Consider the following 72,089-nt stretch of genomic DNA (forward strand, 5'->3'; position numbering starts at 1 on the left):
ACAGCATTGTAGTGAGCAGTACAATGTATTTTGTTATTCAAATGCATTTTGATAATGATGTCCTCTGACTGAACAGAAAATATACCTTCTGTTAGTTTAAAGAAATAATGAAATAAAGTTAGCCAGTTATAAGTGGTATGAAATCCTTATCCTATATTTGTCACAGCCCACAAGTTTGTTTTTAGTTTTTTTATAGAGGGACAGACAGTATGCTGACAGGAAAGAGATGGGGGAGAGAGATGGGGGAGTGACATGCAGTAAAGGCCGTCGGGATCGGTAGTCGAACCCGTGGCACACTGCCAGACTCGGACTACCGGCCAAGGTGCCAGCTGGACCGCTGAGCTACGGCCTAGGCCCAAGTTGCAACACTTGATTTTAGACAGAAATAAGTGGCATGAAGGGATACAGTGTTTGTAAAAACACTGGCAGCCACCCACCGCCAGAGTGGCGGCCACCCATCTAAAAACAAAATGAGAGTTCATCATGAGTTTCCTCATCAGAATTTGAATGCCTCAGGGTTTAAATAAAATACTTCATGTTTTGTTCTATGGCAAATACACCTGCCAATATCTCTTAACTGTGAATTTTCAAGCTGTTCTGTGTAATTTCTGCATGCAACAGAAGGGGGGGAACTAGTCGTGGCAGGACAAAGTGAGTCCCCCCACTCCCCAGGTGCAGTTCAGCAGCTGTCCACTGCTCCTGCTGAGCTAAAAGGACATATTCTGGTACAGTGTGCAAATGTCCTTCGCTAATTAAAGTTTACCCTTCCCTTCCCCTACTAACGGGATCTCCAACAGGGGGTCCGGTGCTCCACAGAGTTACTACATGGGGGGCTGCCAAATCCTTCTGGCGATAGGATTTTTTTTTCTCACATTAAGCACTTGAACCCTAGCATCCATATTCTGAGGAGAACTTAGCAAAATTCAGATCTAAAATAGCAGATCTACAAGCTCACAACACCTCACACTGCAAGGCTTGTGAGCTTGTACTGTAGATAGGCTATTCGACAAAGAGGTTTGGCAGGGAGGGGGGGGAAAGAATATTGTCTTCAAAATAATGTAACCAAAAGACAACATTAATCTCAATGCAACTCCCAACTAAACAGGGGTAAAAAAGAGAATCCAAAATAAATTCTACCCACCCAAACCCTGGCGTGTGTGTCTTTCGACTTGGCCTGTTTTAGCGCCACCATGACACTGATTTGAACTGTCAAGTGGCATTTCTTCCTCAGCCTAGTGGGGCTTCATACACACATAAAGAACGTTCACACAAGTGTTTGGTCAAACCATGTGACTTCCATTGGAAAAGCATTGGGGCGGCCATGAAACACAGGCAGAGCACAGAACATTTGTTTTTTATTTTCCTTCCTGGTGGGCTGCAACCAATCATCTCCCATAGGCGCCACCTACATTCTCAATCATCCACCACTCAACTAATTCACTCACTCAGATGATCACACACCTGACACCTGCCACACCTCACAGTACACAGGATTACATCACACAAAGAGGGTTACCTATGCACATTATGACATGCATGAAGACCCCTGCAGGGTCGTAACACGGTTGAACACGAATAAATCAAATCAGTAATGAAGGTGAGATGAAGGCTCTGTACAGTGCATTCAGTCACTCAGTCTCACTATCACAGGGCAAGGGATGTTATCACCATATTATGCCACTAGAGGGCACTGTTACATTACAACAGCCGACCATTTCACTATTAAAAGAACACAGGAATAGGCCTACTATTCGTGTGTGTGTGTGTGTGTGTGTGTGTGTGTGTGTGTGTGTGTGTGTGTGTGTGTGTGTGTGTGTGTGTGTGATTGATTGATTGATTGATTGATTGATTGGAATTTTTATTTCACAGTTTCTAGAATGGGTAGGGTACAGTTCAAACGAAAGTTACAGGTCAATACAAAAACTGCTGCTGAGAGGATAACCAAAAGCAAAACCTCAATTTTCAATTAATCCGAATATTCAGAACATTATTTTAAAGACGTACAAATATACTTCTATGACAAAAAAAGAAGAAATCATCATATATACTGTAGTTAAAGTGTGTGTGTGTGTGTGTGTGTGTGTGTGTGTGTGTGTGTGTGTGTGTGCGTGCGCGCGTGCGCGCGTGCGTGCGTGCACTACACCTACATTACATTGACAGTGACTCCATTTATAAATGGACTATTATAGTGATTGCTTACATGCAGCGCCACAGACTAACAAGAACAGCTGACTCTGCATGCTGTAGCTTGAAATGTCCCATTCTGTACATTAAATGGTGTCAACTAAATACCTGTATTTGGAGACAAATTCAGACAATTCTTGCTTGTGGGTATTAAACACTTCTGTGAAGCCTCAGCCTGGTATCTCTGCTGCATGTGCGCACAAAAGAAGGCTGGGGGACAGGGAGATTAAGGAGAAAACTCTAACAAATTTTCTTTGCATTGCACTGTTGGCACGGTTTGACACAGACACTTTTTTGCTTTTGAGGACACTAACTTTCTTTCCTTCAGCATATAGGAATGAGGGCCTGAATGTGTATACTGTTGTTCTTTATTGTTGGTGCTTCGTATTGTTATTTCTTACCTTTGTATTGCTGTATCCGACAGTACTTTCCTCACCTTTTATCTGTAACTGTACTGTATATCTATCTAGTCTAATGGTAAAAAAACATGCCCCCTTGAAAAAGGTTAGAATTAAGAATAGGTCAAATCCCTGGTTCTCCAGGGATCTGGCCGACTTAATATCCATGCCAGAAACAGGCAATGGTCACTTGCTAGAAGGTCAAAGCCCTCGTATGACTGGTTATCTTTCCGTATCCTTCGAAATAAGTGCACAGTTCTCATTAAGAAATGAAAGGCAGAGTATTACTTATCCCTCACTTCTGATGGAAATCTCCAGCAGAGAGGAGCAGCTTATAAGAATCCATTATAAGTGACAAAAAGTTAATGTCAAATGCTTTTAATGATCATTTCAAAAGAGCTGGGCACATATTTGACACACAGAATGCCCCCTCCTCTCACCAAGGTGCACAGGAGACGGCATATGCGGCTCCCGATGTATACTTAGATTTTCCCCTATAGTGGTCTCTGATGTTTTCCTTACCCTGTCGTCATTGGACCCAAAAAGTCCTCAGGTCCTGACAGTTTTCAAATAATAGTAATAATAGTAGTAATAAGAGTAAAAGTACAATATTTGTACTACAAATTAAAAAATATCTCAAACTTTAAATACAGTACTTGAGTTGTTACAAGGCATCATACATACATAAATATAAGATAAAGCAAAAATAGCATTTATGTAAAATAACATGGGGAAATAAATGCTGACATGAAAACTTGAATTCAATGGAAACTGAAAATCTACTTTTATATAATCTCAAATAAATGGAAAGTATGTGGGGAAATAATTGCAATAAAAAACACAATTGAGTTGTGGCATAGCTTGTTTATTAATGGTATATTTTGCATAGGGAAACATACTCACTTCCAGTAATGAATTTATCAGCATCTGCTGATAGCAATGGCTGAATAGGGTTATAATGAAATATTATCAAAGCTCTTAATATTCCCCACACCAGCTCAATAACATCAGTTCAGAAACATGCTGCTCTTGAGGTCAAATAGCCTAATTTATATTTCATCTTACGACCGTGTCACTAGTAAAAATGTACCTCGTGCTTTTTTCTTGTGGAAAAACAGTAAATTTTGGTCTTAATGGCAACAGAAAATGAACAAAAACTTCTCTAAGCCCTCTGAAGAGGGAATATTTTATTCACTGGTCACTTATGTCACATTTTATGATCCTATATGCGTAAATGAAGCCTTTGAAGCGGGCAAATTCATACGCATAATTAATGCTTAATTAGCACAAAATGGAATGATTCATCATTCATTAAGTGTCAATGACATAGATGAATTTGCATAGCGATAATTTACTCCCTTTTCAAACGTCATTAGATGGCCCAGATCACTTCTAATACCATTGATAGTGATAGCTATGCTGCAGGCCATGTAGAGTGAATGCCGGCTTGAAGCCCAGGGTTAGCCCAGGGTTAGCCCACTCCAGTGCCAGTGTAAAAGGGAAGTATTAGCCCAAGGCCAAAAGCTCTACTAGGCGGGTTTACAAAGATTGACTTTTAAATGGCTGTCTTAAACTAAATGCTTTATTATATACACTGCCGTATGACAAAGTATAAATCAGGCTTAAGGAAATTGTGAAAAGGCAAATTTCTCGTCGCTCTGGGCTTTTGTCGTCTAATAGCAGAGCTGTTCCTCCTTATGTTGGATCTGGTGTGGGGGACACATGTCTGGCGGCAAGCAAAAGCGGTCCTTTACAATAATATTATCTGAAAAGTTATAATGAGAAAAGAAGTCCTTAAAATATGACACTGCATTAAAAATGTTCTCTGAGAAACAAACCATGTTTCTTCCCTTCTTTAGAAACTGTCGTCTACAGCACATGGAGAAAACTGTGCAGAAAAAAAAACTAAGTACCAACAGATACAGAAATGAACCAATAACGCACTGCTGTCAGAGGAAAACCTTGTATCTCTAAAAAAGTCAGGGTTTACATAATTAAGAAATATGGAAAATTGGTTTTCCAACTTTTGTATATCATTGGAACTACATAAAAATTGTTTGTTTGTGTGCCTGTGCCAGCCAGGGCCGGTAAGCTTAGCACATAATGAAAAATTCAAGTATGAAAATAAAAAAATGGAAACTGCCAATATTAGAGTTACTTGGTTTTCAGTCAACAAACAGCAGCAACAGAGTGGGAGTAGAACATAGGGGAATCACATAAACGGTTATAGAAAAGAGACCTCTATGAAAACGAACATAACACTTTCATGTTTCAATAGCTAATTCCAACCAGCCTCTATAACTCTTATTGCATCCAGCCATACATTTGGAGAGGTCTGAGTCATTCCTCTGCCAACAATGCAAACAGAAATAATCAAGAGCCATTATAACGGCTTACTTGAAAAACCCAGAGATTTTATTTTTATTTATTTTTGTCGTGGTTGCTAATAATGCTAACGGTGATCATCCATAACCATTATAACTGCTAACAAAATACTTTAAGAATATGTCAGAAAAGTTATAATTGGTACCGATTCTAGCCAATCAACATGTATTACCCAGAACAGCACTTAAGTTTGTATCAGAGTAAAGAAGAAAAAAAAAATAGAGAGAATTCTGAAGACATAAAACTGTAACCCAATTAAAATCTCCATCTAACATGGGCTCAATTGAGATGATCTGTAATGATGTACATGCTTTGTCAAACTGCCCATTTTTACAGTGAATATTTCTAAATGAAAACGGAAAATGTGGTTGTTGTCTTTTCATCTCATCTTCCACACTTCTAGCTGGCCCTTTTCCCCCCACTTTCTGTTCTCTCTATTTTTTTATACTCTTTGGTTTGTATGGCTTGTCACGTCAGGATCTGCATGGCCCACTTCTATTGGCCAGGGCTGGCGATGACCTCATCACAGACCACCAATCCCCTCCAGACTACTATGTGTCACATGAGCATGCAGTACAGTCATTTTGAATACAAACAGTACTGCACAGCTTAGCATACAAAACAATTCAAATTAAATCAGCAGTAAACATGATAGGCACTGCTTGTTTAAATCATTTTTGGTTTTTCTCAGTTTTCAAGCTGTTGACCTGCTGGTTTATTTAAAATAAATAGAGGAGAGAGAGAAAATATGCCAACTGGGATGGGGCAATTTCTTTGACCTGATGAGAGAACCATGGAAGGCTAAACATGGAGGTAGAACATCATTATTCAAAGAAAAAAATCATCAACCCTAATAGCTCAGTCTCTGGCGATGACAACATTCTCACCTTGTTTTACTGTTTTGACATGGAAGTGAGAAATGTCCTAGTTCCCCGTTGGCCAAAACTCACCAAAGCTCAGTTTACCAACCTCACTCTCAGGTTCATGGAGGTATAAAACCCAAAACATGCTCCCTGTTACCAGGTGGTCAGTTACAATGGTAATGTTGTGTTACATCGTTTAAAATGGCGTTTCATTGTTTAAAATGGCTTGTTTTTCTTGTAGAGTGTATTTGATAGATCTTGTCAAGTCACCAAGGCCAATCAACCATGGCGCTAGTTTTTCACTGTTCGAGTAAAATCCCCCATTTTGTAGACAGAACACAGTACATACGATGTCTCGACCTGGCATGTTCATCAGTAATAATCAGCATACCCAGACAGGGCGGTGAACAGCTACTCTAAATGAAATAAAAATGTTTCAAATAAACAAACTAATATGCAAGATGCTGGTTTATCTAATCTGTACTATTTTGATGATGACGGGAAAAAAGACAGAACATCATCAGTGCTCAGACCACAAATAAAAGCCTCTCAGTGACAACAGCAGATTTAAACCTCACACTTTGCATAATAACACTGATTACCTCTCTGCTGAAAAACAGCCTCAGAGATGCTTTTCCGTGCTACGGACCTATGATGATTGGCATTGTCATTGCGTTTAGAGAAGGTAGCCGAATCTCCTTGGGCATTTAGTCTGTGGTTAGATTAGACAGTCAGACGGCGATAGTACAGAGTGATAGATATGAAGAAGTATCACACTTCACAACCTGCTTCAACACAAATTCAGTTCTGTGACGTTCCATAATGTTGGCACTTGGCAGCCTGTCATTCAATATACATTTCAAGAGCCCGATAGACAACTTTTGGCTTTGGTAAATAGAAACATTATTGGCCATCTCAATTTGAGGCATAGCTATAGCATACTGTATACACCCAATAGTTTGGTGATTGGTCGTTTTAGTAGCGTCCCCATAATGCTGCTCCATGGTATTGCTAATTAACTTGTGATTCTATGCTAGCTGATCTAAATGTCTTATTATGGATATGTTTTTTTTCTGGGCAGACATATTGGACTACTAATTCGTAGTTCCAGATAAGGGGCAGCAACCATGCTCAGAATACAATTCCAAACAATTCCCTTTATCAATAGCTCTAACCTCATCCATTTATTGTTGTATATGAAGAATTGACCAAAAAAAGCACCATGTGGGGACTGAGTGACCTTCCATTTTGTGGTGTCGTACTACAAATCACTCACAGATTAGTGTCGGCTATTTCTTGATTTATATTAAAGACAGACGGCTCACAGATAAAATAAAGTCGCAATGCTGAGACTCTGGCGTGTCTGTCTGTTCTGTCAGTTATCTTGTTTCTTTCTGCTGTTCTCTGTTCTGTCTGTCTGTAGTGTTTGAGGGCTGGCAAGCTGTGTTGCCATTATTATGCTGACAGTGAATTCACCTCACTAACCACAGCATACCGTAACACCCAGTTAACCCCACCATCCCCATCATCACAGCCTCACTCTGACATACTTCACATAATTTAAAGCTTTTCTTCATCTCTACTGTTCTCAGCCGTTAGCAACGAGCAACAAGTCACAGATTAAAAGAGTTTGGACATGGTGTTGTTGTTTAGTAATAGCCGTGTTACACCACAACCCTGAAGCTACTGGTTCCACAGAAGGACCAGTAACACGTTACTACCTCAAGTATAAAATGACCAAACTCTTTATTTTCTTGACTTCAGTTAACAAGGGTATAACCAACACAAATTAAACTAACTTCAAGCTGAGAGGCTCCTGTTCTTTCGTAGAGACAACGCTCTGCTCTGTTGACCCATGTAACCCTATAGTTTTCAACACACCATATATCTCTTCTATTCATCACTTCTCATCTCATCATCCTTTAGTTTACATCTTTGCATCAGTCCACCCAGGTTTCTTCCATTACATGGAACATAGTATATTCTGTGGCTTGGCCACTGGCTTTAAAGAGCCCAACTTTACACACACAAACATGGACAATCTTAAAACATCCTATACACATTGTATCCTTTTTATCGATATGCCTTACATCATATTATACACACTATTGTGTTGAAAACTGTAATAGTTCTACAAGCAAAGTAACAATAACAAATACAAAATAAAGTAAAATGAAAGCCAAGTTGAGTAGGCATAGACTATGCCTAATATAGTGTTTAGTGCATGCATCAGAATGAAGCTCAAACCTCACTTATGGCCTCTTTTTAACATCCCGTCACACGATCAGTCACATGGTCAAACTCAGCCAATAAAGAAATGGACGGTGTTCTGCCGGGCCTATCAAAAAGCTGCAGAACCTTGGAGCCCACCAATAGCTGACAGGCATAACTCCAAAACTAACCCTATACTCGATGCCTTATCCATTTCATGGAAGTCACACTCTGTGGCTTGGCCACAAACCTCAAATTAACTACATGTTAATACAGTACATGAAAAATACGGGCATATAGCTCAACACCTGACAAAATATTCACAATAAATAGTAAGACTTTCTGAACGGACAAGGCGCCTTTCTCCAACACTATTATGTCTATGTACGACATATTTAATACTTATTCATACATTAAAATCGCCATGACAGCATCAGCACAGCAGAGGGGAGAAAGAGCTAACTACAGACTCTGAAAATGGCTTTTATTCATATACTGTATCATATTGTGAATATTTGATCAGGAGTTTCCACCATTTCCACAAGATCTCTCTTTTTCTTTCAGATCTGGGATTCTTAACCCTATCACTAACCATTGTGCCATTATCAGATCCACGGTAGCTAGCTAGCCATAACTACACTCTTTTACAGAATGTCACTTTCAGCACATCCAAGGGGGTAGTTTAAAAATCACACATTATGAAATGTTCCAACATAATGTTGTACGACACGTTTGCCAGAAGCACATTTTGACACATGTTGCTGTTGCGTATTCTGTTGAAAAGTAACATACACCGTAAAATCTTGAGTGTCAATTTAACCACATGAACCCCTAGTTTGAACCGTAGACCAAGGACCAGATGGGGGGGGGGGGGATTACTACATCTCCACACTGGCCTTGGAACGCCACAGGATCCCCCAGGAGGAAGTTACTAATGCTGCTCTGGAGAGGGAAGTCTGGAGCTCTCTGCTGGAACTGTTGCCCGCGCGACCGGACTCTGAATAAGCGGTTGAAGATGGATGGATGGATGGACCCTAGCACCCCTACTCTGGGGGCAAACATTCGGCGAAGATCGAACATCGTTTATTTTCCGCAAAGATACTTGGTGTAGAGGGAAAAAGGAGGGGGCCTATAATAGTGGATAACTCAGAGCACATGGAACTAAATGGACCCTTACGGGTGTGTTTTCTTCCATTAGCACACTCTCAGAGTTAAATTAACACTGATGATTTTACCGTGTACATGCAGAGAAGCTGGTGAAGGCGTTCCACGGGTTAGTTGTTACTGACAGAACCATTTGAAGGATCTCTTTTTAATGGACCATTTTCTCCTAAACCTAAAAAAAAAACTGTCTACCAGCTAAACTGGGCAACAACAAGCAGTCACACATGCAGCATTTTTTTCATGTTTTTTGTATTTTTGAAATGTTACCAGTTTGTACCAAGAAAAGAAAAAGAATGATTTACTTTTCCTTAATAATGTATTACCGTTATTTTAACTAAAGGCAAGGCACATAATGTGTTTTATGAAATATCGTGCAAAAGAGAAGTTTAACAACAGGGCTATTATTAAAATCCAAAGGGGAGTAGATCACTCTTCCATTATAGCGCCCTCTGGTGTCATACAGAGGGAAAGAGCAGAGAGGGGAAGAATGAATATCAGAAAGAGGAAAAGGGACTAAGAACAGGATCAGGAGGGAGAGGTATCATCAGGTTGAGCCATGCATTCTTTAGGTCAGCACAGCGACCACAGCAGCACCATGCAGTTTACATCAGCTTTCAGCTAACTTTAATGCCAAATTTATATCCCGTCATCCGACCGTGTCCTGTCTGTGCCCAAAATAACATCCTATCTACGAGCTCAGAACTCGTCGCCCAGGGATTCATCGCCGTGCTGGCTTGTGGTGGATATTGTTGTCAAAATATTGTTTTGCCACATGACATAATGATATTAAATTACAAAGACACATAAAGAGCCCTCAATGACCATTGCAGGTCTGTCACTCTGAGAGTGTATACAGGTCTGTAACTCTGAGAGTGTGTACAAACGGACCCTTATGTTATGGGTCCATTTGGTTCCATTCATTGACAACAGCTCTCAGAGTTATGGGGCGTCCTTGAAAATAAAACGGCTGTGGATCTCCTATAGTGTTCCATACATAATGTGTCATAGTAAACTGGAGGCTGACATTCAGTAATTGGGTCTTATGATCAAAATAAGGACATTATAATGGTGTGTAAAAAACGATATAATTTGAAACAGACGAGGCAGACAAGTCTTGCCACGGACACATTTGTCTGCGTACGGACTTATCGATGACCCCCGGTCGTCGCAACTCGGCGCATTGTGAGCTTGTTGATTGGATAGTTTTTTGCACGGGACACGTCATACAAATAAGTATAAATCAGGCTCAACACACGTTAACCCAAACCCTCTTTGAACCCAGTATTACGATCCAGGCCATTGGCCAGGTTCACACGGCGGCCATTTTGTTCTTACATCATACTTAATGTACCTGTAAGTACGTTGGAAAAATAGCCACCATGTGAATATGGTCAATATCAGCGCCTTCTTTTAGATAATCCTAACCTGTAGCAGTCATAGGCCACTGCTAACTTTAACCCTAAAAATAAAAAACCTGGCGGGTCAAACAAATTTCCCTCTCACACAGAACACCTAATTACTGTACAATACATTGTTTTTCAAGAGCACAAGGCTGTAGAGGTTTCGCGCAATGTGGCCATTTGATATCAAACACCTGTAGAGTGTGCAATACGACTTTGTATAAGCAGACCTCCTCTCAGAAGACCCGATCTGAAATAGACGAAATGTCACAAGAAAGCTACCATCTTACTTTTTGTATACCTCTGCTGGAATTGTATATTATTGAATGATCATCAATTCAAATTAGATCATTTCGGCTACACACAACAGACTGCTTTATGCGTGCTGATGATGTGTTTCACGATTAGATTTTAGTTTTGACCTTTCATATGGTTCAGACCTCTCTCAGACGTCTGACCATTAGCAATATGCAGGAGGTAACGCTTCCTTGTTCCTTTTGTCTTGTTTAAACTGTGCCTTTCTAATTGATGTTTGGTATATATTGATATTGACTTTGTATAAGACCTGTGTTGAAGTTTCCATTCCACGTTAAACATGAGAAACGTTCAAACAAAGCTGTTTAAAAGTCGCACACCTCAAATACGGGCTTGAAGAATGTAGAGTAACCTAATGCACTGTAGCGCTGTTGTGTGATCTATTCTTGGCATGTTGCACATAGAAAACCCAACGTGCTGAAACCGACCCGAAACCAAATCAAAGCATTTGGGTGCCACTCGGGCCTACGTCTATAAATGTATCTAGCTAGTTCATCCTTACACATCCCCCACATCAACTCTTAATTTCGCTGCCATGGTTACCATGGGTTACAGCTTTAGAGATATACGCCTCCATGCTTTCAGCCCTGGAGGAAGGGTCAAGAAGGATCATGAGGATGGGATGAGTTCTGCACTTGAACTCTTGTTATAGGAAAGCTAGAACCGGAGAGGGAACCTGGGTTTTGTGCTCAGTTCAAAGTTCAGCTCATGTACCCTGCTGTCAAAACCATTTGACAACCTCTACAATAACACAGTAAAACCCACCTTGCTTGGCAACGTGCCACACTACTATCACGCCAAAAAGCTGCTCCAAAAAAAAGTGCAATGCCTGTTTATATCCAATAGTATTACACCTAGATACAAGTACAAACCCCTTTTCCCCCAAATAACCAATACTGAGTCCGCTGAGACACTCAGGGACAGAAAATCTACACACACGACAAAGTCTCCTCGGGTAAGAGCAGGGATGAGTTGTGGAGATACAGGAACCATATTCACATTCTTGCACACACACAGCCACACAATGTCAAGAGTTTCATGTCCCGACACACGCGCACACGCACACGCGCACACACGCGCACACACACACACACACACACACACACACACACACACACACACACACACGTCGCCACACCGTGATAGAGTTTCAAACACACGTGCTAGACATAACATCAGCATCACAATCAAAGCTATCTTGGCATTTCAACATTACATCTTCTTCTACAGCTGTTTTACAGCGGTAGCTCAACTCAAGTCGTCATTCTTAATCAATCTGGGCACGTATACACACAGATAAGGTCCAACGAGGGCTTTAGCCCCTGTCTGTCACCCACAGTCCTGTGACTGTCCAAGAATATCTTCATTCGTGTGGTTTTACAGTTTTTACCCTCCAAAATATCTGTGCAAGCTGTCCCACCACTACCAGTACCACTGTGTATGCAACTGTAGCATTGTGTGCTGTGTTAGAGTACTGTTATAGGCATGAACATAGCTCTTACATTCCACCATGATTCATTGTTTACCTAATTCAAAAACAAAAAAAGCACAATCAAAACAGTCTTTAAGAAACATGAGCCTCGTCTGAAAGCAACATGACAGGTATACAGGCCGATGATTGTCAATAAAAAGGAAAGAGAAAGCCTCTGTCTTTTGGTGGGAAGAGAGAGCAACGAGCTGCGCTGTTTGAACTCCCGATCTTACCCGAGCACATCCAAAAACATAGTGAAAAGTGCAAAGAAATAATATATCAAAAAACTGGGTCTCTTTCACTCTCTCTTTCTGGTTGATTCAGAAAATAAGGGAGGCTTATTTGCATATATAAGAAGCAGCACCTGCAGCGGAGAGGGGCATTCTGAGAGTGATGAGGGGAGGAGGAGGAGGAGGAGGAGGAGAGAGGGTCGGGGGGCACGGGGGGGTGGTATGGCCCTAGTGTCCTTCCCAGTTTGAGGAGGCCTCAATGTTTAGGGCAAGGGGCCCGCCGCGGGATAGAGGACTACCATTCTGGGAGTGGTCAGGGGAAGAGAAGAGAAGGAAGGTATAGAGACATGTCCGTCCCATGTAACAAACCTTGTTGATGTTGTTGTTGTTGCCTCGGGGATATCTTTTAGGATAGAGGCCTCATGGGACGCGGTAGAGATAAGAGGCCTGAGTCTGGCCGGTGGCTTCGCGGCTGCGCCGAACGAACACCCCCTTCAATCCATCGCTGCTGTTTGAACATCACAGCCAGGTCTCATTGGTGTTCGTCTTCCATCATCATCACTCTTTGCATTGTATTTGGTTTGGGGGTGTGCCCGCGGTTCTCCGTCTGTCTTGTCTCTTTCTGTCTGTCTTGTCTCTCCATCCCGAAGGATGTCTCTTAACATGTTTAGGTTTAGATACACATATATAAATATATTCGGATGTACATTTATATATGCATAACGACGACACATTATGCTTTTATATGTGTGTGTTTTCAGGCTTCTGTTTTCTTTGACAGCGTCATTGCCTCTCCTTCAGGACGTTGGCTTTGTCATGATCGTCAGCCGTCTTCTAAAGGTCACTCAGTTGCCGAGGTACCAAGACTGAAACAAACGGAGGAGACACATTCAGGTACAAAACACACAAATAAACTAGGGATGTTCCATATTGACTTTTTGGCCGATATCTGATATCCCGATATAGTACAAACTCAAATTCTCGATTACCGATACTGATATATGCGGTCGTGGAATTAACACATTATGTCTAATTTTATTGTGATGTCCCACTGGATGCAGTCATAAATATAAGGTTTTCCAAATAAAAATGAACATTATCATGAATTCAGGAGAAATTTAAATGAATTAAAACCGGTAATGATATCCATTTTTTATGCAAATATCGGCCGATAATATCGGACATCCCTAAAACAATCAGCAAATGTGTGGGTCTACAGAGAACACATTTGGAACATATCCTGTAACTGTAGTCAGCATTGTGTGTGATCATTAAAATACCAACCACTTCTACATATCATCTCAGAGCTGGGATATAGGTGCAGACCATTTGTTTTTATATTTGGCAGCCTAGGACATACGTACCCCACAGACAGTTAGAGGGTTCCAACAACTTGGGATGCCCAAAATGGAGGCAAAACGTCTGACAAAGTATTGTGGTGTCTCCGCTATAATTGTGGGCCGCCACATATGGTGGAGACCCGGTTTCTTGGAAACACATTTTGTGAATGTAACCTTACTGCACCTAAACTATTTGTGTCCTTGTATGCATCTATGTGCAAACATACACACACAGTCATCTCTGGCTTATCTTTAAGAATACAATTAAATACAAAATGAAAATACTAGTACTTTTCTGAAGTACTTTCTTTTATCGTAAACCCCTCAAAATATTAAATCACAGAGCCAAAGCAAAAGAGGGAGATTGGGGAGAATGATTCACAAAACCACTCAGAAGTTTTTTTTATGGTTTTGCAATGCAGTGTTCATATATTATATCCGCATCAGCAGTAAACCATAGTAAGCCTTCATAAAGCCACACAATATGAACAAGGCCATTTTTACGGAACGGCGCCAAAGGGCCCATGCAGCTGTCTAGAACAGTATCTCTGTCCCTATCTGTCCCTAAAAACAGACCAATAAACATCAGCTCACGCTGCCTGCCACATTCGTACAGCCAACCATGAAGCTCAGTTGACACTGCCACGCCAGTCATCTCACTAGTCACACTTCTTTCACCAACCATGTAGCTCAGTTGACGCTGCCACGCCAGTCATCTCACTAGTCACACTTTTTTCACCAACCATGTAGCTCAGTTGACGCTGCCACGCCAGTCATCTCACTAGTCACAAGAACCTTTTTGTCAGGTGAAACCCGACTAATGAAAGCTCATGAAAATTAGACGACCTAGTCATAGTCTAGCCCTATAGGCATACTGACGGCCTAGTCTGATTGGCTGCCTCGTCTGCCTCCTCTGGCCAATGGGAGAGCAAGCAAATGGCACGCCAACGGCATCCATGCGCACGCGCACCTCTGGCCAAGACAGGGCAGGGACAGCAAGCACACATGGACACACGCGCAAAATCACTCACCTTTTATACCGTCGTGGTCCATCGTGACGAGTGGACAGTGGACTGAAAATGTGGGCCCTACATGCATTAAGCCATTAACGTTGGTCCGGCTGGTTTCGTTTTGTCCAACGCGATTATGTGAAACAGCACGGCTGCGCCTGCAGTAGTACTTTTGTGTCGCACATGGAAAGCGACTGAACAACACCATGGATATAAAGACAGTTCCCCTGTGCTGCTGTGCACAGCGGAGATAATGCACAACTCCAGGTACGAACAAAAATACTGACTGAAGCTGATCATTCACGACTATAACTATGTCCTCTCCAGAGTCCTGCAGTCCCGCAATTAAGGAGAGACAATCTCATCTCTCACTAGTCCACTTCTCTACAATGCCGTTCTAGCCTTAAAACCTACATTTTGTATGTTATTCAATATACTACATACATTTTGTATGTTATTTTGTTTGTGTTTTGGGGACAAATCTTTTGAAATTAAAAACAAAATGCAGAAAACCAAAAATAGTCACTGCGCTAGACCAACCACAAGTTCCATATACTGTAACTGCAAATTAAATGAGCTGTCTAAAGCTTTTGCAGTTACACAGCCTGCCTTAAAACAGGGCTCCCTCGTAAAAGAGATCTTGTATCTCAAGGGGATTTAACATGTATGAATAAAGGTTATAAAAAATAAAACGGGTACAAATGGACACTTCACTTACAGGTCCATTTGGTTCCATTTGTACACTCAGAGTTAAATGAACCCTCTGGATTTACAGTGTTTACTTTGTACATTCACTCAACACTCCGGGACATTTATAGTCTAATTCCACAATCCACACATCCGGAGTTAACCGTTAAAAAAACTCTCTTAATTAATGGTTATTATAATTCTATTCATAATACAGTGATGATATTTTTTATTTAACTTTGTGGACTCAGGAAAAAAGTAATGGATTACATTTACCAAAATAACCTGCCTTGGTTCTTACTTAACGTATGCCATGATGTCATAACTCTGTGTTGCGTTCGTGGAAAAAGTACTCAACTCTTTTACTTGAGTAAAAGTATCAATACTGTAACGTAGGCAGACGTGCTTTGTTACAAGTAAGTCCGGAATTCAAAATGTACTTGAGTAAAAGTACAAAAGTATTGGCATCAAAAATTCAAAATGTACTTAAAGTACGAAAAGTACAAAGTACTCATGCAAATAATTGTAATTCTAAATAGTAAAAGTACAATATTCGTCTCTAGTGGAGTAGAAGTATTAATGGAATACTTGTTGGGGTATACAAATACCTCAAAGTACAGTACTTAAGTAAATGTACTTAGTTGCTTTCCACCACTGGTTAACAGGGATATAAACAGACCATAATAATAGTGTATCAGTATGCTGTCGATCCTAGACATGGCACACATCTCCCCGGCATTTCTATAGGGTCTGATCAGGCAATTAGATTAACTATTCTGACTACACACCTTACTGTCCCTTCCAAACTACCCAGAACTTATTTCACCTTGCATTCAGCTCAAACACGCGCTACACAGACACCTGCGTGTGCGCACACACGCACGCACGCACGCACGCACACACACACACACACACACACACACACACACACACACACACACACACACACACACACACACACACACACACACACACACACACACACACACACACACACACACACACACACACACACACACACACACACACACACATTCATACTCCTGGCTCAGCAGTATTCGCTGGGCTGTTTTATGGAGCAGCAGCACTGCAATGCAGCAGCCAGCAGCCACTCTGCAGTCTGCTATACCGGGCCTGGGTCGACCACCTTATCGAAGCATTGTTATTATCTAACTAATTAATCATCTACTGTTAAGTAACCAACACAAACCCTCCATTACAAAAAACGAACTATCAAAATGTATAGCAATAATAAAATCTCTGTATCGGATCTGTGTCTGTCTGTCTGTCTGTCTGTCTGCTAAACAGTCAACATGTTTAGTTTATATGGAGGATATTTGGCACCAGTTGTGCACAAGACCTCACTAAATTTAGATTGCAAATATAGTGAGCGTTTACTGAATCGAGGTCTACACCTCATTAATTAAAGCTGTGTTGCACGGTTGCACCATGCAAACTGTAGAGCTACTCGTTTCTATTAAATATACACCTACTGTATACCAACTTCTAGGCATAACTATATGGACCTCCGCAACTCAGATCGAAACGTTAATAAAGGTGTACATTTAGATATAGATGCTGTGCAAGCTCCACACTATATCATTTATTACTGTAATAAACCAACCAATTATCACAGATTTTCGATTACATGATACTTGTACATTGTTGGATGTACAGTTAACAAGCTATCATTATAGCAATAGTATAAGGTTATTCTTTGTTTAGCTTTATTGTTTTGAACATAAATATATTGACAGTACATACAGTAGAGGGCTAGAGGCTCCACTAGACTAACTACTATTCAATTAATCATAACACTTTTCTTTGCTCATTACTTATGCATATGCAAAACAACTTAATACATGATTAATGGCAAAAAAGGGCAATTAAGTTGCTGTAGTCCACTGACATCCATATTTGGAAGTTCTGTTATAGCTTGTGACGCTGCAGTGACTTACATTGTTTATTGCTTTATGATCAGCTTTATGGATAATGCTTTACTAGCTGAGACATGCTCTGTGTTTGAGTGGTGCAACCCAATTTAGAAAACCCATAGTTTGAATTACTAACTACGGTAATGTAGGCCTGGCACAATTATTACATAATCGCCTAATAAATATTTTTCAAAAGTAGCAGTGGATCCACAAGCTTACATGGCTTGTGACCTGTTGATTTTTGTTATTTTTCATTTTTTTAAAGATTTCTTTTGTTATGTTGTTATTATTTGTCATATCTGAAGCCTACAAAACAAACAGAAATTGAAATTGTAGCGTTCCAATTTTCGTTAATCGCAATTATTTGTGTGTGACCATTATTATGAATGGTCAACTTAAATAATAGTGTAATGGTGACAGCCCTAGTTGGAACACAGTGCTGTCCACTGAACATGCTCTGACCTGGGCTTGGTACAGCCCTAGTTGGAACACAGTGCTGTCCACTGAACATGCTCTGACCTGGGCTTGGTACAGCCCTAGTTGGAACACAGTGCTGTCCACTGAACATGCTCTGACCTGGGCTTGGTACAGCCCTAGTTGGAACACAGTGCTGTCCACTGAACATGCTCTGACCTGGGCTTGGTACAGTCCTAGTTGGAACACAGTGCTGTCCACTGAACATGCTCTGACCTGGGCTTGGTACAGTCCACCTGGGTCACGGGGGGCGACTCCCACGAAGGAGGACCGGTTGGCTGGAGGTGTCCCGGGGGCCGAGTACGCTTGAGGATGGACGAGGGGAGGCAGAGACAAGACCGTTAAACCCATAATAATACTGTTACGGTGCTCATCCACCATGGAAAACTCTTAAGAACCTGACTGGGACTAGACGTCAGATCAACACTTCATTCATTCGTCATTTGTACAGACAAAATGTTAAATAGCTCTATATAGAGGGTATGCGCATGCATAAAGTGAATGGTAGATCGAGTGTCAAATCGAGTGACAAAGTGAATTTAATGTCTTTTAAAGTCATGTAATGCAATCAGATAGTATGAATGTATGAATGAATGAACCATTGTAAGTGCTTTGAGTAGGCATGTAGTGCATAGAAAAGCGCCATAAAAATGCAATTCAATTCATTAGATAGGACTTTTCTGTTTGGGCTGTCAAGGCCAGAAAGTAGTTTTTTTGCTACTCAGTAGGTGTTCCCGCATAACTTCCGGGTATGATGATGATGTCACGCGCATACCCTCTATTGCGATTGAATAGGAATATAGAACTTTAACTTAAAGATAAAAAAAGATAAAACATCACGCACAAACATTTATAATCAATCATTTTAACTACAATTTGAGTTTAATGCTCTAAGAACAGCAACTAAAACATTTATGAAATACAATGTCACGCAACTTCACATTTGTATCTATGATATTCTTCGAGACACACATGCGGGTATTTCGGGCCGTGTCCAAAAAAACACAGCTTATCATTGGAATTGCATTAGGGAACCTTCAACCTCCACGTCGTTACATTTTATGGGTTTATTTTGTCAGCGCAACATATGGTGAAGTATTTGTAGTGCAGGTTGATCGCAACAACCAAATATTCAAAACTTTCCGCGATTCTGCCAATAATAATATTCTTGACGTTGTTCCCCTCCCTCTATTCGCTCATTCTAGGACATCGGGACATCCCTAATGACGTACAGTATGTGTAGTCAGAAGAATAATCACATGTGCTGTATGATGTGAAAGTCTTACTAGGCGACGTGGGAGAGTGTGCCCCTCCGTCGGAGGAGGTGGTACTGGTCTTGGAGTCCACAGGCAGCGTTAGCCTGGGGAGGGAGGAGGGGGGTGCAGGGCCGGGGGGAGCCAGCATCTGAGAGGAGATGTAGTGACTGGGGACCTTGACCTGTCCACTGCCATTCAGCTGTTTAGAGAGAAAGGATGAGAGATGTATAGTGACTGGGGACCTTGACCTGTCCAGTGTTGATTTTAGTTTTAGTCGTAGTCTCTTGAATAGTTTTCATTTAGTTTTAGCATTTTAGTCACCTGAAATGTCTTAGTGTTAGTCTAGTTTTAGTCGACTAAATGTCATGCGAAATCTACAGTTGATTTAGTCGACTAAAATGTATTTTGGCTGGCCGCGTAATGGCTGATTTTACACTTGCTGAAAATAGCCGATCTACAAGCTCTCAACGCGTCGCAGCGAGCTTGTAGATCGGCTATTTTCAGCATGCAACCAAGTGTAAAATGACTTATACTGGATCTCTTGTCCACTAATCCCTTCCTAACATTTTATTCTAGCTTTTATCTGTTGACGAAATTGTTAATATATTTAGTCTTAATTTTTGTCATCATAGCTTAGTTTGATTGGTTGTACTTACAGAGCTGGGGGTTTGATTGGCAGGGTCACAGGCCAATGAGACCAGGTCTTTGAGGGGGTCCTGGGTGAGGTGAGGAGGATAGCGGATGGCTCCGTGAGGGAAGTAGGACGAGGAGGGGAAATGAAGAGATGACGAGGGATGAGGACTCCGAGATAGACCTGGACATAGACACAGATCAAATAACATATATTAACCCACTTTGACCTGAGATCAGATTTTAAAAAAAATCTTTTTTCGATTTTTCAAAAATAGCAGACCTACAAGCTCGTAGCGCGCCACTCGGTGGCGCGCTACGAGCTTGTAGATGTAGATCTATAAAGCTTGTAGATCTATAGTGTTTACGAACCACTGTGTACGGCTATGACGGGTCGGTGGTGCTGGGTGAAGGAGCCCAGTCTGGGTGAGTCCTCCTGGGGAGAGGGACTGTCCATCTCTGCCTTCTTGACGGGAGGAGACAGACCTGGATGGAAGCATGGACACACACACACACAGAGAGACAAGACAATGTACTGCCAATCACAGTCCCATGCAGTGGTGGAAATAAACAAAGTGCTCAAATTCTTTACTTACTTCACCCCTTTTGCAACCAGATCTTATTTTAATGATGTTTGGGAGACAAGAAACACTTTCCTGGGGGGTTTTGTGTAATACGTGTTTTTAGATATTTTAGCATTTCAAAGTGCCAGTGATTATTGATGTCATGGACACTGGTCTCACTTCCTCCCTGGACTACATGTTGTCTCAGTAAGACAGCCCTCTCCTTCTCCATAAGGTGGGGTGAGTGCCGCAAAGCATTATGGTCATTGTAGTAATCCAGCAGTGAGACCAGTGTCCATGACATCACAGACACTTTGAAATACTAAAATATCTAAAAACTCAAATTACCCACATAAAAAACCCCCAGTCAAGTGTTTCTTGTCTCCCAAAATATAATTAAAATAAGATTGGGTTGCAAAAGGGGTGAAGTGTCCCTTTAAGTAGAAGTGTCATTACTGCAATGTAGAAATATTCTGTTAAAGGTACAAAATTCAAAATGCACTTGAGTTGAAAGTACAAAAGTATTGGCATCAAAATGTACTTAAAGTACCAAAAGTAAAAGTACTCATTGTGCAGAATGTCCAATTTCAAGTTTTCAAATGCATAAAAATCTTTTGAAAATAGCAGATCTACAAGCTCACAATTGCAGAACGGCTATTTTCAAATAGCCGAAATGTATATAGGGCTTGTATAGGTTTTGTAATAATCAAAATCTTCAAAGTAACTAAAGTTTTCTAATAAGTGTAGTGGATCAGATCAGAGATGTAGTGGAGCAGAAGTAAAAGTATTGGAAGTTGGAATTGCTCAAGTAAAGTACAAATACCTCAAATATTGTCCTTAAGTACAGTACTTAAATAAATGTACTCAGTTACTTTACACGACTGATACTGTACCTCCCTGCATACATACTAGAAGTTGATCTAAAGTGATTTACTAAACACTTGACTCTGGTCCTCATTGATATGCCACCCGCTGCATACCGCCAAAGTCAAACGTGATAAATGTGCATTAATTGACATCGACTGTAGAGGTTTATGTAAATTGTTTTGACCCACATTGATCTAAGCATGAATCATATTCTACTGACGCTCTAGCACGGGTTTTCTCAAACTAAAAGCTCCGGTAGTGGACACGATATCCCAGCATGCATTGCCTTGACCAAAACAACGGCATGCTGGCAGGAATCATGGTAGTGTCGCTTTTTATTAGTGCGTGCGTGCGTGTCCGTGTGTCCGTCAGTCTGTCTGTTTGTGAGCAGCTAATCTCCGGCATTGTTAGACGGATTGGATCGACATGAAACTTTGCACGCACACTCGCAGTAAGCTAAGAAATGATCTGATTCATATAATAGATTCATAGAACAGGCCACTTCACGCTTTGGTCTACAGTATAACTCTTGAAAGATCACTGGATTACAGTCAAATACGTTTTTTACTTGGATTCCATGGAAAACAACTGCAACTGCAACTCTTCCGTCAGGCCATGCCATTTAGCGTTTTGTTCAAAACACACATTTTGCTACTACTTATAAAGATCTTATCCAAAGCTCAAACAAATCGGTACACATTATCTCTGGATTTGTGTGATTAAGATGTACTGTATCAGTCAGACTTTTCATTCAGATTGGCTACTTCCAAAATTTGCAGGCCCTGGTTAGGCAACCCAGCCTGGCGGAGACCTGCGCTCCGAGGAGCATATTATTTCTGGTTTATTTCTAAGTCAGATTTGTATTAAGCTGCCTTGATGCTGGTGTTAAGAAAACAAGAGTAAAGTGTGAATTCAAAGCAAGATTTTGGCTGTACACTATGCTGTGTGGAAATGCCTTTAATGTCAACCTATGTTACGGTAGTGTTAAGTCTTGAATCATTTTATCCTAAGAAGAACAAAAGCCAGAGGTCTAATGCAGAGTAATGGGCCAGAGTTTTGCAGCAGAAGAACATCTTAGCTAGCAGCTCTGGAATAATTCTTTTTTTAAAAAGGCTCTCAAGCGAATTCCAGTTCTATGCCTGTCTTTTGAAGTGTGCCGTGAAATGGATACTGGCGACCGGCGCCAAGCGTTTGAATTCATTTTGCATGATTTCCTGCCAGAATGGTGGTGTAAATAGATGCAACGTGTATCTGGTCACGTGGAGTTCTCCTATGGGACCGGACCTAAAATGGGTTACGGGCCAATTTCTGGTGGAGCTGCAGTGCACATGAAAAAAATTACTTTTAACGAGGCTCCCCAGGTGTAGATCCCCATGTGTGTTAATGACCACGAATGAAAGGGTCGTAAGGCTAAACAAACATTACGAAAAAACTTTGGCATTCAGAGTTTAAATGAAACAGATGGAAACAAAAACAAAAGTCATATGGTATTTTCCGCAGCCACATAACATTCCTCTCGGAATGCTCAATAAAAAACCGAACCAGACATATCTGATCATAAGATCACAGCAGATCATAGTTTTGAGTAATCCCACAGAAGCTGACAAACTTGGAACGTTCATTTACAAAGCCAGTTCATTTGTTCCTGAGTTTTGCCCTGGGTCTGGGTAGATGGGAAGCACCCTCTGACGTCAGCCCTCTCTACGCCATGGCACTCTTCTGGGAGACACAAATAGTCCAACATCAAACCAACCAAACACCCGACCGTTTGTTCCAACAATCACCTTCAGGCCAAAGAATTCAAGTGAAAGAAAGACGTAGCGTCAGGTGGAAAAAAACTAGAGACTTGCCTCCTTCCATGTCGTCGGTCCAGTTCCTGGAGCTGCCGGCGGGGGAGGAGGGGGAGGGGTAGTACTCTCCACCTGGGCTGTCTGCCTCCTCCTCCATGGAGCCCGACTTATGGCGTTTACTCCTGCGTGGAGACACGGGGAGAACGAGAGAGAGAGAGAGATGGATGGACAGGCAGAGAGATAGAGACGTCACGGTGTATATAGCACCGTTTCCCCAAAACGGGGTCGGGACCAATACATGTGTATCACGGACCGAATTCTATGGGTCCCTTTATGTTTTGTTTCCTACATTTTGTTTTGAATAATTAGTACGCTATTTAAAAACATTCACTCCCCCAAAAAAGCTATACATTTTCCATGAATTAAAAATGAATTAAATGATTCCCCCCCCCCCAGTAATGTCATGAAAATATAAAAGACAAATCAAAGAAATTCCTTAAATTAGAAAACAAAATGTTTAAGCGGTAGCGAAGCAACGCGTTTTGAGCTTGTAGAGCTATTTTCACAAATTTGGGTCCTGAGGAGACATCCAATTCCTCTTTTGTTTCACGGGCTAAAAGGTTTGGGAACCACTGCAGTACAGTAACATTGGTGTTTGTTGCTGTAGCATCATGCTCCCATGTTTCGATATGCCTGTGCCCGGGTTTATAGTGATTTCTCATCTACTATTTATTTCTTCTAGTATTTTGCATCGCTCCGTTCCATGCACGTCACGAGCGATCTCTCAAATGACGCGCACAGGTGTTGTAGAATCGGAAAAGAATCATGGTCTACACGCGACAATCCGTTTGAAAGTTACCAGCTGTTATTGAGACCTCGCTCCACGAGCTGTTTTCCATTGGAATGCTATAGTGACGTTTTCACTCCAGTCCTGTCCACGCGCATGTGACCACTTTTTTCCGGTCACATGATCAACGTGTCCCAGGGCAGAGCCATAGAGTAAGACGGAGTTACGACAACTCCATTTACGACAATGGGGCCAGTCCAATGGCGGCTCTTCTACATAGACTTCTATTGGCGAAGAGCATAGCGAAGAGTGACAATGTCCTGGACCGGAAGTTGGCAAAATGCTCTGGACTCGGGCAACAGACCAGCTTTAATGATCTTAAATCCCTTTATTTTAGATCGTTCTTTAGTAGTAGTACAACATTTACAGAGATGTACTCTGTCTTACTCTATGGCTCTGTCCCGAGGTGATCCAAGAGCTCACGCTACTCATCGAAACCATGGATGTTCCATAGGTTATCGAACACCGCCATCGAGTGTAAAAAGTCGTTGTATCACATTTCATGGTATCACATCAAAATCATGACTGACTAATAGGATGTGACCGCGCCTCAAATTACAATGATCCTCCTACTGTACATTGTAAAGACAGAAATGAATCTGTCTGAAAGTGTGTGTGTGTGTGTGTGTGTGTGTGTGTGTGTGTGTGCGTGCGTAAGTGAGCGAGCATGTGTGTGTACAGTAAGTGCGTATGGCGTGTGTGTGTGCGTACCCGCTGGATGATGTGCTGGCCAGAGAGCGTCTCAGGCTGACCGGCTGGTTGACCGACTGGTTGACCGACTGGTTGAGGTCATAGGCCAGATGACCCTGCAGCTCTCCCAGAGAGAAGCTAGGACCTGCCCCTGTTACTACTGGAGCTGGAGACACACGCACGCACACACACACACGCACGCACGCGCACGCACACATGCACACACACACACACACACACACACACACACACACACACACACACACATTTGTATTATACTCGTGAAGACATGAACATTTAAGGAATAGGTGCGGCATCGAAAATACTTAAAAATGGTCTGAAAATTGACGATCCACAAGCTCACGATATGTTGCAGTGTGACGTGTTTGTAGTTTGTAGCGCACGCACGCACGCATGCACACATGCATGCACACACACACACGCACACACACACACACACACACACACACACACACACACACACACACACACACTCCACAATACCGTTGAGTATGCAACTTTTTTCCACAGAACTGGGACGTACAGATGTCATCAGCAGAGACAAATTAATACACATTCACATGCGCACTATGTAATAGCATATGGCAAGCATATGGGGTCTGTCCGGGTAGCTCAGTTTGGTAGAGCGTTTGATAGAGTGATCGCCTACATTTCTGGGTTCAATCATCGTGGGGGGTAAAGATGTGCTTTTGTATGTACTGGTGTTTAAAGGTCCGATTAGTTTTACTTAAAGCTGTAGGAAATACTTGGCATTAATATAGTGGTTACAAAGGTATTAATTCATTGCCTGAGTCCTGTGGTGGGAGATCTGGTCTGGTTTTGGTGAATATTATGTTCTGGTCATTTAGTGGGGGTCTAATCCACAAAACTATCATTTGTATTGAGAAATTATATTTCTACCATATAGGCGTAATGATACTGGACAGTGGACACAGTATCAATAAGCCAGTTCCACCTACGCTTTAATAATAACTAAGTAATAAAGACCATGCAGTGTTCATTTAACTCCGTTTAAAAATGGACCCATAATTAACATTGTACAAGATAAGAACACAACGGAATAGTGCTGGCCAACTTGATTAGGATGTATGAAATAATAGCGTCTATAAAGGTAAGGGTTATGCCAGGATTAGTTGTTATTTAAGGTACTTACTTCTAGAGACCTGGACCAGTTCGTTGACATTGAAAACTCCTGACGTCACAAAACTGTCCTGGAACTCTGGACCATCTATAGAAAGACAGAAACAGTAGTTTACACGTGCGCGTGTGTGTGTGTGTGTGTGTGTGTGTGTGTGTGTGTGTGTGTGTGTGTGTGTGTGTGTGTGTGTGTGTGTGTGTGTGTGTGTGTGCGTGCGTGCGTGCAATTACAGTATAGTCTGCACACACACGGTTGTGAACTCCCACTGTTTATAACGGATCAACATTTCAATCCACAAAGTATCTTCATTAATATCCTGATAAAGATCCTTCATCGAAACGTTGATCTGCAATAGAGCACCAGCGGAACGTTTCTTTCCCCCCATTCTGAATTCCCACAGATTGTTCTTATATCGCGTCAAATAAGAGTTACAGTATGTTCCAAAATTTAACAAAATAATAATTCACTCATGTGGATATGAAGAATCAACGACGAATGAGTTACATTTTCGCTAGAAACAGACATCATATCATATAACTGACTGACCGTCGTAACCGATACAGAGACACCTCCCCGACAACATCGCAGAGACAGTTTGTTAGTTTTTGCTTATATATGAGACGATTCTAAAGCCATAACCACACCAGAGGGTCAAGACGGTTTTAGCGTTGTCCCTGCAGTGTGATGTGTCTTGTTGCACGTTGACCCACGTTGACCCTAGAGTGAATTAGTGATTCAACGCATGGAATTCATTGGCCCAAACCACACCAAAGGGTCAAGACGGTTTTAGCGTTAACTCCTGGCAACCGTTTGGACCCAAGGAGTTGCATGGTGTGGTTATAGGGCTTAAGAAGAAACCCAAAGTGAAAGTACTTCCGGGGACCAGCTCTAGGGGATGCGCGAGTCACGCCAGGACTTCTGTGCTCTATAAACAGTGGGAGCCAACAAGAACAGTGTGCGAACTGACTCTATTTTTATTTTGATGCCATTCTGGTTGTGCTGCACCTGCTCCCTAGAGTGGATGTTGCATGCTCTACGTTCTTTATCACCATCTAGGGCAGGCCGATGTAGACCAATTCACCAAGTCACATTTTATTGATATACTGTGATGATGATATCATATTTAGACGATTGTCGTTTCTTTTTTTTCTCGAAAAGGTTCAATAGCGGGGGGGGGGGGGGGGGGTAAAGTAAAGATCACACTCGTGTGAAGTGAGGGGCGCTAAAGTTTAACTCATGTTGTATGGTGATGTAATGGTGATGTAAAACAAACGGTGTCATCACAATACAGAGATGACACAGCAGCCATTGGCCGGAATTAGATGATGTATGATGATAAGAGCGCACCTCACTTCACTCAGGTTTTTAGATCAACGTTTGCCTGTTATCTCTCCTATATATGGTACCAACATCAATACAGCATGGAACTGTGGACAAAATCACATCCGACGATAACAAAATATTCTTTAGTTTTGGGTCTGAGAGGCTAAATATCATCGAATGGTGGTCCGTGGCTCAAATGCCGAATAATATATTGCCCAGTGCAGTGCACTGAGTGCAGTCATCATCTCACCCATGGTAGCGGTCCGACTGTCGTCCTGATCAGAGCCCACTCCTGTTCGACTGGGACTGCTGTTCTGCTCTGCTTCTGGAGGGAAAGAAACAGACAGACAGACAGACAGACAGACAGACAGACAGACAGACAGACAGACAGACAGACAGACAGACAGACAGACAGACAGACAGACAGACAGACAAGCAAAGACACAGAGAGTAAATTAATTAGATTGTAGCCAGTGGTGGAAAAGTTAAACGTCCGGAATTCAAAATATACTTGAGTAAAAGTGCAAAGGTATTGGCATCAAAATGGACTTAAAAGTACCAAAAGTAAAAGTAATCATTATGCAGAATGTCCCGTTTAAAGTTTTCAAATGTCTAAAGATCTTCGGCTATTTTCAAATGGCCGAATTGTACATACTGTATAGGTGTGCTGAAGTGGTCAATGTATGTTTTGTAATAATAATCAAAAACTACAAAGTAACTATAGTAACTAAAGCTTTCAAATAAATGTAGTGGATCCGAGATGTAGTGGAGTAGATAGAACTATTGGAAATTGCAAATGCTCAAGTAAACTACAAATACCTCAACATTTTACTCAAGTACAGTGCTTAAGTAAATGTACTTAGTTACATTCCAGCACTGGAAATTAAAATTAGGTTGTATATGCAATTATGCATGGACATGGGGTTCAGTGACCAACAAATACACTGTGAAATACATCGTTTTGATTCATTTACATTTTAAGTTAATTTAACTCTGTACAAATGCAACTTAATGATTCTGACATTTCAATCACTTGTTTATTTTTCACCGTTACACACTGTAATACTGTGTGTGCTACTCCCCAACCATGCCCTCCTATAATCTCTTACGACTGTTTCTGTTGCTATGTCATTTCTGTTGTTTCTTTCTGAGGAAAGAATATATTTTTTAGAGCAATATTCCTTTTTTCTTTTTTCCTTCTTTTGTGGAATTGTGTTTTTTGGCAGGAGCATCGAGTGCAGAGGAGTTAACTGCTGGCAGACTATTCAAACTGCCCCCACCGCCCCCCATTTTTCCTTATACAATCTCTCTGTCATTCTCTCTCTCTCTCTCTCTCTCTCTCTCTCTCTCTCTCTCCCCTTTTCTCTTTCTCTCTCCCCCTCTCTCCCCCCGCTCTCTCTCTCTCTCTCTCTCTCTATCTCCCTCTCTCTCTCTCTCCCTCTCCATCTCTCCATCTCCCTCTCTCTCTCTCTCTCTCTCACCCCCCCCCCCCCCCCCCTCTCTCTCTCTTGGCCACAGAACCTGGGTGCCAGGAACTAAAGCTGCTGTTGGCACAGAGGTACCGACTCAGAGAGAGAAACAGAGACAGAGTAGTGAGAGAGGAAAGAGAAAGAAAACACAGATGGAGACATGGAGAAATGAGTGACGGACAAAAGGCGAAACGAATCAGAGTACGGAGGTTTTTCGCCGTAGATTCTCCAGCGATGCGACAGAGATAAAAGTGGAAACCAGAGAAATCTTGTATAGCGATCAAAGCGTTTTCATTCTGACCCCAACTCCAACATCATCATGTGTACTTTTTCACTGAACATTCTTAGAACAAATAGAGGAGACGACCATGAAAGGCCCCGATGTCCAAATCATGGACGTACTTTGTTTATTTAATCTTGGCGACATTTATAAAATGTTCCATTTTCAGCACATCTGACTGCAATTTCAGACAGATAGATCTTTCCTTACTTCTCAACACAACACGTGTAGGTTGGAGTCTGGAGACATATCACAGAGATACTGTATCTGCCAGTGATGGAAAAAGTACTCCATACTACATGTTTTACTTAAAGGACAACTTCAGTTTTTTTCAACAAAGGTTGAAATAATAGCTAAAATCGCTAAAACGAAAGAAAGAAGCAAATGACAAAAACAATCTTTTACTTTCTCTAATAACAACCTAAAACAACCTTCTTTCTCAACCTTTGTTGAGAAAAACTAAAGTTAAGTTAACTTCGAATAAAGTTGTCCTTTAAGTAAAAGTATCAATACTACCTTATACTAGTCTATTACAAGACCGGAATTCAAAACGTACTTGAGTAAAACTACAACAGTATTGGCATCAAAATGGTAAAAGTGCTCATTATGCAGAATGTCCCAATTAAAGTTGTCCACTGTTTAAAAAACATTTGAAAATAGATGATCTATAAAGCTGCATCACATCACGATGCATTGTTCTGTTCAAATGTCCGAAATTTATTTTTGATGATGTTGCACACTTTAACTTGTATAGTGGAAGAATGCACAAACTAGCTTGTGTCAACCTGAAGGTTCAACAATGCCTGAGGGGAGGAATCGTAGCTTTGCACAATGCAGCAACTTTTCCTATTTAAAAATGTTTCATAACTTCTGTGCAAAATATATAACCCCAACAACTCAGCCTTGCCAAATCAATAATAACGCACACACAAAAAGAAATTCAAACATTACGCAACTTAAGAAAGAAAGAAAGAAGAACAATCCCAGTCTCTCTTCACCTGTTCTATACTTAATTTATTTATGTATTGGGTGCTTGGCATTTGTTTTTATAGTCAGTAGCAATGTAACTTGGATTACCTGTGTTACGATTGGCACACATTTTATCGTGACAAGTAACAAAACAAAAGATTCATAAAAACAACAACCATCCTTTTAAAGCCTACATTCCAGGTTAGTATGCATAGTACAATCCAGAGAGTTAATGTATCCATTTGTAACTCTGAGAGTGCACAAACAAAACCAAATGGACCCTCCTCATCGTGTCCATTTGGTTAAATGTATACACCCCCAAAGTTAAATTAACACTCGAGTTTACAGTCAAAAGTAAAAACCGAGAGTGTTCAAACTGACATCCATTTATAGAACTGCAGAAACTGTGGCTGGCTGGGGTCAAGTCCATCAATTCACAGAGTGGGCGTACTACTGTAGCTTTCAAAATGCTGGACAATGCATGCTTGCAGCAAGAAAGACAGCAGCCATATTCGCCTGTTTGGAAAATAACTTGAACCCGATGTGGTGGTCGTTTTTGTGAGTTAATTGCGGTTTTTCAGTTACATCTTGAATTGAGTAAATTGGACGTGAAGTGACCCCCGGTCTTCTGAGAACAACAACAACATCAACAACAACAATGACACGCACGAAGATGGATGATCTGTTTCTAATGCTTGGCAGTGTGTTGGTGAGCTATAGCGCTGCCTATGAAAACCACAATATTAAAACCAGAGCATTGACTCTGGGCTCCGAGTTCGGTAGGAGGGTTTTTATGCCCCAAATGACTGTTGGTTCTGTTTATTCATTTCATATAGGGGGGGGGGGGGACGAAGACGTTTGCTGCTGCTGTGGAGGCACCCGAACAGCGGTGAAAAAAAGTATACTCAAATGTAGAAATTCAAAATCTATACTTGAGTTAAAAGTACAAAAGTGTTGGCATCAAAATGTACTTAAAGTACCAAATGGAAAAGTACTCATTATGCAGAATGTACCGTTTCAAGTTTACTAAATCTTTTGAAAATAGTAGATCTAGCCTACAAGCTCACAATGTGTGTGCATTGTGAGTTTGTAGATCTACAAAGTAACTAGTAACCAAAGTTTTCTAATAAATGTAGTGGAGTAAAAGTAAAAGTAAGAAATACTGAAGCAAAGCAATACATTCTCAACATTGTACTCAAGTACCGTAGCTACTTAAAGGGGCATTTCACTGCTGGAAGAAATTGCAGTCACTCAATGTTAATAGTATTTGTAGTAGATAACAGATCTACAATTTGAAATTTGCACCATATGGCCAGAAGAATAATGAAGTCTGTGTGTTTGGCAGGTGTTTGTTGAATTCCTACAATGACCATAATGCTTTGGTGCATTTGCCCCTCCTTGTGGAGAGGGGGGAGCCTGCATGGAGGTGTGACTTGTAGTCCAGGAAGTGTTTCTTGTGTCCTAAACCTAATTAAATAAGATCTGGTTGCAAAAGGGGTGAAGTGGCACTTAAAGTAAATGTACTTAGTTACTTTCCACAACTGCTGTGGAGGCACCCGACCCTCCACCCACAGGCCCAAGCCCTCCCAGCATCATGGGTCACAGTGTGCACACTATAAAATCCTCAACATCCATTTAACTCTGCTGGGTTTTTACAGTGCAGTTGCACTGCCTGCTCTGTGTGTCGTCGTGTGTGTGTGTGTGTGTGTGTGTGTGTGTGTGTGTGTGTGTGTGTAGAACGCTGAGCTGCGATTCTACAGCTCCTAAAAGAACCGCAATATGAAAACCAGATGTTGAACACGGCGTCCTCTTCCAGTTGTTTTTGGACTGAGCTCACAGTCGTATTAAATATGTTTATACAAAGATTTTCGACCAGCCAATGGGAAAGGGGCATTCGCCCCGGGATCGCCCGTAGCATCAAGAGGAACTCTGAATTGACCTTTAGACAACATCAGCATCTCTTTAAAGATCTTATCTAGTGTGCACTATAGAGCGTCGCATCCCGCCCCCTTTCAGAACGACGAGGGTACCAGGAAATAGTATTTCCAGGAAATTGTATTTCCAGGAATAAGTAAACCAGGAAAAAGTATTTATTTAAAGACATTTAAGCCTCGGACAAAGCCAACAGCCGAGTTGACAAATCATGACAATAAACAATTTTTTTGGTGCCGAACAAATAATATAGAAAGACGGAAAAAAGGACAGGGTACAATACTTTTCTTTTTTTTTTCTTCAAACACCGCTTATTGCACGGAGCATAGCGGTCGCTGTAATGGCGCTGGCCTGTACTTCTCATCAGCTAGTGAGAGCTAGTGTTTTGGATCTCCAAAATAAGGGTTGAACGGGGGGATATCCTGGCATATTATATAATCATTCTTTAATGAATGCTGACGGCCAAATGGTTAAATGTGTTGGGGGTATATATATATATATATATATATATATATATATATATATATACACACACACACACACACACACACACACTACTTCTAATTAATTGAAGGCAATCATGTCCACAACGTAAGCAAAAGATGCACTGGCAAGATCCCTGCAGTCTTATAAATCCCTTATTAAGATGTTTTGTTCACATTCTTGCTTACACTAAACAACAGTAAAGTCCCTAAATCCGTTACAGTACACTAAAAATACACGGCACTGAATGGGAGCGTGAAGTCGTCACTTTGTTCTTGAAAAGCAGACTTTATGGAGATCAAAGGTTTAATGTGAGAGCATGGCACATTGCCTATTCAGTGTTTCTGTCAAAAGGCTTTAAAAGGTGCCAATTAGTTTAAAATCTGATCAGTCTAATGTAGTCATCCCATTCTCAAATGTAGCACCACAAAAAAGGCTTCTTCATTATATTTGAACTATAGCACACTATCAGTATCATTGGCAGATTCAGCACTACCTACCCGACCGTACAGAGTTGAGGAAATTACATTTCATAAAACCTCATCTGTCACAGGTTCCTGACCTCAATTGGTAATAGTGTAACCTAAGAAGTGCCTATTTACTCTCCACAAACTTTTAGATATTTTGGCTCCAAAATGCAATAGGATGTGTTGGTAACACGTGATAACTTTTCACTTAACATTCACATATAGTAAGTATAAGCTATTGGTTAATGATGGACTAATCATAAATAGGCCTAAACACACGAGTGGACGACGAAGGGTCCCAGAGGTTTCTGGGCTGGGTTATTGAGAGGCTGAAATACTGTAGGCTCTCTCTCTCTCTCTCTGTTCCTCTCTCAAGGATGCAATCTTGAAAGAAAAACTAAGCTCATCAAGTGGCCATCCTCCATTACAGTATACATTCCTCGAGTATGCTCCCTCCATTCTAGCCGGCTATGCGGCGTGTGCGCATTATGAGCACATCTGGGCGATTGTGACGCTGTGCAAAGTTGTGAATTGCAATGTTGTGCAATTGAAATGGCATGAGGAATGGAGAAAACGTGTCTGAACAGCATGGCCCATTTCCCGTTAGTTCAGCTCTTTTAATGAGATTAATCACTGTCTTTAAGTAGCGTGCAGATCAAACGATGAAGCGTTGATTTGGGGTCGCCACAACTCGCTCAACAGATACAGCAGCAAACCAGTGTTTAATTAACTTATGATGACTAAAACTATGACTAAATATACTGACAATGTTGTCAACAAATCAGAACCAGATGGAAATGTTAGGACTAGTGAAGAGATCCAGCAGAATTAAGACATGTCATTTAATGCTTGGCGGTCACACAATAAACTATAAACAATAAATCAGGCATTACGACACCATCAAGGCCTGCCAAAATAAAACTTATATTTAGTCAACTAAAACTAGACCAAAAGTAAAACATTTCAGACGACTAAATATATGACAAAAACGAAATCAAAATGAACACTGCAGCAAACTGATATTTGAGATGTGAAAGACATTGCTGCTTTCACTGTAGCTCGCGGCACATCAGCCTAGTGATCCAGTCTGGATCACTTTTCCTCGCTCACTCACGTCACTAAACGGTCGGGTGTAACCAGCGGAACTAGCAGTGACGTAATGCGAGCTTCCCGGGCCGCAACAGGTCCTGACAGCTAAATAGTCAGGAGACGTCAAATGTCTGGGGCTAAAGCGTTTGGGAACCACTGTTCTAGACAAACTGCCAAGACAGTTTTATATTTCCTTAAGTATCTCTGGCAGGGAATGTCATGAGCAAATAGTTGCACAAAATAGCAAATCTACAAGCTCACAACATGCCGACATGCGACTAGTTGGGAGCTTGTAGACGAGCCATTTTCGCTATTTTTGAAATGGTGAAACTGTTCCTCACCCACTGAAACCCTCTCAAGGACCCACTATACGAACCACTGCATTATAGTACAAGTACAGTATGCTTTCATCCATGTGGTGTGCATTAAGCTCAAGCCATGCAGACTGCAGTCTGCCTGAGTGGCTGGCTGCGATATCTCTGTTTTCCTTCCACTGTCACTCGCCTTGTGCCCCAAAGTCTCCCTCCTGCCCTCAATCCTTCTCCCTTAGGGAAACAGGCCAGGTTCAAGATTAAGTTACAGTTACATCCCATTATACAACAAGTATAAGAGTGAGGTTGCTGGGTTTTGGGCTACCTCGACATTGCAGCAAGAGAAAATAATAGAAATAGCTGTAGAAATAATTCTCTAAATATAATACAGGTTAGCGCACGTTTTTTCAGGCTAAGTGGGTACTTAGCCTGAAAAACAAGCCTACTTGCCGGTAGCAATGTTCGTTTAGCAACCTTGCTAGAAATAGATCAAATGTACTGAAATATAAAAATGGTGGTTATAAAAGAAAAAGGGGGACAACTTTGCACAAGTGGACATTAACTCACCTCAATAATAATAATAATAGTAATAATATGGGCAGTTCCCACTCATTTAGGGTCTTTTTGTCAGTACATTTGCGTAGCCTACATGAAATGTGTCATTAACCCATTAAAACTAGGAAAGCATCCGTGTCATTTTAGGACTTAATTTGTGTTGGCTATTTAAAAATGGCAGATGTACTAAGCTCACGGCGCATCACTTCGAGCATCTGCTATTTTTAAACATTTTAGAAAAATCTTGAAAGCGTGAACATGTCCTGCTCAGAGACGCCGGGGGTCGGGGGGGAAGCGCACAGGGGACCCTCTGATTCCCAGAGACAGAGCCTTTCTATGCATTCTGCTGTGGCCAACCGTAGATGAATCAAAGCTCCCCTGGACCAGAAGGACGTTTAAACGAGTGGCAAAGTCTTGGCAAAATGTGAACAATTAAGCTAAAGGAGCTCGGCTCACAGGCTTTGCAAATGGAGGTAGTTTGTGACGTCACCGACGTACCGTACATGCACAAATAAAAACGTAACCAAATGGTGCATTTACAATAGCGCTTTTATCCAAGGCGCTTTACATAGATTGTGCATTACATTCACACACACACACACACACACACACACACACACACACACACACACACACACACACACACACACACACACACACACACACACACACACACACACACACACACACACACACACACACACACACACACACACACACGGCGGAGGAAACCAATGCAAGGCACCAATCTGCTCATCGGGAGCAATTAGGAGTTCAGAGTCTTGCTCAAGGACACCAACTCTGGGGGAGCCCGGGATCGAACTGGGAACCTCATGGTTCCCATCCGCCTGCTCCACCGGCCCACTCTACACCTGAGCCACACTGTCAACCCTTATGGGCTAATGGTGTCATCAATTGGCCCAAACCCGGAAGGAGGAAGAGTGAAGAGTATGCGCTGTGTGAGAAGAGAAACTTTCATTGAAATAAGTGGGTGGGGATTTCCTGTGCCTCGTCCAGATATAACGAGTTGAATGCACAAAAGTAATTTCTACAAGCTCTTCCCTGCGGCATATCAGCCATTGTGGCACAATTCTTTTTAAACCTCTTTCTGACAATATGTCAGTTTTTCAGAAATCAGAATGCAAATCGCCTATAGCTGTAGCTTGGAATTGGTCCAAAGTTACATGGAAAGTATCTGCAACAGAAGGCTATTGTTTAACTCTCCCTATTACAGTTTTTCTCGATTGCTAAAGTCACTTTGAATGAAACGGTGGTCCACTGTAATCATTCGTGACAGTTTTTTTTGCAAAATGCAAAGTCATTTCTCATTAATTTCACACAAAATGCAAATATGACACATCTGAAAAGTCAATTCCATACAAACCCACAAAAAGATAATCTAGTAAATCATGTCAAACGAAGTATTTGCAATTATATTATATTATAATTGCGAATCTCTCCTGCTTGTGTGCAGATTGCAGAACCTCTTTGCACATTCGTTCAATCAACAATCAGTCCTACATCATGCATAACGAAGTTGCGTTTTAACAGCAGGCGACAGCCTGGCGAATTTTACGGAAGTGCTTTATTTGTCTGTGGGACCCGGTAACTACTGGCGATAGCAGGCGAAGAGGCGATAGTCGAAAAGTGAGCGGAGGAACGTCGCCCGAAAACATATAAAAAATAATTTGGACGACATTGTCCGGCCATAGCCAATCAAACTCATGTGTTTTAGCCTCCATGCTTCAATGACAGCATTCCTTCAATGACAGCATTCCTTCAATGACAGCATTCCTTCAATGACAGTAGGAACGCCCACTAGGAGATTTTTATCACCTAGAGTCGCTCGCCGCTGTTCGCCCGCAGTTAAAACGTAGGGTATGAGAGATTTATTTAAGTATAAGAGATCAAGGACAAGTACAGAGGAGGACCCGGGAGGGCCAGAGAGCAACTCAAAGGGGGAGACAAAGAGCCAATGTTTCAGATGAAATCTGTGTACCGGTTTATTGATCACGTCATCAATCACAGCCTTTCAGCGAGAGAGGCCGGGCAGCAGGGCCAGCCGTCTCAGGGGATCAACTGTACGAGGCATCGATAGTGAGTGAATATTCAGGAATGAGAAGAATCGCTAAGTGACTGTATACCTTACTGTATGTCACTACTACTGTATATGTAAAACCATTTTTACAGAACTCCAAGACAACAACCCTGTGCTGGTGGCAGGAGTGAAGCATTGAGCAATTAATAAAGAACTGTTAGGGGGCACTGAAATAATCAAAATCTACAAAGTAACTAGTAAGTAAAGTATTGGAAATTGGAAATCCTCAAGTAAAGTACAAATACCTCAAGAATTTACCTAAGTACAGTACTTAAGTAAATGTACTCAGTTACTTTACACCATGTAAACACCATACACCATGCTTCAAGGAGAAACCAGATCTACAAGCTCACAATGTGTCAGGACAATCCATGGGCAAATACATATCAATCTGGGGGTCTTTGACATAGCCTACAACTGAGTGAATACATATCAATCTGGGGGTCCTTGACCGCTTTTAGTAAACAAGACTAGAGGCCATGCTGCTGTGGTAGAATGTTTACTCGCCCTTACACACTGTACTTATGTATACATTTGTTGATATACCATAGTATGCGGCACCCACATACTGTATATAAAAAAGGGGCCATTGTGTAATGATTGATAGATGACAAGTTCTGTGAGATGACAAGCTATGCTGTTTAGGTCGACTTATTTGATTTTGTGACATGTTTTGGCGTGTCCTCAAGGGCATTTAGCAAATGAAATGTGTCATTTCGCCTAACACAATTCGGGGATTTGGGGGGGGGGGGGGGGGGGGCAGGGCAGTGTTAGCTGTTTTGCAAAAGTGATTTTTTGTTTTTGAGAGAAATGTGCTCGAGCAATCAAGAAAAATTGTAATGCAATACACACGGCGAAATGACTGGGTCTGCACACCACAGTTCCCATGTTGTGATGATGTTGCAATGTAGAGGAGAATGGGCTATTCAGCGGTTTTTCCCCCCCATATTTGACAGGAACTAGACTTACTTTACCCAACCTCCCTATCAAGACGCAACCAGGCCTTATTTCCTCTTCACTTGCAGAGAGATTCTGTGGAGTTAATACTGTGAAGCCACGGTCCACCTCTATACAGCTAAAGTTAGCTAGCCTATACAGAAGAAGAGATAACATGGTGTTGTTCCGTTACAATTATTACATAATAGCTTAATCGCAATTATTTTTGCATAATCGATTCGTCAATCGTTTCCATGTTAAAAATGTCCATACATTAAAACTTTGTGACGTGTTGTAAGCTTGTAGATCAACTTTTTCCGCTATTTTGTACTGTTTTTGGAAAGATGTTTTTTATTATTATTAATTGTGTCAGTGATTTCTTTGTATATTTAAGTTATTTGACATATCTGCCCTGTGCAACTTGTGATTACGAAGCCTAAAACCCAAACAGAAATACAAATCGTAACGTTCCAATGTTCAATGCAACAACAAAAAAAGTTATTAATGTGTGGCAATTAATCGTAGACTTAAATTCGTAATCAAACTTTATTTATTTATTTATAATGTAATGGTGACATCCGTTAGTAATATTGAAGCCTACAAGATCTTCACCTAGTGGTCTCCACACATTTCTGGGCATGTGTTATACAGAATATTGTGGCCACAAAAAGCAGAATTCAACCGTGCCATGTCACCTCTCCTTACTAAAGCCCCATGCTGCCTGTGGAAATAGTACTAGGGCTGGAACCTGGAAATTAGTATAGGCCTAAAGTTAAAACTAGTAAAGTTAAATTAAAACTAGTAAAGTTAAAACTAGTAAAGTTAGAAATTATAGTACTAGGGCTGGAACAGAGATGGAAATTAGTCAAGTTAAAACTAGTAAAGTTAGAAATTATAGTACTAGGGCTGGAACAGAGATGGAAATTAGTAAAGTTAAAACTAGAACCGGGATGGAAACTATAGTAAAGTTATCTGGCTAGTACTGTAGCTATAGCTACCAAACAATTAGCCTGGTTGGAAAATCAGATCTAGGTCTTCCCTCACAGTGTGTCCGTTGGTCTAAGAGACGCAGTGAAACTAAAAATAACCCGGGAACTCACATCAATTCATACACTGCCAACAAGCCAACCAACCATACAGTGTGACTTTCTCTCTCTCTCTTTCTCTCTCACATGCACATGCACACGCACACGCACACACACACACACACACACACACACACACACACACACACACACACACACACACACACACACACACACACACACACACACACACAAACAGGGAAACAGGCCATATAATAAAGTGTAACTGCTAATACACAAGGGACAGGAATGAGTCTGGTGAAATCATGTAATCAAAAGCATTTCACGCAGCAACTATTTCAATCTCCCTGCAACATTAAACAGAACAGAACGGTGCAAAAGGTCACGATGATACAACGGAAACATTTTAGAGATAATAGGCAAGGACGCTCACGCTCAATGTGAGCATACTGTTGTTGACATACTTTAACTTTGGTACGTTATATTATGTTGATTTGGCAACATTGATTATTTGATTTGGCTACAATAGAAACCTAGCACGTACATCTCTACCGACCGCTACAATAGAAACCTACCACCTACATCTCTACCGACCGCTACAATAGAAACCTACCACCTACATCTTTACCGACCGCTACAATAGAAACCTACCATTTACATCTCTACCAACCGCTACAATAGAAACCTACCACCTACATCTCTACCGACCACTACAATAGAAACCTACCACCTACATCTCTACCGACCGCTACAATAGAAACCTACCACCTACATCTCTACCAACCGCTACAATAGAAACCTACCATTTACATCTCTACCAACCGCTACAATAGAAACCTACCACCTACATCTCTACCGACCGCTACAATAGAAACCTACCATTTACATCTCTACCAACCGCTACAATAGAAACCTACCACCTACATCTCTACCGACCGCTACAATAGAAACCTACCATTTACATCTCTACCAACCGCTACAATAGAAACCTACCACCTACATCTCTACCAACCGCTACAATAGAAACCTACCATTTACATCTCTACCAACCGCTACAATAGAAACCTACCACCTACATCTCTACCGACCGCTACAATATAAACCTACCACTTACATCTCTACCAACCACTACAATAGAAACCTACCACTTACATCTCTACCGACCGCTACAATAGAAACCTAGCATGTACAATACATCTCTACCAACCGCAACAATAGAAACCTACCACCTACATCTCTACCGACCGCTACAATAGAAACCTAGCACGTACAATACATCTCTACCGACCGCTACAATAGAAACAAACCTACAGTTTGTGCCATATTCAAAATGTATACTCGACTAAAAGTACAAATGTATCAGCTTCAAAATGTACTTAAAATACTAAAAGTAAAAGTACTCATATTGCAGAATGTCCCATTTCACAAAATTGTGAGCTTGTGAGCTTGTAGATCGGCTATTTACAAATGGCCGAAATATGCATAGAGCTGACATGGTTAATGTATGTTTTGTAATAATAATCAATAGCTACAAAGTAACTAGTAGCCTAACTAAAGTTTTCAATTCATTGTAGTGTATTAAAAGTGCAATATTTGACTCTGAGGTGCAGTGGGAGTAGACGTAAAAGTATTGGAAATTGGAAATACTCAAGTAAAGTACAAATACCTCAACATTTTACATAGGTATACAGCACTTATGTAAATGTACTTATAGTTACTTTACACCAGTGTAAACCTCTCTGTTGCTGCAGACGTCAATAAGTATCTATATAAGCTCAGAGTATTACGCTGACATTGTGTTCAGTGTAAACACACAGAGACACATGAAAGAGAGGAATGCTGAACACTGCCCCCGCAGGAGGACGGTGGAATTGCAGGGCTGACCTGACATGACCTTGCCTGCCTCTTACCCTCATTGCTTCCTTCCTGCTTCTGTCGTTGCATGTCTCTTCCATAAACCACCTCGTCTGTCTGTCTGTCTGTCTGTCTGTCTGTCTGTCTGTCTACTCTGTGCTATGAAGAGCACTGCAGGGTTTTGTCCCGACGAATGAAAGCCTGGGTATTGAGGCTAACTGCAGGGCTACATACCAGAGGTGCTGCTACTATTCTGTCTCAAATAATTTCCCTCTGTTCCAACTCATACTCTATCTGTATGTTCCCACTCTATAACTCTCTCTCTCTCTCTCTCACACCCACACACACACACACGCGCACACAGCCGCACACCCCTTCTTTGTCTTTTTCATTATGCTTTTCACTCGTCGTTCTCTCTCTCCCTCGGCCTTTCTAACAATAAAATGCTGACTAGCTATTCTTCCCCTAACCTACTTCTCCCTCGCTCTCTTTCAATGTACAGTATCTGTGTGCTTGCGCGCACGTGCGTGCGTGCGTGTGTGTGTACGCGTGCGTGCGTGTGCTCAGCCACCCCAGGTGATGGCATTATGATAGAGAGAAGAAGCGATAAAGGGATGGAAGGAAAGAGAGAGGGACTAGGGAGGAGGCAGAAGGAAGGAAGGAAGTGCATGAGCCGACGGGGACGAAGGGTAAAAGTATCTTCTACTGTAAGAGTTGTAAAGCTTGGCATCCGCTTATCTAAACAATGAGCAGATAACTATAATAAGCACTCAGGAAGTTAGCATCAGGCAAAGCTAGCTGCTCGCTAGCCGGCCGGACGGGCCCATAACCATATACGTGATTATCTGAACAAACAAAAACAAAAGAAAAAAAAAGAGCAAACACGAGCGCAATTTAAGCTGAATAAATATGACTCAGGTAAGCAGCATCGAAGCTAGATAGAGTGTGCAGTGAGTGTGATCGTTAGGACAAACTCCTTTCCCAAATGCCTATTGTATTTATTCATAAAGCACAGTGCTTTGGCCCTCTGCAATTAGAATGTGGAAACATCCGAGTGTCCTTTTCAACTTGTTTCCGTGTCAGTCAAAGATAACCACACATCCCACAGGTGAGTATTCGAGATCAAACTCACTGCAATTCCTGACTCTGTCTGGCAAGGAGAGCAATTTCACCTCTTTTCAAATAATTTCCATGTTTATAAATGAGTCAAATTACCTATGCTAGCACCCATTTTCTGAAGAAAAAAAAAACTGAAAAGCACTGATCTAAAACGAGCGTGAAGCAGAGAGTCAATGCCTCGATACCAACTCACCAATAATTTATATTTTACAAAATATTTATGTAGTAGCAATTGGGGATATTTATATATGCCCTGGTATGCATGATGTATAGGCCTACTATATGCAAATATCTCTGTGCGTGCGTGCATGCGTGCATGCACACGCACGTGTCCGTGTGCTCTCTATTCTAGGAAATGTTTAACATCTAAAGACTCGGCAACCTATACATGGATGGCCACTTCATGTGTGGAAGTGTCTACGTCCATGTATGCATGTGTGAGTGGATGCAGGGCAGGCATCCGTCTGTGCCTGTGTGAACCATGCTTGTGTGAACAGCATATCTCTCTCCTGCACATAGTAAGCCAGATAGAGGTCTGTGCCATGTGTGAACGTACCTCTCTCCTGCACATAGTAAGCCAGATAGAGGTCTGTGCCATGTGTGAACGTACCTCTCTCCTGCACATAGTAAGCCAGATAGAGGTCCAGCTCCTTGACGGAGACAGCGATGTGCCGAGGCTGGACGCAGAGGATGGGGTTGGAGCAGTGACCTCCTTTCACCAGCCGCTCGCCATCTGTGCTTTCTAAAGGGATTCCTTTAAATAGGATTACCATCACCAGGTCCAACCTCCACACCTAAAACAACACCCCCAAACAAAACAAAAATGAACGTATTACTATAGCTATTAATAACATTAATAACATAGCAATGACTGTACTCTTGACCAGGCTTTCTCCCTCTGCTTTCTAATGGGATTCTCATTAACAGAATGGACGTGGCTACAAGTAATACAGCTTACGCACCTATTATAACAAGAAGAAAGAATAACAGCGATTATAGTTATAATCATCATTAATATTAGATTGGCTCTAATCACCACCTATGTCGTGCGCTCTCTGGACATTCATCTAAATAGGATTACCAGCACCATGCATGTTCAACCTAGAATATTAATCCTATTTGAAAGATTCATTAATGGAATTCCGTTTTTCCAAGGGCACAGTGACGGGAAATAGGGGACGGGATGACATGCGGCGACATTTATTAGTGGAATTAAACGTTGTCAGCCTACTTTCATCTATCAAAAAAAGAAGGGAAAAAAAGGCGAAAGCAAAAAAAAATATCTTAAAAGGCGAACTCGAAAATGTGCAAAATGTACAAAATAAAATATATAATATTGTACAAAATAGTTGATCTACCATCTATCTGTAATATTGTAGATCTGCAATTTCTGCTACTTTTGAAAAATGAATGGACATTTTTCAACATGGAAAGGATGAACATTCTTATCTCTTGCTAAATCCCACAGTATGGATTTACAGTGCAGTATTGTTCATTCATACACATTGTCCCTCCCGGATAAACAAATACATTAATTAAATGAAGGAAATGTATTTGACCTTGTCAGCTTGTCTGAGGCAGTCAATGCGCCTCATCTTGCCTTTCTGGTCAGGGTTAGAGAGGACACAACATGCCGCCTTCTTCCCGGTGATTGACAGGACAAAGTCTTCTCTGCATTCAGGTCTGATATCCTTCCGTAACTTGGCCAGCAGACGACTGGCCCATTTCTGTTTTACCTGGAATAAGAATAAATAGAATAAAATCATAATGTGAGAAAACAAAAGCTGATATCTTCATAATTTTGCCTCATGTTCCTCTTTTAGCATAATATCTAATAAACTCTACATATATGTAGAGTTTACCGGTATACCGGTAAGTCAACAGTGAGTGAACAACTACCCTTCACTCGCACCGCAGGCTATTTGCGTACTTGCATAACTGACCGTTTGTCATTGGATGTTTTTATCCAAGATACCACAAGAGCATGCATGTTGTCTTTAGCCGTGGCCAGTGTGTGAATGCATATTGACAAACTACCAGGTTTACTGGCTCTGAGTCTGAACCCTGTTTGTGAAATGGTAAACATTAAACACCAGTGGCAATTGAAAATGGCGAGGGCCGGGGTACATCTAACAGTGCCAGGGTTAGGGGACTTTTACCAGCTGCTGTGCAGTCTACAATCGATGTGCAAGCTGGTTTTCTCATTGGCTGACGTACTGTATGTGCGCACCGCAAATATGTCCGGGGCGGGCGGAAACTAACGACTCAGAACACAATAGTTCCGCCTTAGAAAATTGTGGTTCCTCCCTAAACTACTGCGCTGAAACTGACACAGAGGTGCAGTTATAGCGGACCCCACAGTTAATTATAATGCAGCTGGTAATTAATTGATTTAATCAATCCTTGTTTTTTATTGACCTTTATTTATTCAGCTAAGACCATAGCATGCTCTCTTTTTCAAGGATGCCCTGAGTACAACATGATCATGATCATGATCGCCCTGAGTACAACATGATCATGATCAAGTGCAAAAAGACAACAACAACAAATAACACAATTTTACACAAGGTTAAATATAGTGGACATTATGATGCCAATACACTGGAGTTACAGAAAACAGGTACAGCAGTTATGTGTTGCATCATCAAGTAGTGCCTTCCATGTAACTAACCTCTGCCTTCTCTCCCAGCAGTTCGTCTTTGACCGCTCTCTCTTCTTCTTTAGTCATCCTCTTCTCGTGTTTTTTGAAGTACTTCCTTTTTCTGGCCTGAAGGTTGAACCAGGTGTAGGCAAAGGCACGGACCTGGGGCAGCAGGGCCTCGATGAATGGATGGAACTCATCCTAAAAGAAACACAGACAGACAGATGAAGGAAGACAGACAGACAGACAGACAGACAGACAGACAGACAGACAGACAGACAGACAGACAGACAGACAGACAGACAGACAGACAGACAAGACAGACAAGACAGACAGACAGACAGACATGAAGGAAGGAAGGAAGACAGACAGACAGATGAAGGAAGACAGACAGACAGACAGACAGACAGACATTTCATTGTAATCATTTCTACCTTGTTGTTCAAAGGTGATGGGGATAAGGTCACAGCTAACAGCCCTGTTGGCTCACTGCCTGGCTAACAGCAATACACACATACAAGCATGCACACACGCACGCAGAGAGCGTTGCACATATCCATGCTGCCGTGCATACACATGCCCTCTCTCACACACACACACACACACACACACACACACACACACACGCGCACACGCACACATGCACGCACACACACACACACACACACACACACACACACACACACACACACACAGTCACACGCGCATACCGTACACATGCTGCCTCTCCTTTTCACTCTCAGACACGGGGCTTGTCTACTAGTCATTTCTAAAAACAGCGCAGGTGCAGTAAAGCTGAAAATGAAAGAAGACACTGACACATTGATACTACTCCTTTCACTGATATTACTGACACATTATTGACCCTACAACTTCCAGTGACATTATGACACATAATGGTTTATATAGCTTTTATCCAAAGTGCTTTACATAGATTGTGCATTACATTCACCCATTCACACACACATGCATACACCGATGGCGGAGGAAACCATGCAAGGCACCAACCTGCACATCGGGAGCAGTTAGGGGTTCAGAGTCTTGCTCAAGGACACTTTGACACTAATTGTGGGGAAGCCCGCTCTACCGGCCACTCTACCCCTGAGCCACTAATTACCATACTGTAGATATTTAAAAAATAGATGGCTCATCGGCCGCTGCAGTTCGTCTCCAACGAAGTCAAGCGGAAGGCACGCTTCGCAAGAATCTCTGGAAAGCTTGCCTCCATGAGGCACATGCCCCAGAGCCGAAGGAGGCGTCTACCTTTGTATGTCTATGGCCATTACTACTCCTTTGACTGACATCACTGACACATCTACTCCTTTCTAACTAACTAACATTACTGACACACTAATGCACCGTGTTTTATTTCTTTCGTGTCCTTTTTTGCCTTTTTTATTTTGTACCATTGCTGTCATGAGTGGAGGGAATGAGAGCTTGACAGATACAGTACTGCATACAGCAGTGCATAGTACGATATGGGCATTCTTTTAATGTAGGTTTTATGATTAAGTGTACATAATTATAGCCTACATGTCCATGCATTGCTGTGCCTATACTGCAGTTGTAGTCCAAATGTAGGACTATTCTGTATTTAAGTCCGACGTCATTTTGTAGTCCTATACGTTATGTCCGGGTCCAAGTGGCACCAGCTCCCGTCCGCTGACACGTGAATCTTTTTACAATAACGTTATTTTTCAGAAAGGAAGCCATTGAGGGTTAAAATGGGTCTTAATGCTTCCAACTCGAGTAGAATTATTAATGTTCTATACAAGTGTCCATGACAAAGAAAATATATGATGTGGAGACAATAAATACTATTATTATCATTATTATTGAAGGTGGTAACAGTCCAATTGCTCAGTACAATATTTCGGGGGCATATTTAGAATGTGTGCACGGTTGAGTATGTTGAATCTAGTTTGCATTTAATCAGGATTTAGTTGACACAATGCAATAAAATGGCGCTAGTATTCAGTGTGGGGCAGACGGCCTGTCACAGCCACATTTGGGAGACCAGTAGCTTTGTTGTTGCAAGGAAAGCGGTAAAATTCCGTGGTTGTTTTCATCTCAGATTTAGTCCGGCAGAGGGACACAATATAACTCTATGGGGACACAAAAGCGACACAAAGGTAGGACCCGGAAGTATCTCTGGAGGGGGGCGCTTACGTCACGGCTGAAATACTGAATCACTGCACATTGGAAAGTCATAACACACGAGTGACAAAGTTCATAACATGAAAAGCATGATTTTCCCTTCACAGAAACAGAAATAGTAGTAGGAAAGAGCCAGGCAGACAAAAGCAACGTGGAAGCTAAATAGACTGAACAGAGAGATTTGGAGAAGAGGAAGGAAAGAGAGACAAGCAGAGACGCTTGCACCAGTAGCTTACTTATTGGTCTGGTGTTTCTTTAATGACAGGGATTCCCTTCAGATGATGTATTTGCCTTTTAAGCCTGATAGATACGGCTTCGTCTGACAGTGTCTGTAAGCTCGTGTTGTGAACTTGTAGATCGTACAAATATAGGGGTCATCGCCATGCTGCAGGCTTGTGGTGGACGTTTTTGTCAAAATTCCATTTTTGCCATGGACATACAAAATGAGTGTACAATAATATTACCAGAAACACATAAAGAGCTATAGTCCTTTATGACCATAACAGGTCTAACTCTGAGAATGTTCAAATGGAACATTTGAGAACCACTAGTACTAGTTGGACTCCTATAAGTATAAATGTGCCAGCGTTGTCATGGCAAATGTCATACGTATTCCGAAGAAAATCTGGAGACTTGACATTCATTCAGTAATTGGGTCGATCTTGTGATCAAAATAAGAACATTATAATGGGGTGCAAAAAGAAAATCAAAAATTTGCCACGGACAAGACCAAGTCTTGCCATGCACGGACACATTTGTCTGTGTACAGACTTATTGATGACCCCTGAAATAACCAGAGCCAGCGGAGGGGAAGGGGGGGGGGGGGAGTAGCCTTGTGGCAGACGGTCTTCAGAGGGGGAGAAAGAGTAACCTGCCGCTCATGCAGAGCATGATAGACAGGCAGTCCATCTATATACAGTGACAGACACTACCGTATTCATGTTGGGTGATTATATCACATTGTTCTGCTATAATTAGTGGACATTACTGACCCATTAATTTCACGTATATACATTCATCATCGAGATATACAGTATATTACTGACACAGCAACGCATCTTAACTATATGACGCTGCGTCAGTTTACAATAATTTATAAAATAATAATAAAACAGAATGACGTCATAGAACATAATATAAATAGTGTCTCATACTCATACACATGGGGTTCTATTTTAGTCCATGCTAAACCCCAATTATCCCTAAATTACTTTATTGCTTACTTTAATTACCTTTTTTACTATTTTGAAAAACATTTTTAAGTGGTGCAACCACTTCCTTAAGTGACTATGTGTGTCTCTGGGTGGGTGGCTGGGTGGGTGCGTCTGAGCACGAAAACAGCATGGTTGTTTTTCACCACCTGTGCGCAACCTAACACACACACAAACGCACATATTAACTGTGTATATATGGTGATTTCGAGTGTGCCAGTACAGTACAGTACAGTACAGTACAGTACAGTACAGTAGAGGGATGCACACGGTAACTCGGTCCTTTCTCAACCGTTTCGGACGCGGGGCGGCTCGCCGGAATCGGGGCCAGCACCCTGGGTGCGTTCCTGTGGGTCTGGAACTCCCCCTGTCACTGTCACTGTCACTGTACTGGTACACCTGAAATCACCATATATACAGTTAATATGTGCGTGTGAAAAACAGCCATGCTGTTTTCGTGCTCAGACGCACCCACCCATGCAGCCAGCCGGCCAGCCAGCCACCCAGCCACCCACCCACACACATAGCTCCGTAAGGGAGTGGTTGCACCACAAAAAAAAAGGCAAAGTAGTTTAGGGATAAGGCATGGAAGAAAATAGAGCCCATGGTTTCTTAAGCTACGGACTGGGACCTAAATGAGTTCATCATGGACCTGTTTGTGAGCGTCCCCCCACATGGGAAGAGGGCTAGTATTTGTTAGTAAGCTCAGATAGAGTGAGATATTCGAAATTTGAGTAAAAGAGTACCAGAGCAATTTTTTTCAAACAATAATATAACACTGAATTGCTCCATTGGATGACTACATCACTTTCCTGAACAAGACTTGTTTTTGCAGTCATGCACATGAGTGGATGCAGCTAAAATCAGTACAGACATAGCATTAATGCTGCAAAATATACTGTTAGGTAAAGGCTACTTCATGGTTTTATAAAACAGATATAACCTTTCTGACGAATTACATTATTTGACTGGATCACAACATTTTACTGAGACCCAAAAATTAGAGGATTATGATACAGTATATGACAGAAAGACGGCCTGCTTGCGGTGATGGATGGATGGATAGTTGGATGGAGAGGGAGTGATGGAGCGAGGGTGAATACAAAGTGCAAAATATCAAAACTGGAGGGGAAAAATATGATTTGACAGCCGCAATAGCATTATTATAAACAGAAAACTAAAGAAGAAGTGGAGTCAGCACACGTAGCCTTGATTTTTTTTTAAATATACTAGGCCTACATTGGAAGTAAATTCGTAAAGTGCAGACTCTCACCATGTGGTCTGATGAAGCTCAAAATGAACTCCAAAACCCAAGACAGCCCTTCGTGCAGTAGCCTATATGTGCTCCCTCTCTCCCCTTCTGCCCGGCCTGTCAGTCATTATGACCCATGTCAAGCTGGAGGGAGCTGCTCCACTTAAAACCCTTGTCCTCATTTATGCCTTATGACACAAATAAACAACTCCTCAAAACTCCATCAACTACTTCAACCACTAGCCTATACCTAAACATTATGTTTGCATGATTTTAACATTACCATTGTTGAACATGCATGGTTTTCAGCATTAGCCTGCTGCTATCAATTGTTGGTATAGCCTGGTCAGGCATTGTACTGTAGCATAATTTGAACACAGGTTTGTTAGGATTACTCCATTACCTTGATGTTAGCTTTGTATTAGCATTAGCCTGCTGCCTGACCACCAGCATGGACTTCCACGGGCAGTTCTGTTCTCAGAACTTATTTGTGTTGAAAAACATCACACTTGTGTGTGAAGTGAGGGGCGCTCTTGCGTTTTATCATCATACATCATCATATACGTCAGCCAATCAAATCATCGCATTCCATGCTACAAACACTAACACGTGCTCATATTTAAACACGCCTATACACCTACACACAAAGCTGTGCATAGGAGGGGCTAGCGCCCCTCAAAGATACATATCAGAACAGATGTTCTCTGAACAAAACTCTGAATAATAAACCAAACAAATTGCAAAGCACAGCTAGCTTAAATTCTCAATTTTCCTGGCAACACTTTAAGTCTTAGGTACTCTCAGCCTTGGGAGGACAACTTACACATATCTAATTATTCCATTGCCCAACAACTGTGCTGTTCCCACAAAGGGCCTGCAGCATGAACTAAACAGAAAATCCATTCTGTATGGTAGAGTATGTTAATGCAATATACAGTATACATTTGGGGTGGTTGTATTCCCCTGCTACTCCCTGCTCTTCTATTGAGACATCTTTAGACCATGTCAAAGGTCATGTTTCACCTATAATAGACAGGATCTGACATACATTTTGATCCGATGGTCAAAATTCAATGTATCCCCTGAGCAAGCAGGTAGGCTCTATTAGCTCAATGGTAAGAATGTCAGCACTTGCGCAGGAAACCCGGTTCAAATCTGGGGTAGAAGAGTAAGGTTACATGGCCCTGCTTTAAAGCTCTATATTCTGATAGTCATCATTGCTAGAGGGAGTCATTTATTCATATCCTTCCCTCTCCAGCTCTTTAATAAAACTAAATGACATTTTCAAGTGGGTCACCAATTTCATCCAATCAGGAGAGAGAGAGAACCCATTTCTCACCTTCAATTTGACAGTGCTCATTCATTCACTGATTGATTCATCACTTCCACATTTCACTTGTTTGTCCTGTAACTATCCAGTCTTCTGACTGGTTGAAATACGTATCCCAAACTGAAGATGTATATCTTCTGTTCTGTACAAAAGAGTTGCAGAGACGGGGAGACACGGCTGTTACTGAACAAACACTGATAGCAATACTATCCTTTTAGACCAAGTGTTTGACTGTACTCTGCATGCTGTTTCACATTTCTGTCTAATAAAGTATTCAATCAATCAATTACTATGGGAATATAGACCTACGGTATTTAACACTTAACACAAACATATCAATTACAGTACGTGCCTTTAAAACAATATTTTGTAACAGACCCTACAAACTAATACTGCAGCAATAATATACTGCAATATAATGTTTGTGTGCAGCACCGGGGTATAGTACGACCAACGGTAGATGGTTTTAGAGAATGTATTGCTTAGGTCAAGTGTTTTACAAATCGTGCAACAATCCACATTCCTAACAAACATTGGTCTTTAGCAGATCGTTAACACATGTTGTGGTGAAAAGTAGCGTAGGCCTACCGTAAGCTGTGTGCCGTAACTATCCCTCAAGTACGACAGCAGAGCTACTGTGTCTGATCTGTAGCCCACCTGAAATAAGAGTAATGGCCCGGTCCATGAACTCAATATATCAGCGATTTGGTCCAGAGAGACAGAGAAAGAAAAGTGAAACTAAAGAAACAGGAGATAAACTATTTACTTTTAGGAAACAAGTCATAACTGACAATAATTATGTTCAGTTGTGTTCATGAATATAAGACTATGTTTTTTTCGAATGGAAATATCCTAAAAATCTGGGTCGTATTATAATCGGGGACTAGACTATTTGACGTTAAATGTTATTTTTCCACAAATGAGTCATAAAAACTCCGTACGGGAGTGGTTGCACCACTCAAAAATGGGGGTTGTCTTATAATCAGAGTCGTCTTATATTCACATTCTGTATGCAGGAGCCAAGGAGATGTCTTGGTGTCTCTATGGCAGAGGCTGGCCAAAAGCCATTCTTCCCCCTCCAATACAATGTCTGGCTTTCAGATATGATGATGACATGTGGCAGCCATGTCTATGGACTTTTAATGTTTGACTTATGTATGTGATCAAAAAATCTGCCAAGTCTATGGACAAAAAAAAGAAGAAACAAATGACATGACGCCATGTGGCAGCCAAGTCTATGGACTTTAAATGTTTGATTTAAGCAGTGACGTCATGTGGCAGCCACAGTGGGTGCCCCTCATTTCACATGAGTGTGAAAGCCATTAGGTGGTAGGCCAGAATGTATACAATGTCTAATTCAATCAATACATTGATTTAAAAAATACATGTGATTAGATAGGGCCATTATAGGATATGTGTGCAGTTGGGATCCCCCACTGCAGATCTGGAACTTGTGACAGTCAGATATGCAGGAGGGGAAGGGGCTGCATAGGAGATGCAGAGAATGCATAGAAATGAAAGAGGACAGGGATAGGCACATTAATGACCCATTTGATTTATGAAATGCAGTAAACGAGCTGGGTTTTACGTGTGAATAATAAAATGTGTATCATTTTAATTTTGAGAAGGACTGACTGCTCCTCTGTTACTTTGTCATGTCATGTTTATGAATTCCTTTCAGACCAAGTGTTTGATGTACTCTGTTGTTTTTACATTTCTGTCTAATAAACAATTCAATCATCAATTCAATTACACATGACATGACACATCACCACCATAATAGTTGAGCCTTAACTTATTCTAATAATCATTTGATATAGTTTTAATCTCAAAATGCCATTATCCAAAAGTCTAAAGAGGAACATTGTTCATGAATGCAAAACCATTGTCTTATCTGTCTACACTTATACGGTACCTGCATTGATTGTACTAGGAAACTAGGGCTTCAGTGCCAACCCACTGCCTGATTTGTGATTGTCTGTGCCTTCACTCTCAAACATGCATGGTTCATGGTTGCATGGATGCATGGTTGCACTGACGCGAGTCGCGAGGAAACCACTGGGAACTGAATTCCGTCTTACCATTATTGTATATATTATATTGTGAAGTCATGTGAAGCATGACAACAGTGACAACAGTGGAACAGTGTGCGAAGCATGGCCAAAAGCTTCACTTTTCTATTGTGCAAAAGTTAACAAAAAGCAGGTTCACTTATTTGAACCTGGCAAATAATTATCAGACCGAGAACAATAGTGTGTTGCCTATACATGCAGCAAACACACTAGGTATTATTCAGGTGGGGTAATTCTCTATTTGGACATTACTATAGAAGTCACTAGTGGGACTGTCAGTCTGATATTGTAGAAATAAAAAATAAAAGGACATTTCCATTCAAATAATGTGCCAGTATAGCCGGTGGGCCACCTGTTGCATATATGGTTAGAATTGATGCACTGTGAAATCATGGGCTCAACTCTTGCTTGTAAACTTTGTCACATTATCCACTTGGATCCTTCCTGAATCCTGTCTATAATCACATTTAGATAAAACACAAGAACACATACATACTGCCTTTCCAAACATCAGCAACTTAAAATGGGTCCACACTCCAACTCCACTCGTGACAAAACAAACGTTTTATAAATAAATAAGCTTGGATAATAGGCAAACACAAATGGACACATGCATGCACACACACACACACACACACACACACACACACACACACACACGCAAATCAATAATCCACAAATCATAAATGCAATATAGCCTATATATATCTGCTGGTATCAAACCACTTCCAACAAATGAGCAATTGAATTAAAACTACAACTCCCATACACTTGTTCCCTCTTGTTGTCAAATAATTATATTATACGGTTCCATGCCTGTCTGGATATAAATAGGCTATAGCCTAAAGAACTGAATTACCCATGTATATATTAACAAAAATGCTAAATTATGTTACTGCTGTACAGTGTAGGCCTACATTCATAATTCAATTCAGCCACATTTAAGTAGGCTACTTTAGTATAATAAAATAACTATATGACAGTAAGAAATTGCCTCACAACATGATGCAGTCCAACAGTTGCAATAGCCAATGATGTGGGAAAGGGTAGTTCAAAAATATTCAGACCGTTTTCATTACTGAAACATGATTCATATTGCCTTGCCCTGTTCCCTAGGAGACGCAGACGGCCCTGATTCAAACCCCTGCCTGCCAATAACTAGTGAGTAGTACTGTGTGACACCCAGCCAGCTCTTCTTCTCCCGCCCTTTCTGAACCCAGAACTGCCCTGTTCGGTGGCTCTGCCCTAGCTGGCTTTGACCAGACCCCGTTAAAAAGCCTGTTAAGTTAAAACACGGAGACAGACAGAGCCAGACGGATCTTTACTCCCGTCCCGTTCCCTAGCTCACTCTCCACTCCACTCCGCTTGCCGACACGCACAGATGCACAACAATTAGTTTCGTTTTTGTTTTTTTTGCCTACCTGAGACAGCGAGAGAGGAGAAAACATCATAGTGTGTGCGGGGCAGAATGAAGTGAAACCAGCCTTCACTTCACAGCGGCAACAACATCACTGGATGGAAGGATAAAGTATATCCATATTCTCTTCACGGGATCGCAAGAAGAAGACGAATATAATGTCGACAGGTCCTTAGATTCGTAATAGTGACAACTCCGGGTTACAAAGTAGAGAACCAGACCTCAGTAGTCGTTCCATTTGGGCTTTTTTTCTTTTTTCTTTAGAAGAAAAAAAGAAGAAATCCGAGAGAGTGAGAGAGCAGAGTGAGAGAGACGGAGACCACTGGTCTCCTTGGATGACTCCACTACGCAGGAAACGTAACGTTATAACTCCAGAAATGATGACACGCCAGAAAAAAGTTCAGGCTGAGGAAAAATATCCCGCAGCAGCGGAGAGGGGGCGGGGGGGAACAAAACAAACAGAGACACTCTGGAATATATCTAGGTTTAAAATCTTCTAGCAGACTATACGACCACGAGGAGAAGCGAAGCCAACCAAACTGTATCGTTTTATAGAAAGAACTAATAGTGGAGGGAGGAGAGGAATAAAGGAATATGGGAGAGAATCTATGGAGGGAGGAATGGAATGACGTTATGAACACAGCCCATCCCAAAGCACTGGGCTTAAAGCAGCAGCAGCTGTTATATACTTTCATTTGCAAAAATCGGGTTCATCATAATCATAATATAGCCTACACGGGCTACGTTGTCAGCACAATATCGGTGCGTTATATAGTCCGATCTTAAAATTCAGAGAGAGGATATATTGCTCAAAAAACACCATGCTTGCAGAAATTCTAGGACTATAGAATTGTGCCTATTAAGCGTACAAGTGTAGGCATTCGAACTGAGGGTGTTATCTAAAACTTTTTTGTGGCAGTATAGGGTAATTCTGCCATTCAATATGGAACTGTATAGCCATTCTTATCATCCACAATATCTAGCGGATGCACACTCGTGCGTATATATGCGTAATCCCCACTTCACATGAACTTGCACTTGCAGGCAGGCCCACATGATTAATCACCCCTGGCGTGGAACTTACACACTGATAGCTGGGGATATATGAGGCGAATATTATTTAAACCATATGTCGCACGGTATAGTTACATTTATTTGATATAGGCCTATCCGATATCAACTAGGCCTTATATGTGTGTGTCCCCATGATAATCAATTAAGCAATCACATGCACATATCTCTGAATCAGAACCTGAGATCCCATCTCCACGCACGCGGATCATCAGACAGGATGAGAGACATTCAGCCGTTTTTGGTCCCTGCAGGCTGCTCTGTGGATTATAGCCTGACGTCTGCTGCTGCAGTATAAAGAAAATACTGTTTCCTATCCTTAAACCAAAACCCATTTAATCAGACACACAGCAGCACCACAGTTCATCCAAAACAAAGACAGTCGTCCTCCTCGTGCACATAAGCACACATGCGGCACAAAACATGAAAATATATAGCCTCACAGTCACAACTATAGACTTCAACTAAACTTTAACGATTATTTACACCGTTTAATCTGCCGATCCTTTTCATGTAGACGGTATGCGTGATGGTGATGCACCATACACGTGCCACGTGATGGAAACTGGGTGTAACAGAATGTGTAACAGAAGTGCATGCACTTTTTCATGAATGGAATTATATATTTAGGTCTAATAGGCTACTAAACAGATTATTCAATTGCTATTTAAAATGATTAATTTCCTGCCAATTCGTGAGCCAATTCGTGAGTTTAACCTCCACACATTACAGATTACAGATTGTAATCACCTGTGTGATTACAATCCTTACATTTTATGAACATTATGACAGGCAATATAATCTGTGGTGGCTGTATAGACCATATGATTCTATAGCCATTAAACAGAAGGAATATATGGAGGTCTTTAAGAATGAAATTGAACTTCTCTGTATGCAATAATATATATTTAACTATTACTTCTGATCAATAGAAAAGGTTGTTTGTGTGTTTGTGTGTGTGTGTGTGTGTGTGTGTGTGTGTGTGTGTGTGTGTGTGTGTGCGCACGCGCCCGTGCGTGCATGTGTGCGTGCCTGTCTACATAATTCCAGGGCAGACCAAATTATTGATTGTTCAAAACCTTGTACATCATAAAGGAACAGCAGAAAAGCTAATATTTCAGTAATGCAAGCCAAGTTTGCATTGCAAAAGTTTGATTACGAGAACAAAACATTATAGCCCACACAATGGTATATTCCCACAGAGTTATAGCTATAGGCTGTAGTCTAATGTGTAACAATCTAATTTACATGATGGTGATGATAGAACAACATTTGGCAACAATGCCATATGCCTCCCTCCCATCCATCCCATATGACATCAAAAGTGTTATTCAGGAGGAGGAAATTCCATAGTATCAGTCCATTTAGAGCTGCTGGCTGCCAAGTAGGTCAGTTCAGGACTTGAATAGTAATATATCTTTGTCTGTTCTCATTAGGACTATAGCAGCTAGCCGGCCCTTTTAATAATAATATACTGCACACGTTAGGAAGAGGCTAACAGTCCCTAGCAGTCAGTGCCTGTGTTGGATGGATCATATAGCTGTTTGTCCTGCTGAATATTAGCGGCTCTCTGCTCTGTCTGCATCCCAGGACAGTGGGCCCTCTGCCGGCCTGGCCTTTCTAACTCAGCCCGCTGGCGCTACTAAACTGCGGCCATTTTCTGCTGACTGACACACAAACCGGGAAACGGCCACAGGGGGAGGCTCTGCTGCTCGCACTGAACTTCAACTTGGCCTCCCCCCCCCCGCCCCCCCGTCCCGTCCCGTGACGACCGAACGGACAGACGGGCCTGCAGGGTACTAGGCAGGCAGGCAGCTGCACCCCGCAAAGCCCCCCCCCCCCCCCCCCAAAAAAAAAGAAAAGAAAAAACTCAACAACTTTCACTGCATGCGGCGACACGCGCCGATAGACACACACACACACACACACCGAGACGTTAATACGAATTGTCTCTTCTCCTCAGTAGTCAGTCCTCACGAAACACAAACAACATTTGCCTGCTGCGGTTGAGAGACGGCGAAACTGCACTGACTGTACACAGTCACACACAGAGAGAGAGAGAGTCATAGAGAGGGAGGGAGAGCACGCGCGCGTGCGTGAGAGAGAGAGAGAGAGAGAGAGAGAGGGAGGGGGGGGGGTGATAAACAGGGCAACTCCTGCTGTTTTCTATTCGACTTTAAACTGCGTAGGTACTCTTGTTTCCACCGCGCACTGCGTCTTTCGGGACCCACAGGAAGAAACGGGGCAGTTATAGGAGAGCAGATCGTTATTATTAACGGAACAGATTTGGAAAAGGAGAGAGAGAGAGAGAGAGAGAGAGAGAGCCTACCATGTCGAAGCAGAGCCGCCACCGGGGGAAGTTAAAGCTGATCTCACCGCCTGGCCATCTCGTGCTGTCGGTTGTTATCATTCCATATTCATTTTTGTGATCATGCGCGTGCAGGAGAGAGAGGAGGGAGTAGTAAATCCAAATCCAATCCGCGGGCCAGTGGCGCTAGCTAGCTGCTCTCTCTCTCTCGCAGAGAAGAGGCAGAGAAAAACGTCCCGCGCCGAGTCTCAGCTCTCAGTCAAGCTTCCACACAGTCCACACCACGGTAGTTCCCCCCCCGCCCGCCGCCTGCCCGGTACGGTCGGTAGGCTGCGGCAGGAGAGAGAATAATGTAGAACTACATTTACCTTCTCCTTCTCCCGCCCTCCCTCTGTGTCTCACTCACACACACACACACACACACACACACACACACACTCTCTGTCCCTCTCTCCTCTCCTCTAGTAGTTTATTATTGTCCCATCTCCCCCCTCTCTTTCTAATCTTCTGTCACTGCTGCTCAGCAGCCATTGAACCCATGGGGGAAAAAGGCTCGTTCGGGACAAAATAACACATTATGATGTGCGTGGCTGCGTGCATGGTATAGAACTTGCTAAACCACATTTACACCCATTGCAAATAGTTAGGTTATTGTTTTTGTTTTGTTTACATTACATTTTGGAAAAGTATTAGAAATGTATAGGCCTATGTGTAGGGGGTAAGTACAATTATATAAAGTGATGCATTTCATTCAGTTCATTTGATGTTAGTTTTTATTTGTGGTTTCTGAGAGTGAATTTATTATAGGCCTACTGTAGTTATGTTCATATATGGCTACTGGTCTTTGAATTGAACTGATTTATAGCCTATATTTTTAGTAAGTAAAATATGAGTTTATATAGAGAAAGAATATTCATCAGATACCATACCTCATCTGTGTGACCTATGTGGCCTATGTGACCTATAGGCTATATGAACAAGTTGTTCCCCAAAGCCAAAAAATCAATCAAACCCCATGAAGCTTTGGCCCAAGAGCAGACTTTAGCACCTTGGACAGTGGCACTTTACTTACAGCTGATTTGGTCATCATGAGTGTCATCACCCCCAGCTGTTTTCACTACACCAGTACACCTGCCTCATTTACCATGGGTGTAAGCTTAAACCAGCTCAGTGGCCTTGTGGTTAGAGCAGTGGTTGTTCCCAAACATTTTCAGGACCCCCAAATTGACACTATAATTAGCCCTGCAGAAGATATGCCAGGGACCCCCATAAGAGAAGATTTTTACGGCTCTAGTAGAGATTCTCAACCTGTTTAATTTCAAGGACCCCCAGTTTGACATGCACTAGTCTACGGACCCCCATTTAATGGCATTTCTATCTCTGGGACCCCCAATGTATATTGTAAAATCAATGTTAATTTAATTCTGAGAGTGTACAAATGGAACCAAATGGACTCACTCTCAGAGTGTACAGTCCCATAAGGGTCCATTTGGTTCCAAACTATCATTTGACTGGGGACGCCCTGGAACTCCATCAAGGACCCATGGGGGTCCCCGGACCCCACTTTGGGAACCACAGGGTTAGAGTGTCCGCCCTGAGACTGGGAGGTTGGGGTTTGATCCCCGGTCGGGTCATACCAAAGACTCTAAAAAGGGGTCCTAATGCCTCCCTGCTTGGGTTGGATTGGGGGGTAAGTCCCTACGACATACTAGCATCATGTCCAGGGGGTGTTCTTGTACATCAAGCTGCCTCACGCTACAGAAATATGAGGCCCATCTGCAAGGCTTACTTAAGCTTGCAGACTGCCTGTCATGCATTGGAGTTGGTAACTCATGGCTATGGAGGAAAGGTATAACTAAGCAGCAGTGGTTGAAAACGTAGCCTATTCAAATGTTTTACTTAAGTAAGAGTATCAATACTGCAATATAGAAATAGGTGCTCTGTTACAAGTAAAAGTCCAGAATTCAAAATGTACTTGTGTAAAAGTACAGAAGTATTGGCATCAAAATGTCTTTAAAGTACTTATTATAGCAGAATGTTTCATTTTAAGTTTTCTAATAAAAATATTTTAGAAAATAGCAGATCTAACCAGCTCGCGACACATTGTGAGCTTGTAGATCGTCTATTTTCAAATGGCTGAAATGTATAGGGCTGAATGGTTACTGCATGTTTTGTAATAATAATCCAAATCTACAAAGTAACAAATAAATGTAGTGGCGTAAAAGTACAATATTTGGATCCGAGAGTAGAAGTAAAAAGTATTGTAAATGGGAAATACTCAAGTAAAGCACAAATACCTCAAAATTGTACTTAAGTACAGTACTTAAATAAATACTTAGTTACTTTACACCACTGCACTATAAGCAGCACCCCGAATCTGAAATAACAACAAATAACCTTTGTTCCTTTTTTAACAACGGTGACTCTGCCGTCATTCATTCACCACCACTGAATACTTGCTCATACCCTTCTGCACCCAGAGCTGCATCTATGCCCTGTCATCCAACGATGCACCAAAAAGGTCCCAAAAGAGCCACACATCTGCATACTAAGTATACCACAGATCCATGCTAGAGGGACTACTTTGGCCCACATAATACTGTGCTGTCTGGAATCACATTAAGCTTGAGACATTGCCCTATTTATATTTGGAAAGGTTAGACAACCCTTTCCATCCACACTGAACACAGCTGTCTTCCCCATAAGCAGACCCCTGGAATCCAGGAGAGAACAGCAACTGCCAGGAGGATTCCAGGAAATGAGCTATTGTCGATAACAGAGGATCCCTCTAATTCGATCTTCTTGTTTCCTGGCCCAGAGGAGATTGGTGCACAGTGCTCATCATGCAGCTGATTTATAAAGCTTACATATCGCAAAAATATGAGCCATATTTTGCGGTTTATTTTGTTTACTTCATGGTGAATTTAAAGACTGGTGGGGAAGGCTGAGTAGAACAATTGCTCCTTTCAAAGCCAAATGCAAGTTGTGCAATTGTTTACCTGACACCCAAATGCTTCAGGCACCAGCAACAGCGCAGGCACACTTTAGCGTCACCCAGTTGCCAAAAGCCGTGAGCGGCAGGCTTCCTGGTTTTTAGACAGCTGGTGGATGCAAATGAAGCTCCACCAACGTGGGCAAGCGCTTCTTGGAATCTGGCCGACGCGGCATTCTGCCGCATGGGTGGAGCTTCATTTCCATCCACAAGCTGTCTAAAAACCAGGAAGAGACGCCTGCCACAAGCAGCTTTTTGCCGCACATGGAATCCCAAGTGTGCTTACACCCGAAACCGGTTCCTGTCCCTAGTGAGGAAAGCATGGTCTGGACTCCTGTCATCACATGCTGGAAAGAAGCTCCCTCATGCTCAAAAAGTACTCAAATGTTTTACTTATATAAAAGTATCAATACTGCAACATAGAAAAAGCCTTCTCTGTTAGGCCTCACTCACATCTTTCGATCTAGCATACAACATTGATGCATGGTAGATGTAAGCAAGATGTAAGTGTTATGGCCGCCCCAATGCATTTCCAATGGAAGTCACATGGTTTGATACAACATTTTGGACTACAAGCTGTTGTATGGCTTTCGGCTGTGTTTCAACTGCCCCCCTCCCCCTCATACAACACAAATGTTGTGTCAAACCATGTGACTCCCATTGGAAATGCATTGGGGCAAGATGTATCACACCCTTTGTATACAACAAGCATACATCAGTCTGTTGCGAAGGTGTGAGTGAGGCCCTACAAGGAATTCCGAATGACCGGAATTCAAAATGTACTTACTTGAGTAAAAGTACAAAAGTACTGGCTTCAAAATGTACTTAAAGTTCTAAAAGTAGTTTTAAATCTTTTGAAAATAGCAGATCTACAAGCGTCTCATCACAATGCATTGTGAGCTTGTAGATGGCTGTAATGCAGGGCTGAAGTGGTGAAAATGTTTTGTACTAATAATCAATTCAAAATCTATAAAGTAACAACTGTATAGTAACTAAAGTTTTAAAATAATTGCAGTGGAGTAAAAGTACAATATTTGCCTCTGAAATGATGTAGTGCAGTACTGCATACTGAAAACTGGAAATACGCCAGTAAAGTAAAATTACCTCAAAATTGTACTAAAGTACAGTAATTCCACCAATCTAAATATACTGTTTCAGGCTAATTGTAACACAATTATTTGCCAGTAACATAAAGGCAACGCTGAAAGAGTTGGTCAGCTAGTGGCTATGGGTCCTGCTATGCCTTCATAAGAGCAAGGGCTATATCTTGCGCCACCCCTTAACCCTTATCCCTAAACTTATTTGCCATTTTTTACTATTTAAAAAAACCTTTTAAAATAGTTAAAATAGCTGATCTACAAGCTCACAACATGTAAATGTAGATCGGCTAGTTGAACTATTTTAAATTTATTTTAGAAATAGTAAAAAATGGCAAATAAGTTTAGGGATAAAGGATAAGGGTGGCGCAAGATGGAACCAACGTCTATACGGAACCTCACTGATCAATGTTTGTTTGCAACCTCAAATATAATGTACATCAGAATTCTAGAACGCTCCAAGCCTCAAAACAGATGCCTCGGGCATACAGCCAAAATAACGGCTCTGCCTGCATGTATTCCTAAATGTAACCTCAGTAAACTATGCCTAAATGGTTAAACCTATAACCTTATTCCTAACCTTAACCTCAGTAAAAATGTGCCAATTCCTAACCTTAATCCTAAACCTAATCCTAGCAAATCTACCCAACAAAGAATTTGTTCCTAACCTTATCCACAGTAAAAGCAAATACAAAGCAAAGACCAAGCGGTCAGCGGAGAAACATGAGGGCGAATCGTGTTTTAAGGTCAAAGGAAGTCCCTAAGTAGACATCTAGAATAACATAGGTGAATGCATTTAACTTATTGATATAACCAGCATTACAATAGGGCCCCCGAGGGCCAGCATGGAGAACCAACCACAGGCCAAAGTTATGCCTATAGACTCCCATGTGGCAAGCCCACTAATATAAGGCACATTGATAATTAGGGGTTGCAGTCTTTTGAAGAAAAAAATGTGCTCAGATATGACATACAATAATCTAAGAAAAGACATGCTCTCAGGACCAGTAGCCTGTACAAATCATCACAGTGCTTTGCTTTCCACATTGAAGACATTAACCTAAACAACAAAATGGAAAATCAATTTGGGGCAATTTTGGAAGATGTCAGACCCCAGACAAAAACATTTGATGCTCTTTTGGTGAGCACTGCAGGCTCTTGTCTCTAGCCCAAGCACTAGTATTTATTTCGCCCCAGAATGTATTATGAAATCTATAGTTGACAAAAAAGGATGCCTTTCATTTCTTACAACTGTGCAGACACATCAGATCAGACAGAAGGTATAGAACATTCACAAGTGAAGTCACATGATAGTGGAAAAAGAAAAAAAAAAGTACAGTGTGGAAACTCTGGCCACATTGGAGTGCTTCTTTCTTTCCAGCAGTCTGCATGCGTGCCAGCTCCTCTGAGCAGAGCAGCATTTTACTGAGTGTTTACCAAGGCCAAACTGGCTGTAATTTTCCCATTTTGGGCCATTACTGTTGCTGTGGATAGCAGGGCCAGCCATTAAAAACAACTGCTAAAGGCCCAGCCGCCCAACTCAGAGACAGAGCACATTCACCCCACTGCGCGGGCTTGGATTGTTTCAATTTCATTAGAGGGTAGATGTTCTATCAATCTCAGATTTATTTACTTCAAGTAGTTCATTGATATTTAAATGTGGAGTTGTTTTCTTTAGGCTATTCATGATACCAGTCCTGCCGTTCAATAATCTTGGAGGGGGGACAACCAAAAGAGGCCAATTGTCAATCAACGAGGAGCCTAGTTAGACATATAAAAGTTGTTATATTCATCCCCATCGCCAGGATTCAGTCAGTCAGTCAGTAGTCCGTCCGTCCGTCCGTCCGTCTCTCTCTCTCTCTCTCATGCAAGAAAGGAAAGCAGAGAAAAGAAAAGAGATTGGAGTTCTGGAGAAATGTGTCATACAACTATTCTGTACAGTAGCAATTCTCAAAGAAAATAATTATCCAGGAGAGGGATTATAGAAATGCTACTTTCCTCTCTCTCTCTCTCTCTCTCTCTCTCTCTCTCTCTCTCTCTCTCTCTCTCTCTCTCTCTCTCTCTCTCTCTCCTCTCTCTCTCTCTACAACCACATCCCATGGTTTATGCAGGTTCTTGATGGAACATTCCAAAAAATATTCTGAATGTTGACTTTTCAACTTTTTGGACTTGAAAGCATTACATTTTCCCTGATTTATGTGAATTGTTATTGCTTGTGCAGTTTGCATGGCAGAGTGCAATACACCATGTAGCACAGGCCATTGCAGTTTTTCACTGTCGCGGTTTAGAAAATTGCTTGACTAAATTGCCTCTAAATTATATCTGCATAGGCTATCATCCTCTTAGAAGTGGCTTCAGGTACAATAAAGAGCTAGGAGCTTAATTAAGCTGAGTATGGCAAAAACTGAGTACAGTTCAGGTGGGTACACTACAGGGCATACAGAAGAGTATAATCCAATAGAATAGAGAGTAATGATATGGTGTATTGCAATATTGTGGACAGAATTGACAGTATTCACAGTATGTATTCACTTGTATGTCACCTGACAAGTTGACCTATAACAGAGACATATTATGGCCAATATGCTGTGATCTGTCATGAGTGTGCACGCATGTGTGTGTGTGTGTGTGTGTGTGTGTGTGTGTGTGTGTGTGCGCAGTGCACGCTTAGATCTCCAGGGGGAGTCCCTATGCAGATTGAAGGAAGCTGAGTCAGCAATTGCTCTTCTTTTGTTCTTAGGCAGTGACACACACACACACACACACACACACACACACACACACACACACACACACACACACACACGCACGCACGCACGCACGCACGCACGCACGCACGCACGCACGCAGCCTTGCCTGAAGGTCTAACTGTATCAGATATGAAAGGGTGGTTGGTTGGTTTGCAGTTTTAAATCCCAGATGAAACTATGATACCAATATTCTTATCTAATAATGTATAACTTTTAAAATAACCGAAGTCCACATGCTCATCTTTTGCATGGAGGGTTTCTCTTAGTTTGAGTCTAGGGTTTGATAAAGATAACTTTGAAAGAGGCTTACCACTCCATGCATGTTTTAGTAACAATAATAAGGGTCTTAATTTAAATTGTATTTTATAGTTTAACCTGATACAGTATAGAGAGTGCACATGGCTGCATGAAGCCAAATGTAAATGCTATGTTTCAGTTTATTATTCCATAGAGTCAGCAGCAGACAGAATGCAAACTTTCAGTCTCAGTATTTTTCAAGGTTGTTTCAGAAGCCAGCAGGTAAGGTATCGGCTATATAGAGCTGGGAGGAAATCATTAGTCACACAGCAGGCTATGCTAGTGTAAATGCATGCACTATATCATGCACAATAATGCAATTGGTGAGTTTGCAAAATAATACCATGACTGTAGGCATATCACAATTTAAGGTGATAGTTTCACTTTTTGAATTAGGCACTAAGTTGCATAGTGTGACCAGATGTCCCTCTTTGCGTGGGATATCATATCATTGTTCTGTAACTTCTGTCCCTCAAGTAAAATTAACAGTTTGGATCTTCTGGTCACCCACAAGTTAAACATGAAATGCACCTGACAGCGAGTCAAGTAAAGCTCTTTGGTGCCCTCTAGTGGTTACTTAAAAGTCAAACATTTAACATTATTCTAAAAGTTTGTTGTTGTTTGAATGTTTTGTTTTACTTTTAAATAAATGTTGGAATGAATAAGTTAATCAATAAACACAATGACACTGAGTTGCCTATTTGAAAACTGAGACAAATTCAAGCCAATCTGTGATGTGGGTTATGAGCATGTAGATTTGCTCATTTTTACAAGTTTGAGTACTTATGCTTTGGTACTATATTTTGATGCTCAAATCTACATTTCAAGCTCCATAACAGATGTTCCCATCATCTGATAAACCAGAGGCAAGTCTACACCCACAGACAGACAACACTGGGCAGACACTGGGAGGCACTGGGCAGACAAGGCACTGGGCAGCCAGGCACTGGGCAGACACTGGGGAGGCACTGTGCACACATAATTAACACCTGTCCCCTGTGCAGACCATCTAAAATACAATCTGTTTTGGGAGATGATACCCAAAACCAGGACACACATGATTGTTATTAAAAACACTGAATGATTTAGCTGTTTATAACTGATTGTGTCCAGATTGCTCAGTTGGTAGAGCTCTTGCCTTTGGACCACAAAGTCATGGGTTCAAATCTGGGCACTGCAAAGTCAGTGTCTTCATGAACCCCCCCCCCCCCCCCCAATCAAAACTGACTGCACATTGTTCTTATTGCCGTCCTGCTTGGTCCCGCCTTATTGCTGCTTGCAGCTATATTTATTATTGTTATTATTATTATTATTATTATTATTATTATACATTTATTTAATGTACAAAAGTACAAAATAGTACTCAAGAAACTTGAGTACTATTTTGTAAACTGCCATCTTTACTTTTCAATGTCTGTACGTGTCACTCGGGACCCAAAACAATGTCACACAGTAAGATTAAAATAGGCCCCTAAATTATTGTGGAGAAATTGGTGGTTTCATCTACTATATACGGGACAATGCTATGTTATGTTGCCAAAGCCTTCCCTAAAAAACGTACATCCTTGTCCCAACAGCAATACAAATATAAAATCATACCCGTGTGAACTAAGTGGTGCAACTCCGTGTGGGGGTCCCCGGGGAGTCTAAAAGTACAGCTAAAAGTAACTTTATCAATGATAAAGCAGAGGAAAACAAAAACAATCCTCAGGAGCTCTGGAAACTACTAAACAATCAACTAGGCTGCGGTCAGAAACTAAAAACCAGGTTTCCAAACATAAACATCAGATCGAATGACACCCTCATCACTGACAAGCTTGACGTAGCCAACTACTTAAACATCATGCAACAACGCTGGTTAACAAACTGCCCTCCCACTCTGGGCGTTTTGGTGTAGAGAACATCCAAGCCTTCTACATAAACCTAGGTGTTTGTAAAGATGATTTAAAACTGAGGAACAACTGAGGAGGTAGCCTACAAAAGACTGTGTGCCCTTCAACCCCACAGGCCATGACAGTATTCCCTCCAAATGTCTCAGAGACTTCTATAGCTCCAATCATCACCCACATAATAAACCTCTCCATCAAACAGGGACAGGTCCCCCAAGATTTCAAACTGGCCAAAGTAACACCCCTGCACAAGAAAGGGAGCAAATTAGACCTCTGCAACTACCGCCCTATTTATATTCTTAGCTCCATCTCGAAAATATATGATATGTCTGTCTATGAGGTTGAAAAGTATCTTGTCACAAAAAATGTATGAATTCCAATCTGGCTTCCGAACATCCCACTCCACTGACACATGCCTCCTCTATTTTGAAGTGCAGCTTTACACCTCAGTTTCAGTTTATTAAATTTTATAGCACAGAATCACCCCAAGGGGTCACTTTACAGCAGCAATACATCAAAAACATATCAAAGACACAAAACATAGCAATAAGAAAACATAGTAAAACATAGAAAATCTGCATAGCTATTATTATCAAAAAATATAACTAGGCAGAACCGTAGTGCATAGAGACCAGATGTGGTTTTAGCCTCGATTTAAAAATGTCCAGGGAGTACCTCAGCATTGATTAGCTACACCTGGCCAGGTGGTGTAGCTAATCATGGTTGAGGTGTAAAGCTGCTCTTAATTGACAATATTCAGACCGCGGGCATCTTGCCAGCAAGGTGCTACTGCTAACTAGGTGCAACTTCCCATAGAACAGCCCATTCATCCAAACAGAAAATAAGTCCTATCTAATTGTATTAAACAATGTCAAACTCACCAACATTGGAGCTGTACAGAAAGCTTGAATTATCCTCTTTCAATCCGTAACATTTTTGTTTCATAAAAATCCACCCTAGACATGTTATGAGCTACTTCCTGTCAAGAAATTCTGTGCAGGTCTTTTTTTCTCAGTGTCAGAGTTTGGGAGTGATCATTGGATATCACTCAATAGCCCTGCTTACCACCTGTTTTGAATTTGCACAGGTTGCAGGAGGTTGCTTTACTATAAACGAGTTCTTACAAACTCCAATACTTAGGGAAGAAAATCACCTGCAAGGAATTTCTTTACAGGAAGTAGCTCATAACATATCTACTGTGGATTTTTATGAAACAAAAACTTTACAGATTGAAAGAGGATAATTCAAGCGTTCTGTACAGCTGCAATGTTGGTGAGTTTGACGTTGTTTAATACAATTAGATAGGACTTTTCTGTTTGGATGAATGGGCTGTCTATGGGAAGTTACACCTAGTTAGCACCTTGCTGGCAAGATGGTCTGAATATCGTCAATTGTACACCTCACCATAATATTGGCTGCGCCCAGGTCACCCCTCTATAGAGGCCATGCATCATCATACCTGGAAGTTATACAGGAACACTGTACAATGTTAACCTCACACCAGCCTTGCAGGTCTACGGAAAGCTTGACTTACCTCTTTCTATCTGCAACGTTTTTCTATCCACCATAGACATGTTATCAAGAAATTCCATGTAGGTGCACATTGTTTTTCCAAGTGTTTGGAAATGCTCATTTTCTATAATGCAACGTCCTGCTGCCTCCTGCATCATGTGCAAGTTAGAAACAGGTGGTACGCGGGACCGCTGAGTGATTTCCAACAAGCGCTTCCAAACTCCAACATGCTGCTCAATGTTTTTCCACGAGGAGGGCGTGTCCTGGTGGAAAAGTGACCTACATAAACAATCTCTATTAGAAATCTCTATTACATTTACTCAATTTGGAACCCTATGGCATAGTAGGCTTAAAGCTGCTGATATTGAATTGGTTATTATGAGTCCCAGGTTAAGGAGATGAATCTCTGGAATCAGTATGGAATATAGATTGTGTTTGGGGGAAGGGGGAGGGGTGCAGCCAAATTGGTGTTGAGTCTCTATACTGTACAGTGCATGGAACTTTTGTTTTTGTTTATAATCTGCTTGTATGTGATGCTAAAACATGCTGTCTTTCTTTTAACTCCCATTTCAACAACTCCCTCTCCTCTCCCTCCTGTTTCTCCTTCCTCCTCGTTTTTTCCCTCTCTTTCCTCTCATTATGAAGATGATTACTTACCTCCTACTTTTTCTGCTCTCTCTCTCTCTCTCTCTCTCTCTCTCTCCCTCTCTCTCCATCATATGCCACCCAGTAAGTTGTTTAAAGTGAAAATTGGTTGTGATTGGACCAGAAGCATTAGTTGTTAGCCAGGCACAGGGGGGGCGTATAGGGTCTGTTGACAGCAGTAGATTTAGGGTTAGCCTGTTGTTTGACAGAAAACTTTAAGAAAGCTACATGTTTTGCCGCTATACTCATCACACATGTTGTATTCAAAGCGAAAACCTAAACACACTTAAGCGGCTTTCACATTGTTCTTTTGATCTCACGGATGCTACTGTGATAAGGCGTCAATATCAGAGCAATAATGCATACCATAGTTCTGTTGTAGGGTGGTTAGTGCAGCCTGGCGTACGTTGTTGCCACGTAAATGTCAAACACTGAGAAATGATGATTTACAACAGGAGGAATGGTTTTGTCAAGCATGGAAACTACCCAAAACACATGGTCTGTAATAATGATGATACCCTGTGAAATGGTTGTTTGTCTCACTGCTGCTGTTTGTTTTAGTTCAGTTACTCTCTAAATGCACACAGAACATCCAGGTGCACTACTTGAATTTCCTGGAAGCAGAGTACACTCCTGTTGCCCACTATAGCTGTATCAGCATGACATTTTACAATGTCATTACATCCAAAGTAACCGCATATTTTTTTAGATTATGACTTATCTTTTAATATATTAGGAATGTTTTCAGGAGCCAACTTGGCTGTAATTCCTGGATACCCACACAGCGAACTGCAAAGAAGAAGTGAGCATTTTGCATTGCTGAACATCTAGAGAAAGTCTGGTAGCATTGCTAATACCAGCTGTCAATTTTGTATAGTTACATATTGTTTTATGTATGATATCATATAATGTTACCAATTGCATAGATTGTTTTCTGTATGTTCACAAACTTCACATGCAGAAATAAACAACTAGATTTAATTTGAGATGAAGCTGAGATGAAAACTGTCATGTTTTTTATTTGTTTTAAAATGACAGCAATGATATGTTCAGTGCAAATTAATCACAACCTAATACCTAATACTCAGTGTTTAACTAAATGAACACATTTTACTTTACTGTCCTTTAAAATGGTTCTCAAACAGCAAATATTGTTTCTCCCTGGGACCAAGGCTTTTCTTTGTTTTTCTCCATTGCTCTGTAAAGCACTTTGAGCTGCATTTCATGTCATGAAAGGTGCCATACAAATAAAGTTTTTATTATTATTATTATTAAAGGCAAGCATGTTGTACTATACAACACATAATTTAGGACAATTCTACATATATTTGTATGAATAACCTTTTTCTTTCTTTTCTTTTTACCACAAATTAGTATATTGCAATACTAATAATGTAGCCTGGTAAACCCCTCCCCCTTGAAATAAAATCAAATGGGTTTGGGGGGGTTTCACTCACTTTATGCATGTGCATAGGGCTTAGACAGGTTAGACGTTAGAGGTCAGAGATCAAACTCACCATCCACCACGTCTTGGCAGTGACGTCGTAACACAGCTGCCACTTCACTGAACTGTCTGCCTCGCCATTACTCCCTGGCACACCGGGTGCTGCCATCATGGCGCCCAAAACAAGATGAGAGTCAGGTGGTTTCGGCAGAGTCTTGAATCTCTGCAGGTTCTACTACCAGCTCTCATCCATGCAAGATACACAGAAGCCACAGAAGTCTGAGATTGTATTCTATCTGATTTCCACCTCTCGATAAATGACCCAGTCTGTGATTCGTGTTCGGTTCCCCTCCGCACCGTAGATGTTGGTCCCACCGTCCCAGCAAGTTCTATAGTCCTTGAGTTGAGAGATCCAGAGATTGTGTTAGTAGTGAATTCTATTTCGTAACAGCCTTGAACTCCGCCTGTCCCTTTGAGCTGTAATCTTTGCCACTTCTAGTCAGTTTATGTGAGGGCAGAAGTTAGCTCTGTATTTAATTAGGCATGTTCTGGCTGTCCTGGCATGTGAGCAATCATGTCCCCAACCCACATAATTTCTCATCACATTGGCTGGCAATTGTTTTTGCGGTATTGTGTCCCGGTTGTCCAAGTGTCACGTTCTATGTGTTCTGACTCTGTGTGATTCTTTGTCGGGTTCCAATCCATCAGGGTTCCAGGCTCTGCTCCAGTACCTGTCAGAGTTGTTAGGTTCCCACCATGTTTCATTCCATGCTTAGTTCTGGAAGCTCTATCATATCCACTCTGGTCCCACTCTGAATTCACACAGACCTTCTCTCTTCTCTTGGTTCACAAACCAACTGCTCCTCTCCTTTCTGACCATCTCTCTCTCTCTCTCTCTCTCTCTCTCTCTCTCAGAACACACATACACAGTCACACACACACAAACACGCACACACGCATGCGCGCACGTGCGCAAGTGTACACACACACACATCTTTAATTGTGTGGGCTGTCACTAGAGGGGAGGATTAGGTACTAGTAGCCAGAGGCACACACACACACACGCTCGCACGCACACACGCAAACACACACACACACACACACACACACACACACACACACACACACACACACACACACACACACACACCTACCACATGCTTGCCTACGTATTGCCAGCTGTCTAAACACACACACGTAACTTGAGATTTAGAATTTAGAAGATATTTAGGAGCATTGAGTAAATAGTGGAAGAGACAAAGAAAGCACAGAGCTCGTATAAATGATTAGAGACTAGTTAAAGTCTCGAAGACTCGCTGAAGGCTTTCTGAGTTTGTCCGCCTGTGTCGACAACTCTGTCTTCCTCACTCACCATCCACAGTGACTCAGTGTCCATTTTGAATATAATGGCACTGACCTTTCTCTCTCTCTCCTCCCTCTCCTCTCGTCCTCAGCAGGGGACAGTGTGGTGACAGTGCGGTCAGTCCTCATGTCTGTGTCAGACTGTCAGCCCACAGCACTGAAGGGGTGAAGGTTAGAGCTAAAGTCTTATAGATGGTCAGGGCTAGTTGGAGTTTGAGAGGAGGCTTGGGTCTGAGAGAGTTACACAGTAAAAGGTTTTCAGGCTTGTGGGATCTGAGGAACCACAGCTGGCTACCGAGAAGGTCAGGCCTCTCCACCAGCAAATGTCACACTGCTGTTTTCGTCTGGATGGTCAGAGGAGAGGACGGGAGAAGGGAGGAGAGGAGATCAGTTCAGACTAGTATAATTTGGTGTGGACACAATTGTGCCTCCTCTCTTCAATGGTCTTTAAGATCATGTTGAAGGATGAGTTATAGAAACTGTGTATCTTGCTAACATTGGCACATGTACAAAGAGTTTTATTTAGGATCTGTAAAAATAACCCTTCTAAATTCAAGATACAGAGTTTTGCAGAGGAGAGGAGAGCTTGGGAAATATAAAAGTAGAGAGGAATCGAGAGTAGAGAGGGTCGAGCACACGTGCACACACACACACACACACACACACACACACACACACGCACTGAGGACAAAACAAAAACTTGTAATTAGTAGTCCAATCAATCAACCCCAGACTCCCACTCTCTTGACCAATTAGCCAATTAGCCTCCCCCAGAGGTGTAAACAACCAACCAATCAGGTTTGACCACAGAAGCCTTCAGCCAATCACAGCCATGACGAACAA

The 72,089-nt window shown here is 41.6% G+C and overlaps 1 protein-coding gene across 5 annotated transcripts; it reads right to left on the reverse strand.

The window, feature by feature from the left end:
* Positions 1-3,426: 3,426 nt before the first annotated feature.
* nfic (nuclear factor I/C) lies at positions 3,427-57,650 on the reverse strand. Of its 5 annotated transcripts, none has more exons than XM_080770312.1 (14): positions 57,280-57,650; positions 44,471-44,641; positions 43,359-43,535; positions 42,410-42,593; positions 27,442-27,513; positions 25,884-25,958; positions 24,731-24,875; positions 23,233-23,354; positions 23,009-23,101; positions 20,325-20,438; positions 19,979-20,136; positions 19,353-19,521; positions 18,283-18,371; positions 3,427-13,487 (listed from the first exon to the last, which is right to left on the reverse strand). In XM_080770312.1, the coding sequence occupies exons 1-14, from the start codon at positions 57,358-57,360 to the stop codon at positions 13,467-13,469; spliced, it is 1,671 nt and encodes a 556-aa protein (XP_080626438.1). In that variant the 5' UTR covers positions 57,361-57,650; the 3' UTR covers positions 3,427-13,466. The 5 variants fall into 5 exon arrangements, with proteins under 5 accessions (XP_080626438.1, XP_080626437.1, XP_080626439.1 ...); XM_080770311.1 differs by having other exon boundaries at positions 27,442-27,516; positions 57,280-57,649; XM_080770313.1 differs by lacking the exon at positions 57,280-57,650 and adding an exon at positions 53,884-54,423 and having other exon boundaries at positions 27,442-27,516.
* Between the last annotated feature and the right edge of the window lie 14,439 nt (positions 57,651-72,089).

This window comes from Protomyctophum bolini, assembly GCF_963924005.1.
Source record: "Protomyctophum bolini genome assembly, chromosome: 8".
Lineage (NCBI taxonomy): Eukaryota > Metazoa > Chordata > Actinopteri > Myctophiformes > Myctophidae > Protomyctophum > Protomyctophum bolini.

What these genes read in the sequence shown, in the direction of transcription:
- nfic (XM_080770311.1), bottom strand. Translation starts at nt 57,360, where the DNA reads ATGATAACAACCGACAGCACGAGATGGCCAGGCGGTGAGATCAGCTTT. An exon ending in TTACTATGTGCAGGAGAGAG is followed by an intron (nt 27,517 to 42,409) that starts GTACGTTCACAC and finishes CTTTCCCTCCAG; the next exon opens with AAGCAGAGCAGAACAGCAGT. An exon ending in CAGTCGGACCGCTACCATGG is followed by an intron (nt 25,959 to 27,441) that starts GTGAGATGATGA and finishes GTCTTTCTATAG; the next exon opens with ATGGTCCAGAGTTCCAGGAC.